Below are 64,525 nucleotides of genomic sequence, written 5' to 3'. Positions count from 1 at the left end.
TAGTTTCTTGTTAGGAGTTTAGTGTTGTTTGTTGTTAGGGGGTTAGTGTTTGTTGTTAGGGGTTTAGGGTTGTTTCTTGTTGGGGTTTAGTGGTTTTTGTTGTTAGGGTGTTAGTGTTGTTTGTTGTTAGGGTGTTAGTGTTTTGTGTTGTTAGGAGGTTAGTGTTGTTTGATGTTAGGGGTTTAGGGTTGTTTGTTGTTAGGGGGTTAGGTTTGTTTGTTGTTAGTGGGTTAGGGTTGTTTGTTGTTAGTGGGTTAGTGTTTTTGGTTTTTAGGGGTTAAGGTTGTTTGTTGTTTGGGGGTTAGTGTTTGTTGTTAGGGGGCTAGGGTTGTTTGTTGTTAGGGTGTTAGTGTTCTTTGATGTTAGGGGTTTAGGGTTGTTTGTTGTTAGGGGGTTAGTGTTGTTTGTTGTTAGGGTGTTAGGGTTGTTTGTTGTTAGTGGTCTAGGGTTGTTTGTTGTTAGTGGTTTAGTGTTTTTGGTTTTTAGGGGTTAGGGTTGTTTGTTGTTTGGGGGTTAGTGTTTGTTGTTAGGGTGTTAGTGTTTTGTGTTGTTAGGGGGTTAGTGTTCTTTGATGTTAGGGATTTAGGGTTGTTTGTTGTTAGGGGGTTAGTGTTGTTTGTTGTTAGTGGGTTAGGTTTGTTTGTTGTTTGGTTAGGGTTGTTTGTTGTTAGGGGGTTAGTGTTGTTTGTTGTTAGTGGGTTAGGTTTGTTTGTTGTTTGGTTAGGGTTGTTTGTTGTTAGGGGGTTAGTGTTGTTTGTTGTTAGGGGTTTAGGGTTGTTTCTTGTTGGGGTTTAGTGGTGTTTGTTGTTAGGGTGTTAGTCTTTATTGTGGTTAGGGGGTTAGTGTTGTTGGTTGTTCGGGGGTTAGGATTGTTTGTTGTTAGGGGGTTAGGGTTGTTTGTTGTTTGGGGGTTAGGGTTGTTTGTTGTTACGGGGTTAGTGTTGTTTGTTGTTACGGGGTTAGGTTAGTTTCTTGTTAGGGGTTTCGTGTTGTTTGTTGTTTGGGGGTTAGTGTTTGTTGTTAGGGGGCTAGGGTTGTTTGTTGTTAGGGTGTTAGTGTTCTTTGATGTTAGGGGTTTAGGGTTGTTTGTTGTTAGGGGGTTAGTGTTGTTTGTTGTTAGGGTGTTAGGGTTGTTTGTTGTTAGTGGGTTAGGGTTGTTTGTTGATAAGAGGTTAGGATTTGTGTTGTTAGGGGGTTAGTATTATTCGTTGCTGGGGGTTAGTGTTGTTTCTTCTTAGGGCGTTAGTGTTGTTTGTTCTTAGGGGGTTAGGGTTGGTTGTTGTTAGGGTGTTAGTGTTGTTTGTTGTTAGGGGGTGAGTGTTGTTTGTTGTTAGGGGTTTAGGGTTGTTTCTTGTTAGGGGGTTAGTGTTGTTTGCTGTTAGCGGCTTAGGGTTGTTTCTTGTTGGGGTTTAGTGGTGTTTGTTGTTCGGGTGTTAGTGTTGTTTGTTGTTAGGGGCTTAGTGTTGTTTGTTTTTAGGGGTTTAGTGTTGTTTGCTTATAGGGTTTTAGGGTTGTTTGTTGTTTGGGGGTTAGTGTTTGTTGTTAGGGGGTTAGGGTTGTTTGTTGTTAGGGTGTTAGTATTCTTTGATGTTAGGGGTTTAGGGTTGTTTGTTGTTGGGGGTTAGTGTTGTTTGTTGTTAGGGGGTTAGGGTTGTTTGTTGTTAGGGTGTTAGTGTTGTTTGTTGTTAGGGGGTTAGGGTTGTTTGTTGTTCGGGTGTTAGTGTTGTTTGTTGTTAGTGGGTTAGGTTTGTTTGTTGTTTGGTTAGGGTTGTTTGTTGTCAGGGGGTTAGTGTTGTTTGTTGTTATTGTTTTAGGGTAGTTTCTTGTTGGGGTTTAGTGGTTTTTGTTGTTAGGGTGTTAGTGTTGTTTGTTGTTAGGGGGTTAGGGTTGTTTGTTGTTCGCGTGTTAGTGTTGTTTGTTGTTAGTGGTTTAGGTTTGTTTGTTGTTTGGTTAGGGTTGTTTGTTGTTAGGGGGTTAGTGTTGTTTGTTGTTAGGGGTTAGGGTTGTTTGTTGTTAGGGGGTTAGTGTTGTTTCTTGTTAGTGGGTTAGGTTTGTTTGTTGCTTGGTTAGGGTTATGTGTTGTTAGGGGGTTAGTGTTGTTTCTTGTTAGGGGTTTAGGGTTGTTTCTTGTTGGGGTTTAGTGGTTTTTGTTGTTAGGGTGTTAGTGTTTATTGTGGTTAGGGGGTTAGTGTTGTTGGTTGTTCGGGGGTAGGATTGTTTGTTGTTAAGGGGTTAGGGTTGTTTGTTGTTAGTTTGTTAGTGTTGTTTGTTGTTAGGGGGTTAGTGTTGTTTGTTGTTAGGGGTTTAGGGTTGTTTCTTGTTAGGGGGTTAGTGTTGTTTGTTTTTAGGGGCTTAGGGTTGTTTCTTGTTGGGGTTTAGTGGTGTTTGTTGTTCGGGCGTTAGTGTTGTTTGTTGTTAGGGGTTTAGTGTTGTTTGTTTTTAGGGGTTCAGTGTTGTTTGCTTTTAGGGTTTTAGGGTTGTTTGTTTTTTAGGGGTGAGTGTTGTTTGTTGTTAGGGGGTTAGGATTGTTTGTTTTTAGGGGTTTAGTGTTGTTTGTGGTTAGGGCGTTACTGTTGGATGTTGTTAGCGGGTTAGTGTTTTTTGTTGTTAGTGGGATAGTGCTGTTTGTTGTTATTGGCTTAGTGTTGTTTGTTTTTAGGGGTTCAGAGCTGTTTGTTTTTAGGGTTTTAGGGTTGGTTGTTGTTAGGGGGTTAGTGTTGTTTGTTGTTAGGGGTTTAGGGTTGTTTCTTGTTAGGAGGTTAGTGTTGTTTGTTGTTAGGGGCTTAGGGTTGTTTCTTGTTGGGGTTTAGTGGTGTTTGTTGTTTGGGTGTTAGTGTTGTTTGTTGTTAGGGGCTTAGTGTTGTTTGTTTTTAGGGTTTTAGTGTTGTTTGCTTTTAGGGTTTTAGGGTTGTTTGTTCTTGGGGGTTAGTGTTGTTTGTTGTTAGGGGGTTAGGGTTGTTTCTGGTTAGGGTGTTACTTTTGTTTGTTGTTAGGGGGTTAGGGTTGTTTGTTGTTAGGGTGTTAGTGTTGTTTGTTGTTAGTGGGTTAGGGTTTTTTGTTGTTTGGTTAGGGTTGTTTGTTGTTAGGGTGTTAGGGTTGTTTGTTGTTTGGGTGTTAGTGTTGTTTGTTGTTAGGGTGTTAGTGTTTTGTGTTGTTAGGGGGTTAGGGTTGTTTGATGTTAGGGGTTTAGGGTTGTTTGTTGTTAGGGGGTTAGTGTTGTTTGTTGTTAGGGTGTTAGGGTTGTTTGTTGTTAGTGGGTTTGGGTTGTTTGTTGTTAGTGGGTTAGTGTTCTTTGATGTTAGGGGTTTAGGGTTGTTTGTTGTTAGGGGGTTAGTGTTGTTTGTTGTTAGGGGTTTAGGGTTGTTTCTTGTTGGGGTTTAGTGGTGTTTGTTGTTAGGGTGTTACTCTTTATTGTGGTTAGGTGGTTAGTGTTGTTGGTTGTTCGGGGGTTAGGATTGTTTGTTGTTAGGGGGTTAGGGTTGTTTGTTGTTTGGGGGTTAGGGTTGTTTGTTGTTACGGGGTTAGTGTTGTTTGTTGTTACGGGGTTAGGTTAGTTTCTTGTTAGGAGTTTAGTGTTGTTTGTTGTTAGGGGGTTAGTGTTTGTTGTTAGGGGTTTAGGGTTGTTTCTTGTTGGGGTTTAGTGGTTTTTGTTGTTAGGGTGTTAGTGTTGTTTGTTGTTAGGGTGTGAGTGTTTTGTGTTGTTTGGAGGTTAGTGTTGTTTGATGTTAGGGGTTTAGGGTTGTTTGTTGTTAGGGGGTTAGGGTTGTTTGTTGTTAGTGGGTTAGGGTTGTTTGTTGTTAGTGGGTTAGTGTTTTTGGTTTTTAGGGGTTAAGGTTGTTTGTTGTTTGGGGGTTAGTGTTTGTTGTTAGGGGGCTAGGGTTGTTTGTTGTTAGGGTGTTAGTGTTCTTTGATGTTAGGGGTTTAGGGTTGTTTGTTGTTAGGGGGTTAGTGTTGTTTGTTGTTAGGGTGTTAGGGTTGTTTGTTGTTAGTGGTCTAGGGTTGTTTGTTGTTAGTGGTTTAGTGTTTTTGGTTTTTAGGGGTTAGGGTTGTTTGTTGTTTGGGGGTTAGTGTTTGTTGTTAGGGTGTTAGTGTTTTGTGTTGTTAGGGGGTTAGTGTTCTTTGATGTTAGTGATTTAGGGTTGTTTGTTGTTGGGGGGTTAGTGTTGTTTGTTGTTAGGGGGTTAGGGTTGTTTGTTGTTAGGGTGTTAGTGTTGTTTGTTGTTAGGGGTTAGGGTTGTTTGTTGTTAGGGTGTTAGTGTTGTTTGTTGTTAGTGGGTTAGGTTTGTTTGTTGTTTGGTTAGGGTTGTTTGTTGTTAGGGGGTTAGTGTTGTTTGTTGTTAGGGGTTTAGGGTTGTTTCTTGTTGGGGTTTAGTGGTGTTTGTTGTTAGGGTGTTAGTCTTTATTGTGGTTAGGGGGTTAGTGTTGTTGGTTGTTCGGGGGTTAGGATTGTTTGTTGTTAGGGGGTTAGGGTTGTTTGTTGTTTGGGGGTTAGGGTTGTTTGTTGTTACGGGGTTAGTGTTGTTTGTTGTTACGGGGTTAGGTTAGTTTCTTGTTAGGGGTTTCGTGTTGTTTGTTGTTTGGGGGTTAGTGTTTGTTGTTAGGGGGCTAGGGTTGTTTGTTGTTAGGGTGTTAGTGTTCTTTGATGTTAGGGGTTTAGGGTTGTTTGTTGTTAGGGGGTTAGTGTTGTTTGTTGTTAGGGTGTTAGGGTTGTTTGTTGTTAGTGGGTTAGGGTTGTTTGTTGATAAGAGGTTAGGATTTGTGTTGTTAGGGGGTTAGTATTATTCGTTGCTGGGGGTTAGTGTTGTTTCTTCTTAGGGCGTTAGTGTTGTTTGTTCTTAGGGGGTTAGGGTTGGTTGTTGTTAGGGTGTTAGTGTTGTTTGTTGTTAGGGGGTGAGTGTTGTTTGTTGTTAGGGGTTTAGGGTTGTTTCTTGTTAGGGGGTTAGTGTTGTTTGTTGTTAGCGGCTTAGGGTTTTTTCTTGTTGGGGTTTAGTGGTGTTTGTTGTTCGGGTGTTAGTGTTGTTTGTTGTTAGGGGCTTAGTGTTGTTTGTTTTTAGGGGTTTAGTGTTGTTTGCTTATAGGGTTTTAGGGTTGTTTGTTGTTTGGGGGTTAGTGTTTGTTGTTAGGGGGTTAGGGTTGTTTGTTGTTAGGGTGTTAGTATTCTTTGATGTTAGGGGTTTAGGGTTGTTTGTTGTTGGGGGTTAGTGTTGTTTGTTGTTAGGGGGTTAGGGTTGTTTGTTGTTAGGGTGTTAGTGTTGTTTGTTGTTAGGGGGTTAGGGTTGTTTGTTGTTCGGGTGTTAGTGTTGTTTGTTGTTAGTGGGTTAGGTTTGTTTGTTGTTTGGTTAGGGTTGTTTGTTGTCAGGGGGTTAGTGTTGTTTGTTGTTATTGTTTTAGGGTAGTTTCTTGTTGGGGTTTAGTGGTTTTTGTTGTTAGGGTGTTAGTGTTGTTTGTTGTTAGGGGGTTAGGGTTGTTTGTTGTTATTGTTTTAGGGTAGTTTCTTGTTGGGGTTTAGTGGTTTTTGTTGTTAGGGTGTTAGTGTTGTTTGTTGTTAGTGGTTTAGGTTTGTTTGTTGTTTGGTTAGGGTTGTTTGTTGTTAGGGGGTTAGTGTTGTTTGTTGTTAGGGGTTAGGGTTGTTTGTTGTTAGGGTGTTAGTGTTGTTTGTTGTTAGGGGGTTAGGGTTGTTTGTTGTTAGGGGGTTAGTGTTGTTTCTTGTTAGTGGGTTAGGTTTGTTTGTTGTTTGGTTAGGGTTGTTTGTTGTCAGGGGGTTAGTGTTGTTTGTTGTTATTGTTTTAGGGTAGTTTCTTGTTGGGGTTTAGTGGTTTTTGTTGTTAGGGTGTTAGTGTTGTTTGTTGTTAGTGGTTTAGGTTTGTTTGTTGTTTGGTTAGGGTTGTTTGTTGTTAGGGGGTTAGTGTTGTTTGTTGTTAGGGGTTAGGGTTGTTTGTTGTTAGGGTGTTAGTGTTGTTTGTTGTTAGGGGGTTAGGGTTGTTTGTTGTTAGGGGGTTAGTGTTGTTTCTTGTTAGTGGGTTAGGTTTGTTTGTTGCTTGGTTAGGGTTATGTGTTGTTAGGGGGTTAGTGTTGTTTCTTGTTAGGGGTTTAGGGTTGTTTCTTGTTGGGGTTTAGTGGTTTTTGTTGTTAGGGTGTTAGTGTTTATTGTGGTTAGGGGGTTAGTGTTGTTGGTTGTTCGGGGGTAGGATTGTTTGTTGTTAAGGGGTTAGGGTTGTTTGTTGTTAGTTTGTTAGTGTTGTTTGTTGTTAGGGGGTTAGTGTTGTTTGTTGTTAGGGGTTTAGGGTTGTTTCTTGTTAGGGGGTTAGTGTTGTTTGTTTTTAGGGGCTTAGGGTTGTTTCTTGTTGGGGTTTAGTGGTGTTTGTTGTTCGGGCGTTAGTGTTGTTTGTTGTTAGGGGTTTAGTGTTGTTTGTTTTTAGGGGTTCAGTGTTGTTTGCTTTTAGGGTTTTAGGGTTGTTTGTTTTTTAGGGGTGAGTGTTGTTTGTTGTTAGGGGGTTAGGATTGTTTGTTTTTAGGGGTTTAGTGTTGTTTGTGGTTAGGGCGTTACTGTTGGATGTTGTTAGCGGGTTAGTGTTTTTTGTTGTTAGTGGGATAGTGCTGTTTGTTGTTATTGGCTTAGTGTTGTTTGTTTTTAGGGGTTCAGTGCTGTTTGTTTTTAGGGTTTTAGGGTTGGTTGTTGTTAGGGGGTTAGTGTTGTTTGTTGTTAGGGGCTTAGGGTTGTTTCTTGTTGGGGTTTAGTGGTGTTTGTTGTTTGGGTGTTAGTGTTGTTTGTTGTTAGGGGCTTAGTGTTGTTTGTTTTTAGGGGTTTAGTGTTGTTTGCTTTTAGGGTTTTAGGGTTGTTTGTTCTTGGGGGTTAGTGTTGTTTGTTGTTAGGGGGTTAGGGTTGTTTCTGGTTAGGGTGTTACTTTTGTTTGTTGTTAGGGGGTTAGGGTTGTTTGTTGTTAGGGTGTTAGTGTTGTTTGTTGTTAGTGGGTTAGGGTTTTTTGTTGTTTGGTTAGGGTTGTTTGTTGTTAGGGTGTTAGGGTTGTTTGTTGTTTGGGTGTTAGTGTTGTTTGTTGTTAGGGTGTTAGTGTTTTGTGTTGTTAGGGGGTTAGGGTTGTTTGATGTTAGGGGTTTAGGGTTGTTTGTTGTTAGGGGGTTAGTGTTGTTTGTTGTTAGGGTGTTAGGGTTGTTTGTTGTTAGTGGGTTTGGGTTGTTTGTTGTTAGTGGGTTAGTGTTCTTTGATGTTAGGGGTTTAGGGTTGTTTGTTGTTAGGGTGTTAGTGTTGTTTGTTGTTAGGGGGTTAGGGTTGTTTGCTAGGGTGTTAGTGTTGTTTGTTTTTATGGGTTAGGGTTGTTTGTTTTTAGGGTGTTAGTGTTGTTTGTCATTAGTGGGTTAGGTTTGTTTGTTGTTTGGTTAGGGTTGTTTGTTGTTAGGGGGTTAGTGTTGTTTGTTGTTAGGGGTTTAGGGTTGTTTCTTGTTGGGGTTTAGTGGTTTTTGTTGTTAGGGTGTTAGTCTTTATTGTGGTTAGGGGGTTAGTGTTGTTGGTTGTTCGGGGGTTAGGATTGTTTGTTGTTAGGGGGTTAGGGTTGTTTGTTGTTTGGGGGTTAGGGTTCTTTGTTGTTACGGGGTTAGTGTTGTTTGTTGTTACGGGGTTAGGTTAGTTTCTTGTTTGGGGTTTAGTGTTGTTTGTTGTTAGGGGGTTAGTGTTTGTTGTTAGGGGTTTAGGGTTGTTTCTTGTTGGGGTTTAGTGTTTTTTGTTGTTAGGGTGTTAGTGTTGTTTGTTGTTAGGGTGTTAGTGTTTTGTGTTGTTAGGGGGTTAATGTTGTTTGATGTTAGGGGTTTAGGGTTGTTTGTTGTGAGGGGGTTAGGGTTGTTTGTTGTTAGGGGGTTAGTGTTGTTTGTTGTTAGGGTGTTAGGGTTGTTTGTTGTTAGTGGGTTAGGGTTGTTTGTTGATAAGAGGTTAGGATTTGTGTTGTTAGGGGGTTAGTATTGTTAGTTGCTGGGGGTTAGTGTTATTTCTTCTTAGGGCGTTAGTGTTGTTTGTTCTTAGGGGGTTAGGCTTGGTTGTTGTTAGGGTGTTAGTTTTGTTTGTTGTTAGGGGGTTAGTGTTGTTTGTTGTTAGGGGTTTAGGGTTGTTTCTTGTTAGGGGGTTAGTGTTGTTTGTTGTTAGGGGCTTAGGGTTGTTTCTTGTTGGGGTTTAGTGGTGTTTGTTGTTAGGGTTTTAGTCTTTATTGTGGTTAGGGGGTTAGTGTTGTTGGTTGTTCGGGGGTTAGGATTGTTTGTTGTTAGGGGGTTAGGGTTGTTTGTTGTTTGGGGGTTAGGGTTGTTTGTTGTTACGGGGTTAGTGTTGTTTGTTTTTACGGGGTTAGGTTAGTTTCTTGTTAGGGGTTTAGTGTTGTTTGTTGTTTGGGGGTTAGTGTTTGTTGTTAGGGGGCTAGGGTTGTTTGTTGTTAGGGTGTTAGTGTTCTTTGATGTTAGGGGTTTAGGGTTGTTTGTTGTTAGGGGGTTAGTGTTGTTTGTTGTTAGGGTGTTAGGGTTGTTTGTTGTTAGTGGGTTAGGGTTGTTTGTTGATAAGAGGTTAGGATTTGTGTTGTTAGGGGGTTAGTATTGTTCGTTGCTGGGGGTTAGTGTTGTTTCTTCTTAGGGCGTTAGTGTTTTTTGTTCTTAGGGGGTTAGGGTTGGTTGTTGTTAGGGGGTTAGTGTTGTTTGTTGTTAGGGGTTTAGGGTTGTTTGTTGTTAGGGGGTTAGTGTTGTTTGTTGTTAGGGTCTTAGGGTTGTTTCTTGTTGGGGTTTAGTGGTGTTTGTTGTTCGGGTGTTAGTGTTGTTTGTTGTTAGGGGCTTAGTGTTGTTTGTGTTTAGGGGTTTAGTGTTGTTTGCTTTTAGGGTTTTAGGGTTGTTTGTTGTTTGGGGGTTAGTGTTTGTTGTTAGGGGGTTAGGGTTGTTTGTTGTTAGGGTGTTAGTGTTCTTTGATGTTAGGGGTTTAGGGTTGTTTGTTGTTAGGGTGTTACTCTTTATTGTGGTTAGGGGGTTAGTGTTGTTGGTTGTTCGGGGGTTAGGATTGTTTGTTGTTAGGGGGTTAGGGTTGTTTGTTGTTTGGGGGTTAGGATTGTTTGTTGTTACGGGGTTAGTGTTGTTTGTTGTTACGGGGTTAGGTTAGTTTCTTGTTAGGAGTTTAGTGTTGCTTGTTGTTAGGGGGTTAGTGTTTGTTGTTAGGGGTTTAGGGTTGTTTCTTGTTGGGGTTTAGTGGTTTTTGTTGTTAGGGTGTTAGTGTTGTTTGTTGTTAGGGTGTTAGTGTTTTGTGTTGTTTGGAGGTTAGTGTTGTTTGATGTTAGGGGTTTAGGGTTGTTTGTTGTTAGGGGGTTAGGGTTGTTTGTTGTTAGTGGGTTAGGGTTGTTTGTTGTTAGTGGGTTAGTGTTTTTGGTTTTTAGGGGTTAGGGTTGTTTGTTGTTTGGGGGTTAGTGTTTGTTGTTAGGGGGCTAGGGTTGTTTGTTGTTAGGGTGTTAGTGTTCTTTGATGTTAGGGGTTTAGGGTTGTTTGTTGTTAGGGGGTTAGTGTTGTTTGTTGTTAGGGTGTTAGGGTTGTTTGTTGTTAGTGGTCTAGTGTTGTTTGTTGTTAGTGGTTTAGTGTTTTTGGTTTTTAGGGGTTAGGGTTGTTTGTTGTTTGGGGGTTAGTGTTTGTTGTTAGGGTGTTAGTGTTTTGTGTTGTTAGGGGGTTAGTGTTCTTTGATGTTAGGGATTTAGGGTTGTTTGTTGTTAGGGGGTTAGTGTTGTTTGTTGTTAGGGGGTTAGGGTTGTTTGTTGTTAGGGTGTTAGTGTTGTTTGTTGTTAGGGGTTAGGGTTGTTTGTTGTTAGGGTGTTAGTGTTGTTTGTTGTTAGTGGGTTAGGTTTGTTTGTTGTTTGGTTAGGGTTGTTTCTTGTTAGGGGGTTAGTGTTGTTTGTTGTTAGGGGTTTAGGGTTGTTTCTTGTTGGGGTTTAGTGGTGTTTGTTGTTAGGGTGTTAGTCTTTATTGTGGTTAGGGGGTTAGTGTTGTTGGTTGTTCGGGGGTTAGGATTGTTTGTTGTTAGGGGGTTAGGGTTGTTTGTTGTTTGGGGGTTAGGGTTGTTTGTTGTTACGGGGTTAGTGTTGTTTGTTGTTACGGGGTTAGGTTAGTTTCTTGTTAGGGGTTTAGTGTTGTTTGTTGTTTGGGGGTTAGTGTTTGTTGTTAGGGGGCTAGGGTTGTTTGTTGTTAGGGTGTTAGTGTTCTTTGATGTTAGGGGTTTAGGGTTGTTTGTTGTTAGGGGGTTAGTGTTGTTTGTTGTTAGGGTGTTAGGGTTGTTTGTTGTTAGTGGGTTAGGGTTGTTTGTTGATAAGAGGTTAGGATTTGTGTTGTTAGGGGGTTAGTATTGTTCGTTGCTGGGGGTTAGTGTTGTTTCTTCTTAGGGCGTTAGTGTTTTTTGTTCTTAGGGGGTTAGGGTTGGTTGTTGTTAGGGGGTTAGTGTTGTTTGTTGTTAGGGGTTTAGGGTTGTTTCTTGTTAGGGGGTTAGTGTTGTTTGTTGTTAGGGTCTTAGGGTTGTTTCTTGTTGGGGTTTAGTGGTGTTTGTTGTTCGGGTGTTAGTGTTGTTTGTTGTTAGGGGCTTAGTGTTGTTTGTGTTTAGGGGTTTAGTGTTGTTTGCTTTTAGGGTTTTAGGGTTGTTTGTTGTTTGGGGGTTAGTGTTTGTTGTTAGGGGGTTAGTGTTGTTTGTTGTTAGGGGGTTAGGGTTGTTTGTTGTTCGGGTGTTAGTGTTCTTTGATGTTAGGGGTTTAGGGTTGTTTGTTGTTATGGGGTTAGTGTTGTTTGTTGTTAGGGGGTGAGGGTTGTTTGTTGTTAGGGTGTTAGTGTTGTTTGTTGTTAGTGGGTTAGGGTTGTTTGTTGTTTGGGGGTTAGGGTTGTTTGTTCTTACGGGGTTAGTGTTGTTTGTTGTTACGGGGTTAGGGTAGTTTCTTGTTAGGGGTTTAGTGTTGTTTGTTGTTAGGGGGTTAGTGTTTGTTGTTAGGGGTTTAGGGTTGTTTCTTGTTCGGGTTTAGTGGTTTTTGTTGTTAGGGTGTTAGTGTTGTTTGTTGTTAGGGTGTTAGTGTTTTGTGTTGTTAGGAGGTTAGTGTTGTTTGATGTTAGGGGTTTAGGGTTGTTTGTTGTTAGGGGGTTAGGGTTGTTTGTTGTTAGTGGGTTAGGGTTGTTTTTTGTTAGTGGGTTAGTGTTTTTGGTTTTTAGGGGTTAGGGTTGTTTGTTGCTTGGGGGTTAGTGTTTGTTGTTAGGGGGCTAGGGTTGTTTGTTGTTAGGGTGTTAGTGTTCTTTGATGTTAGGGGTTTAGGGTTGTTTGTTGTTACGGGGTTAGTGTTGTTTGTTGTTAGGGTGTTAGGGTTGTTTGTTGTAAGTGGGCTAGGGTTGTTTGTTGTTAGTGGTTTAGTGTTTTTGGTTTTTAGGGGTTAGGGTTGTTTGTTGTTTGGGGGTTAGTGTTTGTTGTTAGGGTGTTAGTGTTTTGTGTTGTTAGGGGGTTAGTGTTCTTTGATGTTAGGGATTTAGGGTTGTTTGTTGTTAGGGGGTTAGTGTTGTTTGTTGTTAGTGGGTTAGCGTTGTTTGTTGTTAGGGTGTTAGTGTTGTTTGTTGTTAGGGGTTAGGGTTGTTTGTTGTTAGGGTGTTAGTGTTGTTTGTTGTTAGTGGGTTAGGTTTGTTTGTTGTTTGGTTAGGGTTGTTTGTTGTTAGGGGGTTAGTGTTGTTTGTTGTTAGGGGTTTAGGGTTGTTTCTTGTTGGGGTTTAGTGGTGTTTGTTGTTAGGGCGTTACTCTTTATTGTGGTTAGGTGGTTAGTGTTGTTGGTTGTTCGGGGGTTAGGATTGTTTGTTGTTAGGGGGTTAGGGTTGTTTGTTGTTTGGGGGTTAGGGTTGTTTGTTGTTACGGGGTTAGTGTTGTTTGTTGTTACGGGGTTAGGTTAGTTTCTTGTTAGGAGTTTAGTGTTGTTTGTTGTTAGGGGGTTAGTGTTTGTTGTTAGGGGTTTAGGGTTGTTTCTTGTTGGGGTTTAGTGGTTTTTGTTGTTAGGGTGTTAGTGTTGTTTGTTGTTAGGGTGTTAGTGTTTTGTGTTGTTAGGAGGTTAGTGTTGTTTGATGTTAGGGGTTTAGGGTTGTTTGTTGTTAGGGGGTTAGGGTTGTTTGTTGTTAGTGGTTTAGGGTTGTTTGTTGTTAGTGGGTTAGTGTTTTTGGTTTTTAGGGGTTAAGGTTGTTTGTTGTTTGGGGGTTAGTGTTTGTTGTTAGGGGGCTAGGGTTGTTTGTTGTTAGGGTGTTAGTGTTCTTTGATGTTAGGGGTTTAGGGTTGTTTGTTGTTAGGGGGTTAGTGTTGTTTGTTGTTAGGGTGTTAGGGTTGTTTGTTGTTAGTGGTCTAGGGTTGTTTGTTGTTAGTGGTTTAGTGTTTTTGGTTTTTAGGGGTTAGGGTTGTTTGTTGTTTGGGGGTTAGTGTTTGTTGTTAGGGTGTTAGTGTTTTGTGTTGTTAGGGGGTTAGTGTTCTTTGATGTTAGGGATTTAGGGTTGTTTGTTGTTAGGGGGTTAGTGTTGTTTGTTGTTAGGGGGTTAGGGTTGTTTGTTGTTAGGGTGTTAGTGTTGTTTGTTGTTAGGGGTTAGGGTTGTTTGTTGTTAGGGTGTTAGTGTTGTTTGTTGTTAGTGGGTTAGGTTTGTTTGTTGTTTGGTTAGGGTTGTTTGTTGTTAGGGGGTTAGTGTTGTTTGTTGTTAGGGGTTTAGGGTTGTTTCTTGTTGGGGTTTAGTGGTGTTTGTTGTTAGGGTGTTAGTCTTTATTGTGGTTAGGGGGTTAGTGTTGTTGGTTGTTCGGGGGTTAGGATTGTTTGTTGTTAGGGGGTTAGGGTTGTTTGTTGTTTGGGGGTTAGGGTTGTTTGTTGTTACGGGGTTAGTGTTGTTTGTTGTTACGGGGTTAGGTTAGTTTCTTGTTAGGGGTTTCGTGTTGTTTGTTGTTTGGGGGTTAGTGTTTGTTGTTAGGGGGCTAGGGTTGTTTGTTGTTAGGGTGTTAGTGTTCTTTGATGTTAGGGGTTTAGGGTTGTTTGTTGTTAGGGGGTTAGTGTTGTTTGTTGTTAGGGTGTTAGGGTTGTTTGTTGTTAGTGGGTTAGGGTTGTTTGTTGATAAGAGGTTAGGATTTGTGTTGTTCGGGGGTTAGTATTATTCGTTGCTGGGGGTTAGTGTTGTTTCTTCTTAGGGCGTTAGTGTTGTTTGTTCTTAGGGGGTTAGGGTTGGTTGTTGTTAGGGTGTTAGTGTTGTTTGTTGTTAGGGGGTGAGTGTTGTTTGTTGTTAGGGGTTTAGGGTTGTTTCTTGTTAGGGGGTTAGTGTTGTTTGTTGTTAGCGGCTTAGGGTTGTTTCTTGTTGGGGTTTAGTGGTGTTTGTTGTTCGGGTGTTAGTGTTGTTTGTTGTTAGGGGCTTAGTGTTGTTTGTTTTTAGGGGTTTAGTGTTGTTTGCTTATAGGGTTTTAGGGTTGTTTGTTGTTTGGGGGTTAGTGTTTGTTGTTAGGGGGTTAGGGTTGTTTGTTGTTAGGGTGTTAGTATTCTTTGATGTTAGGGGTTTAGGGTTGTTTGTTGTTGGGGGTTAGTGTTGTTTGTTGTTAGGGGGTTAGGGTTGTTTGTTGTTAGGGTGTTAGTGTTGTTTGTTGTTAGGGGGTTAGGGTTGTTTGTTGTTCGGGTGTTAGTGTTGTTTGTTGTTAGTGGGTTAGGTTTGTTTGTTGTTTGGTTAGGGTTGTTTGTTGTCAGGGGGTTAGTGTTGTTTGTTGTTATTGTTTTAGGGTAGTTTCTTGTTGGGGTTTAGTGGTTTTTGTTGTTAGGGTGTTAGTGTTGTTTGTTGTTAGGGGGTTAGGGTTGTTTGTTGTTCGCGTGTTAGTGTTGTTTGTTGTTAGTGGTTTAGGTTTGTTTGTTGTTTGGTTAGGGTTGTTTGTTGTTAGGGGGTTAGTGTTGTTTGTTGTTAGGGGTTAGGGTTGTTTGTTGTTAGGGTGTTAGTGTTGTTTGTTGTTAGGGGGTTAGGGTTGTTTGTTGTTAGGGGGTTAGTGTTGTTTCTTGTTAGTGGGTTAGGTTTGTTTGTTGCTTGGTTAGGGTTATGTGTTGTTAGGGGGTTAGTGTTGTTTCTTGTTAGGGGTTTAGGGTTGTTTCTTGTTGGGGTTTAGTGGTTTTTGTTGTTAGGGTGTTAGTGTTTATTGTGGTTAGGGGGTTAGTGTTGTTGGTTGTTCGGGGGTAGGATTGTTTGTTGTTAAGGGGTTAGGGTTGTTTGTTGTTAGTTTGTTAGTGTTGTTTGTTGTTAGGGGGTTAGTGTTGTTTGTTGTTAGGGGTTTAGGGTTGTTTCTTGTTAGGGGGTTAGTGTTGTTTGTTTTTAGGGGCTTAGGGTTGTTTCTTGTTGGGGTTTAGTGGTGTTTGTTGTTCGGGCGTTAGTGTTGTTTGTTGTTAGGGGTTTAGTGTTGTTTGTTTTTAGGGGTTCAGTGTTGTTTGCTTTTAGGGTTTTAGGGTTGTTTGTTTTTTAGGGGTGAGTGTTGTTTGTTGTTAGGGGGTTAGGATTGTTTGTTTTTAGGGGTTTAGTGTTGTTTGTGGTTAGGGCGTTACTGTTGGATGTTGTTAGCGGGTTAGTGTTTTTTGTTGTTAGTGGGATAGTGCTGTTTGTTGTTATTGGCTTAGTGTTGTTTGTTTTTAGGGGTTCAGAGCTGTTTGTTTTTAGGGTTTTAGGGTTGGTTGTTGTTAGGGGGTTAGTGTTGTTTGTTGTTAGGGGTTTAGGGTTGTTTCTTGTTAGGAGGTTAGTGTTGTTTGTTGTTAGGGGCTTAGGGTTGTTTCTTGTTGGGGTTTAGTGGTGTTTGTTGTTTGGGTGTTAGTGTTGTTTGTTGTTAGGGGCTTAGTGTTGTTTGTTTTTAGGGTTTTAGTGTTGTTTGCTTTTAGGGTTTTAGGGTTGTTTGTTCTTGGGGGTTAGTGTTGTTTGTTGTTAGGGGGTTAGGGTTGTTTCTGGTTAGGGTGTTACTTTTGTTTGTTGTTAGGGGGTTAGGGTTGTTTGTTGTTAGGGTGTTAGTGTTGTTTGTTGTTAGTGGGTTAGGGTTTTTTGTTGTTTGGTTAGGGTTGTTTGTTGTTAGGGTGTTAGGGTTGTTTGTTGTTTGGGTGTTAGTGTTGTTTGTTGTTAGGGTGTTAGTGTTTTGTGTTGTTAGGGGGTTAGGGTTGTTTGATGTTAGGGGTTTAGGGTTGTTTGTTGTTAGGGGGTTAGTGTTGTTTGTTGTTAGGGTGTTAGGGTTGTTTGTTGTTAGTGGGTTTGGGTTGTTTGTTGTTAGTGGGTTAGTGTTCTTTGATGTTAGGGGTTTAGGGTTGTTTGTTGTTAGGGTGTTAGTGTTGTTTGTTGTTAGGGGGTTAGGGTTGTTTGCTAGGGTGTTAGTGTTGTTTGTTTTTATGGGTTAGGGTTGTTTGTTTTTAGGGTGTTAGTGTTGTTTGTCATTAGTGGGTTAGGTTTGTTTGTTGTTTGGTTAGGGTTGTTTGTTGTTAGGGGGTTAGTGTTGTTTGTTGTTAGGGGTTTAGGGTTGTTTCTTGTTGGGGTTTAGTGGTTTTTGTTGTTAGGGTGTTAGTCTTTATTGTGGTTAGGGGGTTAGTGTTGTTGGTTGTTCGGGGGTTAGGATTGTTTGTTGTTAGGGGGTTAGGGTTGTTTGTTGTTTGGGGGTTAGGGTTCTTTGTTGTTACGGGGTTAGTGTTGTTTGTTGTTACGGGGTTAGGTTAGTTTCTTGTTAGGGGTTTAGTGTTGTTTGTTGTTAGGGGGTTAGTGTTTGTTGTTAGGGGTTTAGGGTTGTTTCTTGTTGGGGTTTAGTGTTTTTTGTTGTTAGGGTGTTAGTGTTGTTTGTTGTTAGGGTGTTAGTGTTTTGTGTTGTTAGGGGGTTAATGTTGTTTGATGTTAGGGGTTTAGGGTTGTTTGTTGTGAGGGGGTTAGGGTTGTTTGTTGTTAGGGGGTTAGTGTTGTTTGTTGTTAGGGTGTTAGGGTTGTTTGTTGTTAGTGGGTTAGGGTTGTTTGTTGATAAGAGGTTAGGATTTGTGTTGTTAGGGGGTTAGTATTGTTAGTTGCTGGGGGTTAGTGTTATTTCTTCTTAGGGCGTTAGTGTTGTTTGTTCTTAGGGGGTTAGGCTTGGTTGTTGTTAGGGTGTTAGTTTTGTTTGTTGTTAGGGGGTTAGTGTTGTTTGTTGTTAGGGGTTTAGGGTTGTTTCTTGTTAGGGGGTTAGTGTTGTTTGTTGTTAGGGGCTTAGGGTTGTTTCTTGTTGGGGTTTAGTGGTGTTTGTTGTTAGGGTTTTAGTCTTTATTGTGGTTAGGGGGTTAGTGTTGTTTGATGTTAGGGGTTTAGGGTTGTTTGTTGTTAGGGGGTTAGGGTTGTTTGTTGTTAGTGGGTTAGGGTTGTTTTTTGTTAGTGGGTTAGTGTTTTTGGTTTTTAGGGGTTAGGGTTGTTTGTTGCTTGGGGGTTAGTGTTTGTTGTTAGGGGGCTAGGGTTGTTTGTTGTTAGGGTGTTAGTGTTCTTTGATGTTAGGGGTTTAGGGTTGTTTGTTGTTACGGGGTTAGTGTTGTTTGTTGTTAGGGTGTTAGGGTTGTTTGTTGTAAGTGGGCTAGGGTTGTTTGTTGTTAGTGGTTTAGTGTTTTTGGTTTTTAGGGGTTAGGGTTGTTTGTTGTTTGGGGGTTAGTGTTTGTTGTTAGGGTGTTAGTGTTTTGTGTTGTTAGGGGGTTAGTGTTCTTTGATGTTAGGGATTTAGGGTTGTTTGTTGTTAGGGGGTTAGTGTTGTTTGTTGTTAGTGGGTTAGCGTTGTTTGTTGTTAGGGTGTTAGTGTTGTTTGTTGTTAGGGGTTAGGGTTGTTTGTTGTTAGGGTGTTAGTGTTGTTTGTTGTTAGTGGGTTAGGTTTGTTTGTTGTTTGGTTAGGGTTGTTTGTTGTTAGGGGGTTAGTGTTGTTTGTTGTTAGGGGTTTAGGGTTGTTTCTTGTTGGGGTTTAGTGGTGTTTGTTGTTAGGGCGTTACTCTTTATTGTGGTTAGGTGGTTAGTGTTGTTGGTTGTTCGGGGGTTAGGATTGTTTGTTGTTAGGGGGTTAGGGTTGTTTGTTGTTTGGGGGTTAGGGTTGTTTGTTGTTACGGGGTTAGTGTTGTTTGTTGTTACGGGGTTAGGTTAGTTTCTTGTTAGGAGTTTAGTGTTGTTTGTTGTTAGGGGGTTAGTGTTTGTTGTTAGGGGTTTAGGGTTGTTTCTTGTTGGGGTTTAGTGGTTTTTGTTGTTAGGGTGTTAGTGTTGTTTGTTGTTAGGGTGTTAGTGTTTTGTGTTGTTAGGAGGTTAGTGTTGTTTGATGTTAGGGGTTTAGGGTTGTTTGTTGTTAGGGGGTTAGGGTTGTTTGTTGTTAGTGGTTTAGGGTTGTTTGTTGTTAGTGGGTTAGTGTTTTTGGTTTTTAGGGGTTAAGGTTGTTTGTTGTTTGGGGGTTAGTGTTTGTTGTTAGGGGGCTAGGGTTGTTTGTTGTTAGGGTGTTAGTGTTCTTTGATGTTAGGGGTTTAGGGTTGTTTGTTGTTAGGGGGTTAGTGTTGTTTGTTGTTAGGGTGTTAGGGTTGTTTGTTGTTAGTGGTCTAGGGTTGTTTGTTGTTAGTGGTTTAGTGTTTTTGGTTTTTAGGGGTTAGGGTTGTTTGTTGTTTGGGGGTTAGTGTTTGTTGTTAGGGTGTTAGTGTTTTGTGTTGTTAGGGGGTTAGTGTTCTTTGATGTTAGGGATTTAGGGTTGTTTGTTGTTAGGGGGTTAGTGTTGTTTGTTGTTAGGGGGTTAGGGTTGTTTGTTGTTAGGGTGTTAGTGTTGTTTGTTGTTAGGGGTTAGGGTTGTTTGTTGTTAGGGTGTTAGTGTTGTTTGTTGTTAGTGGGTTAGGTTTGTTTGTTGTTTGGTTAGGGTTGTTTGTTGTTAGGGGGTTAGTGTTGTTTGTTGTTAGGGGTTTAGGGTTGTTTCTTGTTGGGGTTTAGTGGTGTTTGTTGTTAGGGTGTTAGTCTTTATTGTGGTTAGGGGGTTAGTGTTGTTGGTTGTTCGGGGGTTAGGATTGTTTGTTGTTAGGGGGTTAGGGTTGTTTGTTGTTTGGGGGTTAGGGTTGTTTGTTGTTACGGGGTTAGTGTTGTTTGTTGTTACGGGGTTAGGTTAGTTTCTTGTTAGGGGTTTCGTGTTGTTTGTTGTTTGGGGGTTAGTGTTTGTTGTTAGGGGGCTAGGGTTGTTTGTTGTTAGGGTGTTAGTGTTCTTTGATGTTAGGGGTTTAGGGTTGTTTGTTGTTAGGGGGTTAGTGTTGTTTGTTGTTAGGGTGTTAGGGTTGTTTGTTGTTAGTGGGTTAGGGTTGTTTGTTGATAAGAGGTTAGGATTTGTGTTGTTCGGGGGTTAGTATTATTCGTTGCTGGGGGTTAGTGTTGTTTCTTCTTAGGGCGTTAGTGTTGTTTGTTCTTAGGGGGTTAGGGTTGGTTGTTGTTAGGGTGTTAGTGTTGTTTGTTGTTAGGGGGTGAGTGTTGTTTGTTGTTAGGGGTTTAGGGTTGTTTCTTGTTAGGGGGTTAGTGTTGTTTGTTGTTAGCGGCTTAGGGTTGTTTCTTGTTGGGGTTTAGTGGTGTTTGTTGTTCGGGTGTTAGTGTTGTTTGTTGTTAGGGGCTTAGTGTTGTTTGTTTTTAGGGGTTTAGTGTTGTTTGCTTATAGGGTTTTAGGGTTGTTTGTTGTTTGGGGGTTAGTGTTTGTTGTTAGGGGGTTAGGGTTGTTTGTTGTTAGGGTGTTAGTATTCTTTGATGTTAGGGGTTTAGGGTTGTTTGTTGTTGGGGGTTAGTGTTGTTTGTTGTTAGGGGGTTAGGGTTGTTTGTTGTTAGGGTGTTAGTGTTGTTTGTTGTTAGGGGGTTAGGGTTGTTTGTTGTTCGGGTGTTAGTGTTGTTTGTTGTTAGTGGGTTAGGTTTGTTTGTTGTTTGGTTAGGGTTGTTTGTTGTCAGGGGGTTAGTGTTGTTTGTTGTTATTGTTTTAGGGTAGTTTCTTGTTGGGGTTTAGTGGTTTTTGTTGTTAGGGTGTTAGTGTTGTTTGTTGTTAGGGGGTTAGGGTTGTTTGTTGTTCGCGTGTTAGTGTTGTTTGTTGTTAGTGGTTTAGGTTTGTTTGTTGTTTGGTTAGGGTTGTTTGTTGTTAGGGGGTTAGTGTTGTTTGTTGTTAGGGGTTAGGGTTGTTTGTTGTTAGGGTGTTAGTGTTGTTTGTTGTTAGGGGGTTAGGGTTGTTTGTTGTTAGGGGGTTAGTGTTGTTTCTTGTTAGTGGGTTAGGTTTGTTTGTTGCTTGGTTAGGGTTATGTGTTGTTAGGGGGTTAGTGTTGTTTCTTGTTAGGGGTTTAGGGTTGTTTCTTGTTGGGGTTTAGTGGTTTTTGTTGTTAGGGTGTTAGTGTTTATTGTGGTTAGGGGGTTAGTGTTGTTGGTTGTTCGGGGGTAGGATTGTTTGTTGTTAAGGGGTTAGGGTTGTTTGTTGTTAGTTTGTTAGTGTTGTTTGTTGTTAGGGGGTTAGTGTTGTTTGTTGTTAGGGGTTTAGGGTTGTTTCTTGTTAGGGGGTTAGTGTTGTTTGTTTTTAGGGGCTTAGGGTTGTTTCTTGTTGGGGTTTAGTGGTGTTTGTTGTTCGGGCGTTAGTGTTGTTTGTTGTTAGGGGTTTAGTGTTGTTTGTTTTTAGGGGTTCAGTGTTGTTTGCTTTTAGGGTTTTAGGGTTGTTTGTTTTTTAGGGGTGAGTGTTGTTTGTTGTTAGGGGGTTAGGATTGTTTGTTTTTAGGGGTTTAGTGTTGTTTGTGGTTAGGGCGTTACTGTTGGATGTTGTTAGCGGGTTAGTGTTTTTTGTTGTTAGTGGGATAGTGCTGTTTGTTGTTATTGGCTTAGTGTTGTTTGTTTTTAGGGGTTCAGAGCTGTTTGTTTTTAGGGTTTTAGGGTTGGTTGTTGTTAGGGGGTTAGTGTTGTTTGTTGTTAGGGGTTTAGGGTTGTTTCTTGTTAGGAGGTTAGTGTTGTTTGTTGTTAGGGGCTTAGGGTTGTTTCTTGTTGGGGTTTAGTGGTGTTTGTTGTTTGGGTGTTAGTGTTGTTTGTTGTTAGGGGCTTAGTGTTGTTTGTTTTTAGGGTTTTAGTGTTGTTTGCTTTTAGGGTTTTAGGGTTGTTTGTTCTTGGGGGTTAGTGTTGTTTGTTGTTAGGGGGTTAGGGTTGTTTCTGGTTAGGGTGTTACTTTTGTTTGTTGTTAGGGGGTTAGGGTTGTTTGTTGTTAGGGTGTTAGTGTTGTTTGTTGTTAGTGGGTTAGGGTTTTTTGTTGTTTGGTTAGGGTTGTTTGTTGTTAGGGTGTTAGGGTTGTTTGTTGTTTGGGTGTTAGTGTTGTTTGTTGTTAGGGTGTTAGTGTTTTGTGTTGTTAGGGGGTTAGGGTTGTTTGATGTTAGGGGTTTAGGGTTGTTTGTTGTTAGGGGGTTAGTGTTGTTTGTTGTTAGGGTGTTAGGGTTGTTTGTTGTTAGTGGGTTTGGGTTGTTTGTTGTTAGTGGGTTAGTGTTCTTTGATGTTAGGGGTTTAGGGTTGTTTGTTGTTAGGGTGTTAGTGTTGTTTGTTGTTAGGGGGTTAGGGTTGTTTGCTAGGGTGTTAGTGTTGTTTGTTTTTATGGGTTAGGGTTGTTTGTTTTTAGGGTGTTAGTGTTGTTTGTCATTAGTGGGTTAGGTTTGTTTGTTGTTTGGTTAGGGTTGTTTGTTGTTAGGGGGTTAGTGTTGTTTGTTGTTAGGGGTTTAGGGTTGTTTCTTGTTGGGGTTTAGTGGTTTTTGTTGTTAGGGTGTTAGTCTTTATTGTGGTTAGGGGGTTAGTGTTGTTGGTTGTTCGGGGGTTAGGATTGTTTGTTGTTAGGGGGTTAGGGTTGTTTGTTGTTTGGGGGTTAGGGTTCTTTGTTGTTACGGGGTTAGTGTTGTTTGTTGTTACGGGGTTAGGTTAGTTTCTTGTTAGGGGTTTAGTGTTGTTTGTTGTTAGGGGGTTAGTGTTTGTTGTTAGGGGTTTAGGGTTGTTTCTTGTTGGGGTTTAGTGTTTTTTGTTGTTAGGGTGTTAGTGTTGTTTGTTGTTAGGGTGTTAGTGTTTTGTGTTGTTAGGGGGTTAATGTTGTTTGATGTTAGGGGTTTAGGGTTGTTTGTTGTGAGGGGGTTAGGGTTGTTTGTTGTTAGGGGGTTAGTGTTGTTTGTTGTTAGGGTGTTAGGGTTGTTTGTTGTTAGTGGGTTAGGGTTGTTTGTTGATAAGAGGTTAGGATTTGTGTTGTTAGGGGGTTAGTATTGTTAGTTGCTGGGGGTTAGTGTTATTTCTTCTTAGGGCGTTAGTGTTGTTTGTTCTTAGGGGGTTAGGCTTGGTTGTTGTTAGGGTGTTAGTTTTGTTTGTTGTTAGGGGGTTAGTGTTGTTTGTTGTTAGGGGTTTAGGGTTGTTTCTTGTTAGGGGGTTAGTGTTGTTTGTTGTTAGGGGCTTAGGGTTGTTTCTTGTTGGGGTTTAGTGGTGTTTGTTGTTAGGGTTTTAGTCTTTATTGTGGTTAGGGGGTTAGTGTTGTTGGTTGTTCGGGGGTTAGGATTGTTTGTTGTTAGGGGGTTAGGGTTGTTTGTTGTTTGGGGGTTAGGGTTGTTTGTTGTTACGGGGTTAGTGTTGTTTGTTTTTACGGGGTTAGGTTAGTTTCTTGTTAGGGGTTTAGTGTTGTTTGTTGTTTGGGGGTTAGTGTTTGTTGTTAGGGGGCTAGGGTTGTTTGTTGTTAGGGTGTTAGTGTTCTTTGATGTTAGGGGTTTAGGGTTGTTTGTTGTTAGGGGGTTAGTGTTGTTTGTTGTTAGGGTGTTAGGGTTGTTTGTTGTTAGTGGGTTAGTGTTGTTTGTTGATAAGAGGTTAGGATTTGTGTTGTTAGGGGGTTAGTATTGTTCGTTGCTGGGGGTTAGTGTTGTTTCTTCTTAGGGCGTTAGTGTTTTTTGTTCTTAGGGGGTTAGGGTTGGTTGTTGTTAGGGGGTTAGTGTTGTTTGTTGTTAGGGGTTTAGGGTTGTTTGTTGTTAGGGGGTTAGTGTTGTTTGTTGTTAGGGTCTTAGGGTTGTTTCTTGTTGGGGTTTAGTGGTGTTTGTTGTTCGGGTGTTAGTGTTGTTTGTTGTTAGGGGCTTAGTGTTGTTTGTGTTTAGGGGTTTAGTGTTGTTTGCTTTTAGGGTTTTAGGGTTGTTTGTTGTTTGGGGGTTAGTGTTTGTTGTTAGGGGGTTAGGGTTGTTTGTTGTTAGGGTGTTAGTGTTCTTTGATGTTAGGGGTTTAGGGTTGTTTGTTGTTAGGGTGTTACTCTTTATTGTGGTTAGGGGGTTAGTGTTGTTGGTTGTTCGGGGGTTAGGATTGTTTGTTGTTAGGGGGTTAGGGTTGTTTGTTGTTTGGGGGTTAGGATTGTTTGTTGTTACGGGGTTAGTGTTGTTTGTTGTTACGGGGTTAGGTTAGTTTCTTGTTAGGAGTTTAGTGTTGTTTGTTGTTAGGGGGTTAGTGTTTGTTGTTAGGGGTTTAGGGTTGTTTCTTGTTGGGGTTTAGTGGTTTTTGTTGTTAGGGTGTTAGTGTTGTTTGTTGTTAGGGTGTTAGTGTTTTGTGTTGTTTGGAGGTTAGTGTTGTTTGATGTTAGGGGTTTAGGGTTGTTTGTTGTTAGGGGGTTAGGGTTGTTTGTTGTTAGTGGGTTAGGGTTGTTTGTTGTTAGTGGGTTAGTGTTTTTGGTTTTTAGGGGTTAGGGTTGTTTGTTGTTTGGGGGTTAGTGTTTGTTGTTAGGGGGCTAGGGTTGTTTGTTGTTAGGGTGTTAGTGTTCTTTGATGTTAGGGGTTTAGGGTTGTTTGTTGTTAGGGGGTTAGTGTTGTTTGTTGTTAGGGTGTTAGGGTTGTTTGTTGTTAGTTGTCTAGTGTTGTTTGTTGTTAGTGGTTTAGTGTTTTTGGTTTTTAGGGGTTAGGGTTGTTTGTTGTTTGGGGGTTAGTGTTTGTTGTTAGGGTGTTAGTGTTTTGTGTTGTTAGGGGGTTAGTGTTCTTTGATGTTAGGGATTTAGGGTTGTTTGTTGTTAGGGGGTTAGTGTTGTTTGTTGTTAGGGGGTTAGGGTTGTTTGTTGTTAGGGTGTTAGTGTTGTTTGTTGTTAGGGGTTAGGGTTGTTTGTTGTTAGGGTGTTAGTGTTGTTTGTTGTTAGTGGGTTAGGTTTGTTTGTTGTTTGGTTAGGGTTGTTTCTTGTTAGGGGGTTAGTGTTGTTTGTTGTTAGGGGTTTAGGGTTGTTTCTTGTTGGGGTTTAGTGGTGTTTGTTGTTAGGGTGTTAGTCTTTATTGTGGTTAGGGGGTTAGTGTTGTTGGTTGTTCGGGGGTTAGGATTGTTTGTTGTTAGGGGGTTAGGGTTGTTTGTTGTTTGGGGGTTAGGGTTGTTTGTTGTTACGGGGTTAGTGTTGTTTGTTGTTACGGGGTTAGGTTAGTTTCTTGTTAGGGGTTTAGTGTTGTTTGTTGTTTGGGGGTTAGTGTTTGTTGTTAGGGGGCTAGGGTTGTTTGTTGTTAGGGTGTTAGTGTTCTTTGATGTTAGGGGTTTAGGGTTGTTTGTTGTTAGGGGGTTAGTGTTGTTTGTTAGGGTGTTAGGGTTGTTTGTTGTTAGTGGGTTAGGGTTGTTTGTTGATAAGAGGTTAGGATTTGTGTTGTTAGGGGGTTAGTATTGTTCGTTGCTGGGGGTTAGTGTTGTTTCTTCTTAGGGCGTTAGTGTTTTTTGTTCTTAGGGGGTTAGGGTTGGTTGTTGTTAGTTGGTTAGTGTTGTTTGTTGTTAGGGGTTTAGGGTTGTTTCTTGTTAGGGGGTTAGTGTTGTTTGTTGTTAGGGTCTTAGGGTTGTTTCTTGTTGGGGTTTAGTGGTGTTTGTTGTTCGGGTGTTAGTGTTGTTTGTTGTTAGGGGCTTAGTGTTGTTTGTGTTTAGGGGTTTAGTGTTGTTTGCTTTTAGGGTTTTAGGGTTGTTTGTTGTTTGGGGGTTAGTGTTTGTTGTTAGGGGGTTAGTGTTGTTTGTTGTTAGGGGGTTAGGGTTGTTTGTTGTTCGGGTGTTAGTGTTCTTTGATGTTAGGGGTTTAGGGTTGTTTGTTGTTATGGGGTTAGTGTTGTTTGTTGTTAGGGGGTGAGGGTTGTTTGTTGTTAGGGTGTTAGTGTTGTTTGTTGTTAGTGGGTTAGGGTTGTTTGTTGTTTGGGGGTTAGGGTTGTTTGTTCTTACGGGGTTAGTGTTGTTTGTTGTTACGGGGTTAGGGTAGTTTCTTGTTAGGGGTTTAGTGTTGTTTGTTGTTAGGGGGTTAGTGTTTGTTGTTAGGGGTTTAGGGTTGTTTCTTGTTCGGGTTTAGTGGTTTTTGTTGTTAGGGTGTTAGTGTTGTTTGTTGTTAGGGTGTTAGTGTTTTGTGTTGTTAGGAGGTTAGTGTTGTTTGATGTTAGGGGTTTAGGGTTGTTTGTTGTTAGGGGGTTAGGGTTGTTTGTTGTTAGTGGGTTAGGGTTGTTTTTTGTTAGTGGGTTAGTGTTTTTGGTTTTTAGGGGTTAGGGTTGTTTGTTGCTTGGGGGTTAGTGTTTGTTGTTAGGGGGCTAGGGTTGTTTGTTGTTAGGGTGTTAGTGTTCTTTGATGTTAGGGGTTTAGGGTTGTTTGTTGTTACGGGGTTAGTGTTGTTTGTTGTTAGGGTGTTAGGGTTGTTTGTTGTAAGTGGGCTAGGGTTGTTTGTTGTTAGTGGTTTAGTGTTTTTGGTTTTTAGGGGTTAGGGTTGTTTGTTGTTTGGGGGTTAGTGTTTGTTGTTAGGGTGTTAGTGTTTTGTGTTGTTAGGGGGTTAGTGTTCTTTGATGTTAGGGATTTAGGGTTGTTTGTTGTTAGGGGGTTAGTGTTGTTTGTTGTTAGTGGGTTAGCGTTGTTTGTTGTTAGGGTGTTAGTGTTGTTTGTTGTTAGGGGTTAGGGTTGTTTGTTGTTAGGGTGTTAGTGTTGTTTGTTGTTAGTGGGTTAGGTTTGTTTGTTGTTTGGTTAGGGTTGTTTGTTGTTAGGGGGTTAGTGTTGTTTGTTGTTAGGGGTTTAGGGTTGTTTCTTGTTGGGGTTTAGTGGTGTTTGTTGTTAGGGCGTTACTCTTTATTGTGGTTAGGTGGTTAGTGTTGTTGGTTGTTCGGGGGTTAGGATTGTTTGTTGTTAGGGGGTTAGGGTTGTTTGTTGTTTGGGGGTTAGGGTTGTTTGTTGTTACGGGGTTAGTGTTGTTTGTTGTTACGGGGTTAGGTTAGTTTCTTGTTAGGAGTTTAGTGTTGTTTGTTGTTAGGGGGTTAGTGTTTGTTGTTAGGGGTTTAGGGTTGTTTCTTGTTGGGGTTTAGTGGTTTTTGTTGTTAGGGTGTTAGTGTTGTTTGTTGTTAGGGTGTTAGTGTTTTGTGTTGTTAGGAGGTTAGTGTTGTTTGATGTTAGGGGTTTAGGGTTGTTTGTTGTTAGGGGGTTAGGGTTGTTTGTTGTTAGTGGTTTAGGGTTGTTTGTTGTTAGTGGGTTAGTGTTTTTGGTTTTTAGGGGTTAAGGTTGTTTGTTGTTTGGGGGTTAGTGTTTGTTGTTAGGGGGCTAGGGTTGTTTGTTGTTAGGGTGTTAGTGTTCTTTGATGTTAGGGGTTTAGGGTTGTTTGTTGTTAGGGGGTTAGTGTTGTTTGTTGTTAGGGTGTTAGGGTTGTTTGTTGTTAGTGGTCTAGGGTTGTTTGTTGTTAGTGGTTTAGTGTTTTTGGTTTTTAGGGGTTAGGGTTGTTTGTTGTTTGGGGGTTAGTGTTTGTTGTTAGGGTGTTAGTGTTTTGTGTTGTTAGGGGGTTAGTGTTCTTTGATGTTAGGGATTTAGGGTTGTTTGTTGTTAGGGGGTTAGTGTTGTTTGTTGTTAGGGGGTTAGGGTTGTTTGTTGTTAGGGTGTTAGTGTTGTTTGTTGTTAGGGGTTAGGGTTGTTTGTTGTTAGGGTGTTAGTGTTGTTTGTTGTTAGTGGGTTAGGTTTGTTTGTTGTTTGGTTAGGGTTGTTTGTTGTTAGGGGGTTAGTGTTGTTTGTTGTTAGGGGTTTAGGGTTGTTTCTTGTTGGGGTTTAGTGGTGTTTGTTGTTAGGGTGTTAGTCTTTATTGTGGTTAGGGGGTTAGTGTTGTTGGTTGTTCGGGGGTTAGGATTGTTTGTTGTTAGGGGGTTAGGGTTGTTTGTTGTTTGGGGGTTAGGGTTGTTTGTTGTTACGGGGTTAGTGTTGTTTGTTGTTACGGGGTTAGGTTAGTTTCTTGTTAGGGGTTTCGTGTTGTTTGTTGTTTGGGGGTTAGTGTTTGTTGTTAGGGGGCTAGGGTTGTTTGTTGTTAGGGTGTTAGTGTTCTTTGATGTTAGGGGTTTAGGGTTGTTTGTTGTTAGGGGGTTAGTGTTGTTTGTTGTTAGGGTGTTAGGGTTGTTTGTTGTTAGTGGGTTAGGGTTGTTTGTTGATAAGAGGTTAGGATTTGTGTTGTTCGGGGGTTAGTATTATTCGTTGCTGGGGGTTAGTGTTGTTTCTTCTTAGGGCGTTAGTGTTGTTTGTTCTTAGGGGGTTAGGGTTGGTTGTTGTTAGGGTGTTAGTGTTGTTTGTTGTTAGGGGGTGAGTGTTGTTTGTTGTTAGGGGTTTAGGGTTGTTTCTTGTTAGGGGGTTAGTGTTGTTTGTTGTTAGCGGCTTAGGGTTGTTTCTTGTTGGGGTTTAGTGGTGTTTGTTGTTCGGGTGTTAGTGTTGTTTGTTGTTAGGGGCTTAGTGTTGTTTGTTTTTAGGGGTTTAGTGTTGTTTGCTTATAGGGTTTTAGGGTTGTTTGTTGTTTGGGGGTTAGTGTTTGTTGTTAGGGGGTTAGGGTTGTTTGTTGTTAGGGTGTTAGTATTCTTTGATGTTAGGGGTTTAGGGTTGTTTGTTGTTGGGGGTTAGTGTTGTTTGTTGTTAGGGGGTTAGGGTTGTTTGTTGTTAGGGTGTTAGTGTTGTTTGTTGTTAGGGGGTTAGGGTTGTTTGTTGTTCGGGTGTTAGTGTTGTTTGTTGTTAGTGGGTTAGGTTTGTTTGTTGTTTGGTTAGGGTTGTTTGTTGTCAGGGGGTTAGTGTTGTTTGTTGTTATTGTTTTAGGGTAGTTTCTTGTTGGGGTTTAGTGGTTTTTGTTGTTAGGGTGTTAGTGTTGTTTGTTGTTAGGGGGTTAGGGTTGTTTGTTGTTCGCGTGTTAGTGTTGTTTGTTGTTAGTGGTTTAGGTTTGTTTGTTGTTTGGTTAGGGTTGTTTGTTGTTAGGGGGTTAGTGTTGTTTGTTGTTAGGGGTTAGGGTTGTTTGTTGTTAGGGTGTTAGTGTTGTTTGTTGTTAGGGGGTTAGGGTTGTTTGTTGTTAGGGGGTTAGTGTTGTTTCTTGTTAGTGGGTTAGGTTTGTTTGTTGCTTGGTTAGGGTTATGTGTTGTTAGGGGGTTAGTGTTGTTTCTTGTTAGGGGTTTAGGGTTGTTTCTTGTTGGGGTTTAGTGGTTTTTGTTGTTAGGGTGTTAGTGTTTATTGTGGTTAGGGGGTTAGTGTTGTTGGTTGTTCGGGGGTAGGATTGTTTGTTGTTAAGGGGTTAGGGTTGTTTGTTGTTAGTTTGTTAGTGTTGTTTGTTGTTAGGGGGTTAGTGTTGTTTGTTGTTAGGGGTTTAGGGTTGTTTCTTGTTAGGGGGTTAGTGTTGTTTGTTTTTAGGGGCTTAGGGTTGTTTCTTGTTGGGGTTTAGTGGTGTTTGTTGTTCGGGCGTTAGTGTTGTTTGTTGTTAGGGGTTTAGTGTTGTTTGTTTTTAGGGGTTCAGTGTTGTTTGCTTTTAGGGTTTTAGGGTTGTTTGTTTTTTAGGGGTGAGTGTTGTTTGTTGTTAGGGGGTTAGGATTGTTTGTTTTTAGGGGTTTAGTGTTGTTTGTGGTTAGGGCGTTACTGTTGGATGTTGTTAGCGGGTTAGTGTTTTTTGTTGTTAGTGGGATAGTGCTGTTTGTTGTTATTGGCTTAGTGTTGTTTGTTTTTAGGGGTTCAGAGCTGTTTGTTTTTAGGGTTTTAGGGTTGGTTGTTGTTAGGGGGTTAGTGTTGTTTGTTGTTAGGGGTTTAGGGTTGTTTCTTGTTAGGAGGTTAGTGTTGTTTGTTGTTAGGGGCTTAGGGTTGTTTCTTGTTGGGGTTTAGTGGTGTTTGTTGTTTGGGTGTTAGTGTTGTTTGTTGTTAGGGGCTTAGTGTTGTTTGTTTTTAGGGTTTTAGTGTTGTTTGCTTTTAGGGTTTTAGGGTTGTTTGTTCTTGGGGGTTAGTGTTGTTTGTTGTTAGGGGGTTAGGGTTGTTTCTGGTTAGGGTGTTACTTTTGTTTGTTGTTAGGGGGTTAGGGTTGTTTGTTGTTAGGGTGTTAGTGTTGTTTGTTGTTAGTGGGTTAGGGTTTTTTGTTGTTTGGTTAGGGTTGTTTGTTGTTAGGGTGTTAGGGTTGTTTGTTGTTTGGGTGTTAGTGTTGTTTGTTGTTAGGGTGTTAGTGTTTTGTGTTGTTAGGGGGTTAGGGTTGTTTGATGTTAGGGGTTTAGGGTTGTTTGTTGTTAGGGGGTTAGTGTTGTTTGTTGTTAGGGTGTTAGGGTTGTTTGTTGTTAGTGGGTTTGGGTTGTTTGTTGTTAGTGGGTTAGTGTTCTTTGATGTTAGGGGTTTAGGGTTGTTTGTTGTTAGGGTGTTAGTGTTGTTTGTTGTTAGGGGGTTAGGGTTGTTTGCTAGGGTGTTAGTGTTGTTTGTTTTTATGGGTTAGGGTTGTTTGTTTTTAGGGTGTTAGTGTTGTTTGTCATTAGTGGGTTAGGTTTGTTTGTTGTTTGGTTAGGGTTGTTTGTTGTTAGGGGGTTAGTGTTGTTTGTTGTTAGGGGTTTAGGGTTGTTTCTTGTTGGGGTTTAGTGGTTTTTGTTGTTAGGGTGTTAGTCTTTATTGTGGTTAGGGGGTTAGTGTTGTTGGTTGTTCGGGGGTTAGGATTGTTTGTTGTTAGGGGGTTAGGGTTGTTTGTTGTTTGGGGGTTAGGGTTCTTTGTTGTTACGGGGTTAGTGTTGTTTGTTGTTACGGGGTTAGGTTAGTTTCTTGTTAGGGGTTTAGTGTTGTTTGTTGTTAGGGGGTTAGTGTTTGTTGTTAGGGGTTTAGGGTTGTTTCTTGTTGGGGTTTAGTGTTTTTTGTTGTTAGGGTGTTAGTGTTGTTTGTTGTTAGGGTGTTAGTGTTTTGTGTTGTTAGGGGGTTAATGTTGTTTGATGTTAGGGGTTTAGGGTTGTTTGTTGTGAGGGGGTTAGGGTTGTTTGTTGTTAGGGGGTTAGTGTTGTTTGTTGTTAGGGTGTTAGGGTTGTTTGTTGTTAGTGGGTTAGGGTTGTTTGTTGATAAGAGGTTAGGATTTGTGTTGTTAGGGGGTTAGTATTGTTAGTTGCTGGGGGTTAGTGTTATTTCTTCTTAGGGCGTTAGTGTTGTTTGTTCTTAGGGGGTTAGGCTTGGTTGTTGTTAGGGTGTTAGTTTTGTTTGTTGTTAGGGGGTTAGTGTTGTTTGTTGTTAGGGGTTTAGGGTTGTTTCTTGTTAGGGGGTTAGTGTTGTTTGTTGTTAGGGGCTTAGGGTTGTTTCTTGTTGGGGTTTAGTGGTGTTTGTTGTTAGGGTTTTAGTCTTTATTGTGGTTAGGGGGTTAGTGTTGTTTGATGTTAGGGGTTTAGGGTTGTTTGTTGTTAGGGGGTTAGGGTTGTTTGTTGTTAGTGGGTTAGGGTTGTTTTTTGTTAGTGGGTTAGTGTTTTTGGTTTTTAGGGGTTAGGGTTGTTTGTTGCTTGGGGGTTAGTGTTTGTTGTTAGGGGGCTAGGGTTGTTTGTTGTTAGGGTGTTAGTGTTCTTTGATGTTAGGGGTTTAGGGTTGTTTGTTGTTACGGGGTTAGTGTTGTTTGTTGTTAGGGTGTTAGGGTTGTTTGTTGTAAGTGGGCTAGGGTTGTTTGTTGTTAGTGGTTTAGTGTTTTTGGTTTTTAGGGGTTAGGGTTGTTTGTTGTTTGGGGGTTAGTGTTTGTTGTTAGGGTGTTAGTGTTTTGTGTTGTTAGGGGGTTAGTGTTCTTTGATGTTAGGGATTTAGGGTTGTTTGTTGTTAGGGGGTTAGTGTTGTTTGTTGTTAGTGGGTTAGCGTTGTTTGTTGTTAGGGTGTTAGTGTTGTTTGTTGTTAGGGGTTAGGGTTGTTTGTTGTTAGGGTGTTAGTGTTGTTTGTTGTTAGTGGGTTAGGTTTGTTTGTTGTTTGGTTAGGGTTGTTTGTTGTTAGGGGGTTAGTGTTGTTTGTTGTTAGGGGTTTAGGGTTGTTTCTTGTTGGGGTTTAGTGGTGTTTGTTGTTAGGGCGTTACTCTTTATTGTGGTTAGGTGGTTAGTGTTGTTGGTTGTTCGGGGGTTAGGATTGTTTGTTGTTAGGGGGTTAGGGTTGTTTGTTGTTTGGGGGTTAGGGTTGTTTGTTGTTACGGGGTTAGTGTTGTTTGTTGTTACGGGGTTAGGTTAGTTTCTTGTTAGGAGTTTAGTGTTGTTTGTTGTTAGGGGGTTAGTGTTTGTTGTTAGGGGTTTAGGGTTGTTTCTTGTTGGGGTTTAGTGGTTTTTGTTGTTAGGGTGTTAGTGTTGTTTGTTGTTAGGGTGTTAGTGTTTTGTGTTGTTAGGAGGTTAGTGTTGTTTGATGTTAGGGGTTTAGGGTTGTTTGTTGTTAGGGGGTTAGGGTTGTTTGTTGTTAGTGGTTTAGGGTTGTTTGTTGTTAGTGGGTTAGTGTTTTTGGTTTTTAGGGGTTAAGGTTGTTTGTTGTTTGGGGGTTAGTGTTTGTTGTTAGGGGGCTAGGGTTGTTTGTTGTTAGGGTGTTAGTGTTCTTTGATGTTAGGGGTTTAGGGTTGTTTGTTGTTAGGGGGTTAGTGTTGTTTGTTGTTAGGGTGTTAGGGTTGTTTGTTGTTAGTGGTCTAGGGTTGTTTGTTGTTAGTGGTTTAGTGTTTTTGGTTTTTAGGGGTTAGGGTTGTTTGTTGTTTGGGGGTTAGTGTTTGTTGTTAGGGTGTTAGTGTTTTGTGTTGTTAGGGGGTTAGTGTTCTTTGATGTTAGGGATTTAGGGTTGTTTGTTGTTAGGGGGTTAGTGTTGTTTGTTGTTAGGGGGTTAGGGTTGTTTGTTGTTAGGGTGTTAGTGTTGTTTGTTGTTAGGGGTAGGGTTGTTTGTTGTTAGGGTGTTAGTGTTGTTTGTTGTTAGTGGGTTAGGTTTGTTTGTTGTTTGGTTAGGGTTGTTTGTTGTTAGGGGGTTAGTGTTGTTTGTTGTTAGGGGTTTAGGGTTGTTTCTTGTTGGGGTTTAGTGGTGTTTGTTGTTAGGGTGTTAGTCTTTATTGTGGTTAGGGGGTTAGTGTTGTTGGTTGTTCGGGGGTTAGGATTGTTTGTTGTTAGGGGGTTAGGGTTGTTTGTTGTTTGGGGGTTAGGGTTGTTTGTTGTTACGGGGTTAGTGTTGTTTGTTGTTACGGGGTTAGGTTAGTTTCTTGTTAGGGGTTTCGTGTTGTTTGTTGTTTGGGGGTTAGTGTTTGTTGTTAGGGGGCTAGGGTTGTTTGTTGTTAGGGTGTTAGTGTTCTTTGATGTTAGGGGTTTAGGGTTGTTTGTTGTTAGGGGGTTAGTGTTGTTTGTTGTTAGGGTGTTAGGGTTGTTTGTTGTTAGTGGGTTAGGGTTGTTTGTTGATAAGAGGTTAGGATTTGTGTTGTTCGGGGGTTAGTATTATTCGTTGCTGGGGGTTAGTGTTGTTTCTTCTTAGGGCGTTAGTGTTGTTTGTTCTTAGGGGGTTAGGGTTGGTTGTTGTTAGGGTGTTAGTGTTGTTTGTTGTTAGGGGGTGAGTGTTGTTTGTTGTTAGGGGTTTAGGGTTGTTTCTTGTTAGGGGGTTAGTGTTGTTTGTTGTTAGCGGCTTAGGGTTGTTTCTTGTTGGGGTTTAGTGGTGTTTGTTGTTCGGGTGTTAGTGTTGTTTGTTGTTAGGGGCTTAGTGTTGTTTGTTTTTAGGGGTTTAGTGTTGTTTGCTTATAGGGTTTTAGGGTTGTTTGTTGTTTGGGGGTTAGTGTTTGTTGTTAGGGGGTTAGGGTTGTTTGTTGTTAGGGTGTTAGTATTCTTTGATGTTAGGGGTTTAGGGTTGTTTGTTGTTGGGGGTTAGTGTTGTTTGTTGTTAGGGGGTTAGGGTTGTTTGTTGTTAGGGTGTTAGTGTTGTTTGTTGTTAGGGGGTTAGGGTTGTTTGTTGTTCGGGTGTTAGTGTTGTTTGTTGTTAGTGGGTTAGGTTTGTTTGTTGTTTGGTTAGGGTTGTTTGTTGTCAGGGGGTTAGTGTTGTTTGTTGTTATTGTTTTAGGGTAGTTTCTTGTTGGGGTTTAGTGGTTTTTGTTGTTAGGGTGTTAGTGTTGTTTGTTGTTAGGGGGTTAGGGTTGTTTGTTGTTCGCGTGTTAGTGTTGTTTGTTGTTAGTGGTTTAGGTTTGTTTGTTGTTTGGTTAGGGTTGTTTGTTGTTAGGGGGTTAGTGTTGTTTGTTGTTAGGGGTTAGGGTTGTTTGTTGTTAGGGTGTTAGTGTTGTTTGTTGTTAGGGGGTTAGGGTTGTTTGTTGTTAGGGGGTTAGTGTTGTTTCTTGTTAGTGGGTTAGGTTTGTTTGTTGCTTGGTTAGGGTTATGTGTTGTTAGGGGGTTAGTGTTGTTTCTTGTTAGGGGTTTAGGGTTGTTTCTTGTTGGGGTTTAGTGGTTTTTGTTGTTAGGGTGTTAGTGTTTATTGTGGTTAGGGGGTTAGTGTTGTTGGTTGTTCGGGGGTAGGATTGTTTGTTGTTAAGGGGTTAGGGTTGTTTGTTGTTAGTTTGTTAGTGTTGTTTGTTGTTAGGGGGTTAGTGTTGTTTGTTGTTAGGGGTTTAGGGTTGTTTCTTGTTAGGGGGTTAGTGTTGTTTGTTTTTAGGGGCTTAGGGTTGTTTCTTGTTGGGGTTTAGTGGTGTTTGTTGTTCGGGCGTTAGTGTTGTTTGTTGTTAGGGGTTTAGTGTTGTTTGTTTTTAGGGGTTCAGTGTTGTTTGCTTTTAGGGTTTTAGGGTTGTTTGTTTTTTAGGGGTGAGTGTTGTTTGTTGTTAGGGGGTTAGGATTGTTTGTTTTTAGGGGTTTAGTGTTGTTTGTGGTTAGGGCGTTACTGTTGGATGTTGTTAGCGGGTTAGTGTTTTTTGTTGTTAGTGGGATAGTGCTGTTTGTTGTTATTGGCTTAGTGTTGTTTGTTTTTAGGGGTTCAGAGCTGTTTGTTTTTAGGGTTTTAGGGTTGGTTGTTGTTAGGGGGTTAGTGTTGTTTGTTGTTAGGGGTTTAGGGTTGTTTCTTGTTAGGAGGTTAGTGTTGTTTGTTGTTAGGGGCTTAGGGTTGTTTCTTGTTGGGGTTTAGTGGTGTTTGTTGTTTGGGTGTTAGTGTTGTTTGTTGTTAGGGGCTTAGTGTTGTTTGTTTTTAGGGTTTTAGTGTTGTTTGCTTTTAGGGTTTTAGGGTTGTTTGTTCTTGGGGGTTAGTGTTGTTTGTTGTTAGGGGGTTAGGGTTGTTTCTGGTTAGGGTGTTACTTTTGTTTGTTGTTAGGGGGTTAGGGTTGTTTGTTGTTAGGGTGTTAGTGTTGTTTGTTGTTAGTGGGTTAGGGTTTTTTGTTGTTTGGTTAGGGTTGTTTGTTGTTAGGGTGTTAGGGTTGTTTGTTGTTTGGGTGTTAGTGTTGTTTGTTGTTAGGGTGTTAGTGTTTTGTGTTGTTAGGGGGTTAGGGTTGTTTGATGTTAGGGGTTTAGGGTTGTTTGTTGTTAGGGGGTTAGTGTTGTTTGTTGTTAGGGTGTTAGGGTTGTTTGTTGTTAGTGGGTTTGGGTTGTTTGTTGTTAGTGGGTTAGTGTTCTTTGATGTTAGGGGTTTAGGGTTGTTTGTTGTTAGGGTGTTAGTGTTGTTTGTTGTTAGGGGGTTAGGGTTGTTTGCTAGGGTGTTAGTGTTGTTTGTTTTTATGGGTTAGGGTTGTTTGTTTTTAGGGTGTTAGTGTTGTTTGTCATTAGTGGGTTAGGTTTGTTTGTTGTTTGGTTAGGGTTGTTTGTTGTTAGGGGGTTAGTGTTGTTTGTTGTTAGGGGTTTAGGGTTGTTTCTTGTTGGGGTTTAGTGGTTTTTGTTGTTAGGGTGTTAGTCTTTATTGTGGTTAGGGGGTTAGTGTTGTTGGTTGTTCGGGGGTTAGGATTGTTTGTTGTTAGGGGGTTAGGGTTGTTTGTTGTTTGGGGGTTAGGGTTCTTTGTTGTTACGGGGTTAGTGTTGTTTGTTGTTACGGGGTTAGGTTAGTTTCTTGTTAGGGGTTTAGTGTTGTTTGTTGTTAGGGGGTTAGTGTTTGTTGTTAGGGGTTTAGGGTTGTTTCTTGTTGGGGTTTAGTGTTTTTTGTTGTTAGGGTGTTAGTGTTGTTTGTTGTTAGGGTGTTAGTGTTTTGTGTTGTTAGGGGGTTAATGTTGTTTGATGTTAGGGGTTTAGGGTTGTTTGTTGTGAGGGGGTTAGGGTTGTTTGTTGTTAGGGGGTTAGTGTTGTTTGTTGTTAGGGTGTTAGGGTTGTTTGTTGTTAGTGGGTTAGGGTTGTTTGTTGATAAGAGGTTAGGATTTGTGTTGTTAGGGGGTTAGTATTGTTAGTTGCTGGGGGTTAGTGTTATTTCTTCTTAGGGCGTTAGTGTTGTTTGTTCTTAGGGGGTTAGGCTTGGTTGTTGTTAGGGTGTTAGTTTTGTTTGTTGTTAGGGGGTTAGTGTTGTTTGTTGTTAGGGGTTTAGGGTTGTTTCTTGTTAGGGGGTTAGTGTTGTTTGTTGTTAGGGGCTTAGGGTTGTTTCTTGTTGGGGTTTAGTGGTGTTTGTTGTTAGGGTTTTAGTCTTTATTGTGGTTAGGGGGTTAGTGTTGTTGGTTGTTCGGGGGTTAGGATTGTTTGTTGTTAGGGGGTTAGGGTTGTTTGTTGTTTGGGGGTTAGGGTTGTTTGTTGTTACGGGGTTAGTGTTGTTTGTTTTTACGGGGTTAGGTTAGTTTCTTGTTAGGGGTTTAGTGTTGTTTGTTGTTTGGGGGTTAGTGTTTGTTGTTAGGGGGCTAGGGTTGTTTGTTGTTAGGGTGTTAGTGTTCTTTGATGTTAGGGGTTTAGGGTTGTTTGTTGTTAGGGGGTTAGTGTTGTTTGTTGTTAGGGTGTTAGGGTTGTTTGTTGTTAGTGGGTTAGTGTTGTTTGTTGATAAGAGGTTAGGATTTGTGTTGTTAGGGGGTTAGTATTGTTCGTTGCTGGGGGTTAGTGTTGTTTCTTCTTAGGGCGTTAGTGTTTTTTGTTCTTAGGGGGTTAGGGTTGGTTGTTGTTAGGGGGTTAGTGTTGTTTGTTGTTAGGGGTTTAGGGTTGTTTGTTGTTAGGGGGTTAGTGTTGTTTGTTGTTAGGGTCTTAGGGTTGTTTCTTGTTGGGGTTTAGTGGTGTTTGTTGTTCGGGTGTTAGTGTTGTTTGTTGTTAGGGGCTTAGTGTTGTTTGTGTTTAGGGGTTTAGTGTTGTTTGCTTTTAGGGTTTTAGGGTTGTTTGTTGTTTGGGGGTTAGTGTTTGTTGTTAGGGGGTTAGGGTTGTTTGTTGTTAGGGTGTTAGTGTTCTTTGATGTTAGGGGTTTAGGGTTGTTTGTTGTTAGGGTGTTACTCTTTATTGTGGTTAGGGGGTTAGTGTTGTTGGTTGTTCGGGGGTTAGGATTGTTTGTTGTTAGGGGGTTAGGGTTGTTTGTTGTTTGGGGGTTAGGATTGTTTGTTGTTACGGGGTTAGTGTTGTTTGTTGTTACGGGGTTAGGTTAGTTTCTTGTTAGGAGTTTAGTGTTGTTTGTTGTTAGGGGGTTAGTGTTTGTTGTTAGGGGTTTAGGGTTGTTTCTTGTTGGGGTTTAGTGGTTTTTGTTGTTAGGGTGTTAGTGTTGTTTGTTGTTAGGGTGTTAGTGTTTTGTGTTGTTTGGAGGTTAGTGTTGTTTGATGTTAGGGGTTTAGGGTTGTTTGTTGTTAGGGGGTTAGGGTTGTTTGTTGTTAGTGGGTTAGGGTTGTTTGTTGTTAGTGGGTTAGTGTTTTTGGTTTTTAGGGGTTAGGGTTGTTTGTTGTTTGGGGGTTAGTGTTTGTTGTTAGGGGGCTAGGGTTGTTTGTTGTTAGGGTGTTAGTGTTCTTTGATGTTAGGGGTTTAGGGTTGTTTGTTGTTAGGGGGTTAGTGTTGTTTGTTGTTAGGGTGTTAGGGTTGTTTGTTGTTAGTTGTCTAGTGTTGTTTGTTGTTAGTGGTTTAGTGTTTTTGGTTTTTAGGGGTTAGGGTTGTTTGTTGTTTGGGGGTTAGTGTTTGTTGTTAGGGTGTTAGTGTTTTGTGTTGTTAGGGGGTTAGTGTTCTTTGATGTTAGGGATTTAGGGTTGTTTGTTGTTAGGGGGTTAGTGTTGTTTGTTGTTAGGGGGTTAGGGTTGTTTGTTGTTAGGGTGTTAGTGTTGTTTGTTGTTAGGGGTTAGGGTTGTTTGTTGTTAGGGTGTTAGTGTTGTTTGTTGTTAGTGGGTTAGGTTTGTTTGTTGTTTGGTTAGGGTTGTTTCTTGTTAGGGGGTTAGTGTTGTTTGTTGTTAGGGGTTTAGGGTTGTTTCTTGTTGGGGTTTAGTGGTGTTTGTTGTTAGGGTGTTAGTCTTTATTGTGGTTAGGGGGTTAGTGTTGTTGGTTGTTCGGGGGTTAGGATTGTTTGTTGTTAGGGGGTTAGGGTTGTTTGTTGTTTGGGGGTTAGGGTTGTTTGTTGTTACGGGGTTAGTGTTGTTTGTTGTTACGGGGTTAGGTTAGTTTCTTGTTAGGGGTTTAGTGTTGTTTGTTGTTTGGGGGTTAGTGTTTGTTGTTAGGGGGCTAGGGTTGTTTGTTGTTAGGGTGTTAGTGTTCTTTGATGTTAGGGGTTTAGGGTTGTTTGTTGTTAGGGGGTTAGTGTTGTTTGTTAGGGTGTTAGGGTTGTTTGTTGTTAGTGGGTTAGGGTTGTTTGTTGATAAGAGGTTAGGATTTGTGTTGTTAGGGGGTTAGTATTGTTCGTTGCTGGGGGTTAGTGTTGTTTCTTCTTAGGGCGTTAGTGTTTTTTGTTCTTAGGGGGTTAGGGTTGGTTGTTGTTAGGGGGTTAGTGTTGTTTGTTGTTAGGGGTTTAGGGTTGTTTCTTGTTAGGGGGTTAGTGTTGTTTGTTTTTAGGGGCTTAGGGTTGTTTCTTGTTGGGGTTTAGTGGTGTTTGTTGTTCGGGCGTTAGTGTTGTTTGTGTTTAGGGGTTTAGTGTTGTTTGCTTTTAGGGTTTTAGGGTTGTTTGTTGTTTGGGGGTTAGTGTTTGTTGTTAGGGGGTTAGTGTTGTTTGTTGTTAGGGGGTTAGGGTTGTTTGTTGTTCGGGTGTTAGTGTTCTTTGATGTTAGGGGTTTAGGGTTGTTTGTTGTTATGGGGTTAGTGTTGTTTGTTGTTAGGGGGTGAGGGTTGTTTGTTGTTAGGGTGTTAGGGTTGTTTGTTGTTAGTGGGTTAGGGTTGTTTGTTGTTTGGGGGTTAGGGTTGTTTGTTCTTACGGGGTTAGTGTTGTTTGTTGTTACGGGGTTAGGGTAGTTTCTTGTTAGGGGTTTAGTGTTGTTTGTTGTTAGGGGGTTAGTGTTTGTTGTTAGGGGTTTAGGGTTGTTTCTTGTTCGGGTTTAGTGGTTTTTGTTGTTAGGGTGTTAGTGTTGTTTGTTGTTAGGGTGTTAGTGTTTTGTGTTGTTAGGAGGTTAGTGTTGTTTGATGTTAGGGGTTTAGGGTTGTTTGTTGTTAGGGGGTTAGGGTTGTTTGTTGTTAGTGGGTTAGGGTTGTTTTTTGTTAGTGGGTTAGTGTTTTTGGTTTTTAGGGGTTAGGGTTGTTTGTTGCTTGGGGGTTAGTGTTTGTTGTTAGGGGGCTAGGGTTGTTTGTTGTTAGGGTGTTAGTGTTCTTTGATGTTAGGGGTTTAGGGTTGTTTGTTGTTACGGGGTTAGTGTTGTTTGTTGTTAGGGTGTTAGGGTTGTTTGTTGTTAGTGGGCTAGGGTTGTTTGTTGTTAGTGGTTTAGTGTTTTTGGTTTTTAGGGGTTAGGGTTGTTTGTTGTTTGGGGGTTAGTGTTTGTTGTTAGGGTGTTAGTGTTTTGTGTTGTTAGGGGGTTAGTGTTCTTTGATGTTAGGGATTTAGGGTTGTTTGTTGTTAGGGGGTTAGTGTTGTTTGTTGTTAGGGGGTTAGGGTTGTTTGTTGTTAGGGTGTTAGTGTTGTTTGTTGTTAGGGGTTAGGGTTGTTTGTTGTTAGGGTGTTAGTGTTGTTTGTTGTTAGTGGGTTAGGTTTGTTTGTTGTTTGGTTAGGGTTGTTTGTTTTTAGGGGGTTAGTGTTGTTTGTTGTTAGGGGTTTAGGGTTGTTTCTTGTTGGGGTTTAGTGGTGTTTGTTGTTAGGGTGTTAGTCTTTATTGTTGTTAGGGGGTTAGTGTTGTTGGTTGTTCGGGGGTTAGGATTGTTTGTTGTTAGGGGGTTAGGGTTGTTTGTTGTTTGGGGGTTAGGGTTGTTTGTTGTTACGGGGTTAGTGTTGTTTGTTGTTACGGGGTTAGTTTAGTTTCTTGTTAGGAGTTTAGTGTTGTTTGTTGTTGGGGGTTAGTGTTTGTTGTTAGGGGTTTAGGGTTGTTTCTTGTTGGGGTTTAGTGGTTTTTGTTGTTAGGGTGTTAGTGTTGTTTGTTGTTAGGGTGTTAGTGTTTTGTGTTCTTAGGAGGTTAGTGTTGTTTGATGTTAGGGGTTTAGGGTTGTTTGTTGTTAGGGGGTTAGGGTTGTTCGTTGTTAGTGGGTTAGGGTTGTTTGTTGTTAGTGGGTTAGTGTTTTTGGTTTTTAGGGGTTAGGGTTGTTTGTTGTTTGGGGGTTAGTGTTTGTTGTTAGGGGGCTAGGGTTGTTTGTTGTTAGGGTGTTAGTGTTCTTTGATGTTAGGGGTTTAGGGTTGTTTGTTGTTAGGGTGTTAGGGTTGTTTGTTGTTAGTGGGTTAGGGTTGTTTGTTGATAAGAGGTTAGGATTTGTGTTGTTAGGGGGTTAGTATTGTTCGTTGCTGGGGCTTAGTGTTGTTTCTTCTTAGGGCGTTAGTGTTTTTTGTTCTTAGGGGGTTAGGGTTGGTTGTTGTTAGGGGGTTAGTGTTGTTTGTTGTTAGGGGTTTAGGGTTGTTTCTTGTTAGGGGGTTAGTGTTGTTTGTTGTTAGGGTCTTAGGGTTGTTTCTTGTTGGGGTTTAGTGGTGTTTGTTGTTCGGGTGTTAGTGTTGTTTGTTGTTAGGGGCTTAGTGTTGTTTGTGTTTAGGGGTTTAGTGTTGTTTGCTTTTAGGGTTTTAGGGTTGTTTGTTGTTTGGGGGTTAGTGTTTGTTGTTAGGGGGTTAGTGTTGTTTGTTGTTGGGGGTTAGGGTTGTTTGTTGTTCGGGTGTTAGTGTTCTTTGATGTTAGGGGTTTAGGGTTGTTTGTTGTTATGGGGTTAGTGTTGTTTGTTGTTAGGGGGTGAGGATTGTTTGTTGATAGGGTGTTAGTGTTGTTTGTTGTTAGGGGGTTAGGGTTGTTTGTTGTTTGGGGGTTAGGGTTGTTTGTTGTTACGGGGTTAGTGTTGTTTGTTGTTACGGGGTTAGGGTAGTTTCTTGTTAGGGGTTTAGTGTTGTTTGTTGTTAGGGGGTTAGTTTTTGTTGTTAGGGTTTTAGGGTTGTTTCTTGTTCGGGTTTAGTGGTTTTTGTTGTTAGGGTGTTAGTGTTGTTTGTTGTTAGGGTGTTAGTGTTTTGTGTTGTTAGGAGGTTAGTGTTGTTTGATGTTAGGGGTTTAGGGTTGTTTGTTGTTAGGGGGTTAGGGTTGTTTGTTGTTAGTGGGTTAGGGTTGTTTGTTGTTAGTGGGTTAGTGTTTTTGGTTTTTAGGGGTTAGGGTTGTTTGTTGCTTGGGGGTTAGTGTTTGTTGTTAGGGGGCTAGGGTTGTTTGTTGTTAGGGTGTTAGTGTTCTTTGATGTTAGGGGTTTAGGGTTGTTTGTTGTTAGGGGGTTAGTGTTGTTTGTTGTTAGGGTGTTAGGGTTGTTTGTTGTTAGTGGGCTAGGGTTGTTTGTTGTTAGTGGTTTAGTGTTTTTGGTTTTTAGGGGTTAGGGTTGTTTGTTGTTTGGGGGTTAGTGTTTGTTGTTAGGGTGTTAGTGTTTTGTGTTGTTAGGGGGTTAGTGTTCTTTGATGTTAGGGATTTAGGGTTGTTTGTTGTTAGGGGGTTAGTGTTGTTTGTTGTTAGGGGGTTAGGGTTGTTTGTTGTTAGGGTGTTAGTGTTGTTTGTTGTTAGGGGTTAGGGTTGTTTGTTGTTAGGGTGTTAGTGTTGTTTGTTGTTAGTGGGTTAGGTTTGTTTGTTGTTTGGTTAGGGTTGTTTGTTGTTAGGGGGTTAGTGTTGTTTGTTGTTACGGGGTTAGGGTAGTTTCTTGTTAGAGGTTTAGTGTTGTTTGTTGTTAGGGGGTTAGTGTTTGTTGTTAGGGGTTTAGGGTTGTTTCTTGTTCGGGTTTAGTGGTTTTTGTTGTTAGGGTGTTAGTGTTGTTTGTTGTTAGGGTGTTAGTGTTTTGTGTTGTTAGGAGGTTAGTGTTGTTTGATGTTAGGGGTTTAGGGTTGTTTGTTGTTAGGGGGTTAGGGTTGTTTGTTGTTAGTGGGTTAGGGTTGTTTGTTGTTAGTGGGTTAGTGTTTCTGGTTTTTAGGGGTTAGGGTTGTTTGTTGCTTGGGGGTTAGTGTTTTTTGTTAGGGGGCTAGGGTTGTTTGTTGTTAGGGTGTTAGTGTTCTTTGATGTTAGGGGTTTAGTGTTGTTTGTTGTTACGGGGTTAGTGTTGTTTGTTGTTAGGGTGTTAGGGTTGTTTGTTGTTAGTGGGCTAGGGTTGTTTGTTGTTAGTGGTTTAGTGTTTTTGGTTTTTAGCGGTTAGGGTTGTTTGTTGTTTGGGGGTTAGTGTTTGTTTTTAGGGTGTTAGTGTTTTGTGTTGTTAGGGGGTTAGTGTTCTTTGATGTTAGGGATTTAGGGTTGTTTGTTGTTAGGGGGTTAGTGTTGTTTGTTGTTAGGGGGTGAGGGTTGTTTGTTGTTAGGGTGTTAGTGTTGTTTGTTGTTAGGGGTTAGGGTTGTTTGTTGTTAGGGTGTTAGTGTTGTTTGTTGTTAGTGGGTTAGGTTTGTTTGTTGTTTGGTTAGGGTTGTTTGTTTTTAGGGGGTTAGTGTTGTTTGTTGTTAGGGGTTTAGGGTTGTTTCTTGTTGGGGTTTAGTGGTGTTTGTTGTTAGGGTGTTAGTCTTTATTGTTGTTAGGGGGTTAGTGTTGTTGGTTGTTCGGGGGTTAGGATTGTTTGTTGTTAGGGGGTTAGGGTTGTTTGTTGTTTGGGGGTTAGGGTTGTTTGTTGTTACGGGGTTAGTGTTGTTTGTTGTTACGGGGTTAGTTTAGTTTCTTGTTAGGAGTTTAGTGTTGTTTGTTGTTGGGGGTTAGTGTTTGTTGTTAGGGGTTTAGGGTTGTTTCTTGTTGGGGTTTAGTGGTTTTTGTTGTTAGGGTGTTAGTGTTGTTTGTTGTTAGGGTGTTAGTGTTTTGTGTTGTTTGGAGGTTAGTGTTGTTTGATGTTAGGGGTTTAGGGTTGTTTGTTGTTAGGGGGTTAGGGTTGTTTGTTGTTAGTGGGTTAGGGTTGTTTGTTGTTAGTGGGTTAGTGTTTTTGGTTTTCAGGGGTTAGGGTTGTTTGTTGTTTGGGGGTTAGTGTTTGTTGTTAGGGGGCTAGGGTTGTTTGTTGTTAGGGTGTTAGTGTTCTTTGATGTTAGGGGTTTAGGGTTGTTTGTTGTTAGGGGGTTAGTGTTGTTTGTTGTTAGGGTGTTAGGGTTGTTTGTTGTTAGTGGTCTAGGGTTGTTTGTTGTTAGTGGTTTAGTGTTTTTGGTTTTTAGGGGTTAGGGTTGTTTGTTGTTTGGGGGTTAGTGTTTGTTGTTAGGGTGTTAGTGTTTTGTGTTGTTCGGGGGTTAGTGTTCTTTGATGTTAGGGATTTAGGGTTGTTTGTTGTTAGGGGGTTAGTGTTGTTTGTTGTTAGGGGGTTAGGGTTGTTTGTTGTTAGGGTGTTAGTGTTGTTTGTTGTTAGGTGTTAGGGTTGTTTGTTGTTAGGGTGTTAGTGTTGTTTGTTGTTAGTGGGTTAGGTTTGTTTGTTGTTTGGTTAGGGTTGTTTCTTGTTAGGGGGTTAGTGTTGTTTGTTGTTAGGGGTTTAGGGTTGTTTCTTGTTGGGGTTTAGTGGTGTTTGTTGTTAGGGTGTTAGTCTTTATTGTGGTTAGGGGGTTAGTGTTGTTGGTTGTTCGGGGGTTAGGATTGTTTGTTGTTAGGGGGTTAGTGTTGTTTGTTGTTTGGGGGTTAGGGTTGTTTGTTGTTACGGGGTTAGTGTTGTTTGTTGTTACGGGGTTAGGTTAGTTTCTTGTTAGGGGTTTAGTGTTGTTTGTTGTTTCGGGGTTAGTGTTTGCTGTTAGGGGGCTAGGGTTGTTTGTTGTTAGGGTGTTAGTGTTCTTTGATGTTAGGGGTTTAGGGTTGTTTGTTGTTAGGGGGTTAGTGTTGTTTGTTGTTAGGGTGTTAGGGTTGTTTGTTGTTAGTGGGTTAGGGTTGTTTGTTGATAAGAGGGTCGGGTTTGTGTTGTTAGGGGGTTAGTATTGTTCGTTGCTGGGGGTTAGTGTTGTTTCTTCTTAGGGCGTTAGTGTTTTTTGTTCTTAGGGGGTTAGGGTTGGTTGTTGTTAGGGGGTTAGTGTTGTTTGTTGTTAGGGGTTTAGGGTTGTTTCTTGTTGGGGTTTAGTGGTGTTTGTTGTTAGGGTGTTAGTCTTTATTGTTGTTAGGGGGTTAGTGTTGTTGGTTGTTCGGGGGTTAGGATTGTTTGTTGTTAGGGGGTTAGGGTTGTTTGTTGTTTGGGGGTTAGGGTTGTTTGTTGTTACGGGGTTAGTGTTGTTTGTTGTTACGGGGTTAGTTTAGTTTCTTGTTAGGAGTTCAGTGTTGTTTGTTGTTGGGGGTTAGTGTTTGTTGTTAGGGGTTTAGGGTTGTTTCTTGTTGGGGTTTAGTGGTTTTTGTTGTTAGGGTGTTAGTGTTGTTTGTTGTTAGGGTGTTAGTGTTTTGTGTTCTTAGGAGGTTAGTGTTGTTTGATGTTAGGGGTTTAGGGTTGTTTGTTGTTAGGGGGTTAGGGTTGTTTGTTGTTAGTGGGTTAGGGTTGTTTGTTGTTAGTGGGTTAGTGTTTTTGGTTTTTAGGGGTTAGGGTTGTTTGTTGTTTGGGGGTTAGTGTTTGTTGTTAGGGGGCTAGGGTTGTTTGTTGTTAGGGTGTTAGTGTTCTTTGATGTTAGGGGTTTAGGGTTGTTTGTTGTTAGGGGGTTAGTGTTGTTTGTTGTTAGGGTGTTAGGGTTGTTTGTTGTTAGTGGGTTAGGGTTGTTTGTTGATAAGAGGTTAGGATTTGTGTTGTTAGGGGGTTAGTATTGTTCGTTGCTGGGGCTTAGTGTTGTTTCTTCTTAGGGCGTTAGTGTTTTTTGTTCTTAGGGGGTTAGGGTTGGTTGTTGTTAGTTGGTTAGTGTTGTTTGTTGTTAGGGGTTTAGGGTTGTTTCTTGTTAGGGGGTTAGTGTTGTTTGTTGTTAGGGTCTTAGGGTTGTTTCTTGTTGGGGTTTAGTGGTGTTTGTTGTTCGGGTGTTAGTGTTGTTTGTTGTTAGGGGCTTAGTGTTGTTTGTGTTTAGGGGTTTAGTGTTGTTTGCTTTTAGGGTTTTAGGGTTGTTTGTTGTTTGGGGGTTAGTGTTTGTTGTTAGGGGGTTAGTGTTGTTTGTTGTTAGGGGGTTAGGGTTGTTTGTTGTTCGGGTGTTAGTGTTCTTTGATGTTAGGGGTTTAGGGTTGTTTGTTGTTATGGGGTTAGTGTTGTTTGTTGTTAGGGGGTGAGGGTTGTTTGTTGTTAGGGTGTTAGTGTTGTTTGTTGTTAGGGGGTTAGGGTTGTTTGTTGTTTGGGGGTTAGGGTTGTTTGTTGTTACGGGGTTAGTGTTGTTTGTTGTTACGGGGTTAGGGTAGTTTCTTGTTAGGGGTTTAGTGTTGTTTGTTGTTAGGGGGTTAGTTTTTGTTGTTAGGGGTTTAGGGTTGTTTCTTGTTCGGGTTTAGTGGTTTTTGTTGTTAGGGTGTTAGTGTTGTTTGTTTTTAGGGTGTTAGTGTTTTGTGTTGTTAGGAGGTTAGTGTTGTTTGATGTTAGGGGTTTAGGTTTGTTTGTTGTTAGGGGGTTAGGGTTGTTTGTTGTTAGTGGGTTAGGGTTGTTTGTTGTTAGTGGGTTAGTGTTTTTGGTTTTTAGGGGTTAGGGTTGTTTGTTGCTTGGGGGTTAGTGTTTGTTGTTAGGGGGCTAGGGTTGTTTGTTGTTAGGGTGTTAGTGTTCTTTGATGTTAGGGGTTTAGGGTTGTTTGTTGTTTGGGGGTTAGTGTTGTTTGTTGTTAGGGTGTTAGGGTTGTTTGTTGTTAGTGGGCTAGGGTTGTTTGTTGTTAGTGGTTTAGTGTTTTTGGTTTTTAGGGGTTAGGGTTGTTTGTTGTTTGGGGGTTAGTGTTTGTTGTTAGGGTGTTAGTGTTTTGTGTTGTTAGGGGGTTAGTGTTCTTTGATGTTAGGGATTTAGGGTTGTTTGTTGTTAGGGGGTTAGTGTTGTTTGTTGTTAGGGGGTTAGGGTTGTTTGTTGTTAGGGTGTTAGTGTTGTTTGTTGTTAGGGGTTAGGGTTGTTTGTTGTTAGGGTGTTAGTGTTGTTTGTTGTTAGTGGGTTAGGTTTGTTTGTTGTTTGGTTAGGGTTGTTTGTTGTTAGGGGGTTAGTGTTGTTTGTTGTTACGGGGTTAGGGTAGTTTCTTGTTAGGGGTTTAGTGTTGTTTGTTGTTAGGGGGTTAGTGTTCGTTGTTAGGGGTTTAGGGTTGTTTCTTGTTCGGGTTTAGTGGTTTTTGTTGTTAGGGTGTTAGTGTTGTTTGTTGTTAGGGTGTTAGTGTTTTGTGTTGTTAGGAGGTTAGTGTTGTTTGATGTTAGGGGTTTAGGGTTGTTTGTTGTTAGGGGGTTAGGGTTGTTTGTTGTTAGTGGGTTAGGGTTGTTTGTTGTTAGTGGGTTAGTGTTTTTGGTTTTTAGGGGTTAGGGTTGTTTGTTGCTTGGGGGTTAGTGTTTGTTGTTAGGGGGCTAGGGTTGTTTGTTGTTAGGGTGTTAGTGTCCTTTGATGTTAGGGGTTTAGGGTTGTTTGTTGTTACGGGGTTAGTGTTGTTTGTTGTTAGGGTGTTAGGGTTGTTTGTTGTTAGTGGGCTAGGGTTGTTTGTTGTTAGTGGTTTAGTGTTTTTCGTTTTTAGGGGTTAGGGTTGTTTGTTGTTTGGGGGTTAGTGTTTGTTTTTAGGGTGTTAGTGTTTTGTGTTGTTAGGGGGTTAGTGTTCTTTGATGTTAGGGATTTAGGGTTGTTTGTTGTTAGGGGGTTAGTGTTGTTTGTTGTTAGGGGGTGAGGGTTGTTTGTTGTTAGGGTGTTAGTGTTGTTTGTTGTTAGGGGTTAGGGTTGTTTGTTGTTAGGGTGTTAGTGTTTGTTGTTAGTGGGTTAGGTTTGTCTGTTGTTTGGTTAGGGTTGTTTGTTTTTAGGGGGTTAGTGTTGTTTGTTGTTAGGGGTTTAGGGTTGTTTCTTGTTGGGGTTTAGTGGTGTTTGTTGTTAGGGTGTTAGTCTTTATTGTTGTTAGGGGGTTAGTGTTGTTGGTTGTTCGGGGGTTAGGATTGTTTGTTGTTAGGGGGTTAGGGTTGTTTGTTGTTTGGGGGTTAGGGTTGTTTGTTGTTACGGGGTTAGTGTTGTTTGTTGTTACGGGGTTAGTTTAGTTTCTTGTTAGGAGTTTAGTGTTGTTTTTTGTTGGGGGTTAGTGTTTGTTGTTAGGGGTTTAGGGTTGTTTCTTGTTGGGGTTTAGTGGTTTTTGTTGTTAGGGTGTTAGTGTTGTTTGTTGTTAGGGTGTTAGTGTTTTGTGTTGTTTGGAGGTTAGTGTTGTTTGATGTTAGGGGTTTAGGGTTGTTTGTTGTTAGGGGGTTAGGGTTGTTTGTTGTTATTGGGTTAGGGTTGTTTGTTGTTAGTGGGTTAGTGTTTTTGGTTTTTAGGGGTTAGGGTTGTTTGTTGTTTGGGGGTTAGTGTTTGTTGTTAGGGGGCTAGGGTTGTTTGTTGTTAGGGTGTTAGTGTTCTTTGATGTTAGGGGTTTAGGGTTGTTTGTTGTTAGGGGGTTAGTGTTGTTTGTTGTTAGGGTGTTAGGGTTGTTTCTTGTTAGTGGTCTAGGGTTGTTTGTTGTTAGTGGTTTAGTGTTTTTGGTTTTTAGGGGTTAGGGTTGTTTGTTGTTTGGGGGTTAGTGTTTGTTGTTAGGGTGTTAGTGTTTTGTGTTGTTCGGGGGTTAGTGTTCTTTGATGTTAGGGATTTAGGGTTGTTTGTTGTTAGGGGGTTAGTGTTGTTTGTTGTTAGGGGGTTAGGGTTGTTTGTTGTTAGGGTGTTAGTGTTGTTTGTTGTTAGGGGTTAGGGTTGTTTGTTGTTAGGGTGTTAGTGTTGTTTGTTGTTAGTGGGTTAGGTTTGTTTGTTGTTTGGTTAGGGTTGTTTGTTGTTAGGGGGTTAGTGTTGTTTGTTGTTAGGGGTTTAGGGTTGTTTCTTGTTGGGGTTTAGTGGTGTTTGTTGTTCGGGTGTTAGTGTTGTTTGTTGTTAGGGGCTTAGTGTTGTTTGTGTTTAGGGGTTTAGTGTTGTTTGCTTTTAGGGTTTTAGGGTTGTTTGTTGTTTGGGGGTTAGTGTTTGTTGTTAGGGGGTTAGTGTTGTTTGTTGTTAGGGGGTTAGGGTTGTTTGTTGTTAGGGTGTTAGTGTTCTTTGATGTTAGGGGTTTAGGGTTGTTTGTTGTTATGGGGTTAGTGTTGTTTGTTGTTAGGGGGTGAGGGTTGTTTGTTGTTAGGGTGTTAGTGTTGTTTGTTGTTAGGGGGTTAGGGTTGTTTGTTGTTTGGGGGTTAGGGTTGTTTGTTGTTACGGGGTTAGTGTTGTTTGTTGTTACGGGGTTAGGGTAGTTTCTTGTTAGGGGTTTAGTGTTGTTTGTTGTTAGGGGGTTAGTGTTTGTTGTTAGGGGTTTAGGGTTGTTTCTTGTTCGGGTTTAGTGGTTTTTGTTGTTAGGGTGTTAGTGTTGTTTGTTGTTAGGGTGTTAGTGTTTTGTGTTGTTAGGGGGTTAGTGTTGTTTGATGTTAGGGGTTTAGGGTTGTTTGTTGTTAGGGGGTTAATGTTGTTTGTTGTTAGGTTGTTAGGGTTGTTTGCTGTTAGTGGGTTAGGGTTGTTGTTAGTGGGTTAGTGTTTTTGGTTTTTAGGGGTTAGGGTTGTTTGTTGCTTGGGGGTTAGTGTTTGTTGTTAGGGGGTTAGGGTTGTTTGTTGTTAGGGTGTTAGTGTTCTTTGATGTTAGGGGTTTAGGGTTGTTTGTTGTTAGGGGGTTAGTGTTGTTTGTTGTTAGGGGGTTAGGGTTGTTTCTGGTTAGGGTGTTACTGTTGTTTGTTTTTAGGGGGTTAGGATTGTTTGTTGTTAGGGTGTTAGTGTTGTTTGTTGTTAGTGGGTTAGGGTTTTTTGTTGTTTGGTTAGGGTTGTTTGTTGTTAGGGGTTTAGTGTTGTTTGTTGTTAGTGGTTTAGGGTTGTTTCTTGTAGGGGTTTAGTGGTTTTTGTTGTTAGGGTGTTAGTGTATACTGTGGTTAGGGGGTTAGTGTTGTTGGTTGTTCGGGGGTTAGGATTGTTTGTTGTTAGGGGGTTAGGGTTGTTTGTTGTTTGGGGGTTAGGGTTGTTTGTTGTTACGGGGATAGTGTTTGTTGTTACGGGGTTAGTGTTTGTTGTTACGGGGTTAGGTTAGTTTCTTGTTAGGGTGTTAGTGTTGTTTGTTGTTAGGGGGTTAGTGTTGTTTGTTGTTAGGGGGTTAGGGTTGTTTGTTGTTCGGGTGTTAGTGTTGTTTGTTGTTAGTGGGTTAGGTTTGTTTGTTGTTTGGTTAGGGTTGTTTGTTGTTAGGGGGTTAGTGTTGTTTGTTGTTAGGGTTTTAGGGTTGTTTCTTGTTGGGGTTTATTGGTTTTTGTTGTTAGGGTGTTAGTGTTGTTTGTTGTTAGGGGGTTAGGGTTGTTTGTTGTTCGTGTGATAGTGTTGTTTGTTGTTAGTGGTTTAGGTTTGTTTGTTGTTTGGTTAGGGTTGTTTGTTGTTATTGGGTTAGTGTTGTTTGTTGTTATGGGTTTAGGGTTGTTTCTTGTTTGTTGTTTAGTGGTTTTTGTTGTTCGGGTGTTAGTGTTTATTGTGGTTAGGGGGTTAGTGTTGTTCGTTGTTCGGGGTGTAGGATTGTTTGTTGTTGGGGGTTAGGGTTGTTTGCTGTTTGGGGGTTAGGGTTGTTTCTTGTTACCAGGTTAGTGTTGTTTGTTGTTACGGGGTTAGGGTAGTTTCTTGTTAGGGGTTTAGTGTTGTTTTTTGTTAGGGGGTTAGTGTTTGTTGTTAGGGGTTTAGGGTTGTTTCTTGTTGGGGTTTAGTGGTTTTTGTTGTTAGGGTTTTAGTGTTGTTTGTTGTTAGGGTGTTAGTGTTTTGTGTTGTTAGGGGTTTAGTGTTGTTTGATGTTGGGGTTTAGGGTTGTTTGTTGTTAAGGGGTTAGTGTTGTTTGTTGTTAGGGTGTTAGGGTTGTTTGTTGTTAGTTTGTTAGGGTTGTTTGTTGTTAGTGGGTTAGTGTTTTTGTTTTTAGGGGTTAGGGTTGTTTGTTGTTTGGGGGTTAGTGTTTGTTGTTAGGGGGTTAGGGTTGTTTGTTGTTAGGGTGTTAGTGTTCTTTGATGTTAGGGGTTTAGGGTTGTTTGTTGTTAGGGGGTTAGTGTTGTTTGTTGTTAGGGGGTTAGGGTTGTTTCTGGTTAGGGTGTTACTGTTGTTTGTTGTTAGGGGGTTAGGGTTGTTTGTTGTTAGGGTGTTAGTGTTGTTTGTTGTTAGTGGGTTAGGGTTTTTTGTTGTTTGGTTAGGGTTGTTTGTTGTTAGGGGGTTAGTGTTGTTTGTTGTTAGGGGTTTAGGGTTGTTTCTTGTAGGGGTTTAGTGGTTTTTGTTGTTAGGGTGTTAGTGTATACTGTGGTTAGGGGGTTAGTGTTGTTGGTTGTTCGGGGGTTAGGATTGTTTGTTGTTAGGGGGTTAGGGTTGTTTGTTGTTTGGGGGTTAGGGTTGTTTGTTGTTACGGGGTTAGTGTTGTTTGTTGTTACGGGGTTAGGGTAGTTTCTTGTTAGGGGTTTAGTGTTGTTTATTGTTAGGGGGTTAGTGTTTGTTGTTAGGGGTTTAGGGTTGTTTCTTGTTGGGGTTTAGTCGTTTTTGTTGTTAGGGTGTTAGTGTTGTTTGTTGTTAGGGTGTTAGTGTTTTGTGTTGTTAGGAGGTTAGTGTTGTTTGATGTTAGGGGTTTAGGGTTGTTTGTTGTTAGGGGGTTAGGGTTGTTTGTTGTTAGTGGGTTAGGGTTGTTTGTTGTTAGTGGGTTAGTGTTTTTGGTTTTTAGGGGTTAGGGTTGTTTGTTGTTTGGGGGTTAGTGTTTGTTGTTAGGGGGCTAGGGTTGTTTGTTGTTAGGGTGTTAGTGTTCTTTGATGTTAGGGGTTTAGGGTTGTTTGTTGTTAGGGGGTTAGTGTTGTTTGTTGTTAGGGTGTTAGGGTTGTTTGTTGTTAGTGGGCTAGGGTTGTTTGTTATTAGTGGTTTAGTGTTTTTGGTTTTTAGGGGTTAGGGTTGTTTGTTGTTTGGGGGTTAGTGTTTGTTGTTAGGGTGTTAGTGTTTTGTGTTGTTAGGGGGTTAGTGTTCTTTGATGTTAGGGATTTAGGGTTGTTTGTTGTTAGGGGGTTAGTGTTGTTTGTTGTTAGGGGATTAGGGTTGTTTGTTGTTAGGGTGTTAGTGTTGTTTGTTGTTAGGGGTTAGGGTTGTTTGTTGTTAGGGTGTTAGTGTTGTTTGTTAGTGGGTTAGGTTTGTTTGTTGTTTGGTTAGGGTTGTTTGTTGTTAGGGGGTTAGTGTTGTTTGTTGTTAGGGGTTTAGGGTTGTCTCTTGATGGGGTTTAGTGGTTTTTGTTGTTAGGGTGTTAGTCTTTATTGTGGTTAGGGGGTTAGTGTTGTTGGTTGTTCGGGGGTTAGGATTGTTTGTTGTTAGGGGGTTAGGGTTGTTTGTTGTTTGGGGGTTAGAGTTCTTTGTTGTTACGGGGTTAGTGTTTGTTGTTACGGGGTTAGTGTTTGTTGTTACGGGGTTAGGTTAGTTTCTTGTTAGGGGTTTAGTGTTGTTTGTTGTTAGGGGGTTAGTGTTTGTTGTTAGGGGTTTAGGGTTGTTTCTTGTTGGGGTTTAGTGGTTTTTGTTGTTAGGGTGTTAGTGTTGTTTGTTGTTAGGGTGTTAGTGTTTTGTGTTGTTAGGAGGTTAGTGTTGTTTGATGTTAGGGGTTTAGGGTTGTTTGTTGTCAGGGGGTTAGGGTTGTTTGTTGTTAGTGGGTTAGGGTTGTTTGTTGTTAGTGGGTTAGTGTTTTTGGTTTTTAGGGGTTAGGGTTGTTTGTTGTTTGGGGGTTAGTGTTTGTTGTTAGGGGGCTAGGGTTGTTTGTTGTTAGGGTGTTAGTGTTCTTTGATGTTAGGGGTTTAGGGTTGTTTGTTGTTAGGGAGTTAGTGTTGTTTGTTGTTAGGGTGTTAGGGTTGTTTCTTGTTGGGATTTAGTGGTTTTTGTTGTTAGGGTGTTAGTTTTGTTTGTTGTTAGGGTGTTAGTGTTTTGTGTTGTTAGGAGGTTAGTGTTGTTTGATGTTAGGGATTTAGGGTTGTTTGTTGTTAGGGGTTTAGGGTTGTTTGTTGTTAGTGGGTTAGGGTTGTTTGTTGTTAGTGGGTTAGTGTTTTTGGTATTTAGGGGTTAGGGTTGTTTGTTGTTTGGGGGTTAGTGTTTGTTTTTAGGGGGCTAGGGTTGTTTGTTGTTAGGGTGTTAGTGTTCTTCGATGTTAGGGGTTTAGGGTTGTTTGTTGTTAGGGGGTTAGTGTTGTTTGTTGTTAGGGTGTTAGGGTTGTTTGTTGTTAGTGGGTTAGGGTTGTTTGTTGATAAGAGGTTAGGATTTGTGTTGTTAGGGGGTTAGTATTGTTCGTTGCTGGGGGTTAGTGTTATTTCTTCTTAGGGCGTTAGTGTTGTTTGTTCTTAGGGGGTTAGGCTTGGTTGTTGTTAGGGTGTTAGTTTTGTTTGTTGTTAGGGGGTTAGTGTTGTTTGTTGTTAGGGGTTTAGGGTTGTTTCTTCTTAGGGGGTTAGTGTTGTTTGTTGTTAGGGGCTTAGGGTTGTTTCTTGTTGGGGTTTAGTGGTGTTTGTTGTTAGGGTGTTAGTCTTTATTGTGGTTAGGGGGTTAGTGTTGTTGGTTGTTCGGGGGTTAGGATTGTTTGTTGTTAGGGGGTTAGGGTTGTTTGTTGTTTGGGGGTTAGGGTTGTTTGTTGTTACGGGGTTAGTGTTGTTTGTTTTTACGGGGTTAGGTTAGTTTCTTGTTAGGGGTTTAGTGTTGTTTGTTGTTTGGGGGTTAGTGTTTGTTGTTAGGGGGCTAGGGTTGTTTGTTGTTAGGGTGTTAGTGTTCTTTGATGTTAGGGGTTTAGGGTTGTTTGTTGTTAGGGGGTTAGTGTTGTTTGTTGTTAGGGTGTTAGGGTTCTTTGTTGTTAGTGGGTTAGGGTTGTTTGTTGATAAGAGGTTAGGATTTGTGTTGTTAGGGGGTTAGTATTGTTCGTTGCTGGGGGTTAGTGTTGTTTCTTCTTAGGGCGTTAGTGTTTTTTGTTCTTAGGGGGTTAGGGTTGGTTGTTGTTAGGGGGTTAGTGTTGTTTGTTGTTAGGGGTTTAGGGTTGTTTCTTGTTAGGGGGTTAGTGTTGTTTGTTGTTAGGGTCTTAGGGTTGTTTCTTGTTGGGGTTTAGTGGTGTTTGTTGTTCGGGTGTTAGTGTTGTTTGTTGTTAGGGGCTTAGTGTTGTTTGTGTTTAGGGGTTTAGTGTTGTTTGCTTTTAGGGTTTTAGGGTTGTTTGTTGTTTGGGGGTTAGTGTTTGTTGTTAGGGGGTTAGGGTTGTTTGTTGTTAGGGTGTTAGTGTTCTTTGATGTTAGGGGTTTAGGGTTGTTTGTTGTTAGGGTGTTACTCTTTATTGTGGTTAGGGGGTTAGTGTTGTTGGTTGTTCGGGGGTTAGGATTGTTTGTTGTTAGGGGGTTAGGGTTGTTTGTTGTTTGGGGGTTAGGATTGTTTGTTGTTACGGGGTTAGTGTTGTTTGTTGTTACGGGGTTAGGTTAGTTTCTTGTTAGGAGTTTAGTGTTGTTTGTTGTTAGGGGGTTAGTGTTTGTTGTTAGGGGTTTAGGGTTGTTTCTTGTTGGGGTTTAGTGGTTTTTGTTGTTAGGGTGTTAGTGTTGTTTGTTGTTAGGGTGTTAGTGTTTTGTGTTGTTTGGAGGTTAGTGTTGTTTGATGTTAGGGGTTTAGGGTTGTTTGTTGTTAGGGGGTTAGGGTTGTTTGTTGTTAGTGGGTTAGGGTTGTTTGTTGTTAGTGGGTTAGTGTTTTTGGTTTTTAGGGGTTAGGGTTGTTTGTTGTTTGGGGGTTAGTGTTTGTTGTTAGGGGGCTAGGGTTGTTTGTTGTTAGGGTGTTAGTGTTCTTTGATGTTAGGGGTTTAGGGTTGTTTGTTGTTAGGGGGTTAGTGTTGTTTGTTGTTAGGGTGTTAGGGTTGTTTGTTGTTAGTGGTCTAGGGTTGTTTGTTGTTAGTGGTTTAGTGTTTTTGGTTTTTAGGGGTTAGGGTTGTTTGTTGTTTGGGGGTTAGTGTTTGTTGTTAGGGTGTTAGTGTTTTGTGTTGTTCGGGGGTTAGTGTTCTTTGATGTTAGGGATTTAGGGTTGTTTGTTGTTAGGGGGTTAGTGTTGTTTGTTGTTAGGGGGTTAGGGTTGTTTGTTGTTAGGGTGTTAGTGTTGTTTGTTGTTAGGGGTTAGGGTTGTTTGTTGTTAGGGTGTTAGTGTTGTTTGTTGTTAGTGGGTTAGGTTTGTTTGTTGTTTGGTTAGGGTTGTTTCTTGTTAGGGGGTTAGTGTTGTTTGTTGTTAGGGGTTTAGGGTTGTTTCTTGTTGGGGTTTAGTGGTGTTTGTTGTTAGGGTGTTAGTCTTTATTGTGGTTAGGGGGTTAGTGTTGTTGGTTGTTCGGGGGTTAGGATTGTTTGTTGTTAGGGGGTTAGGGTTGTTTGTTGTTTGGGGGTTAGGGTTGTTTGTTGTTACGGGGTTAGTGTTGTTTGTTGTTACGGGGTTAGGTTAGTTTCTTGTTAGGGGTTTAGTGTTGTTTGTTGTTTGGGGGTTAGTGTTTGTTGTTAGGGGGCTAGGGTTGTTTGTTGTTAGGGTGTTAGTGTTCTTTGATGTTAGGGGTTTAGGGTTGTTTGTTGTTAGGGGGTTAGTGTTGTTTGTTGTTAGGGTGTTAGGGTTGTTTGTTGTTAGTGGGTTAGGGTTGTTTGTTGATAAGAGGTTAGGATTTGTGTTGTTAGGGGGTTAGTATTGTTCGTTGCTGGGGGTTAGTGTTGTTTCTTCTTAGGGCGTTAGTGTTTTTTGTTCTTAGGGGTTTAGGGTTGTTTGTTGTTAAGGGGTTAGTGTTGTTTGTTGTTAGGGTGTTAGGGTTGTTTGTTGTTAGTTTGTTAGGGTTGTTTGTTGTTAGTGGGTTAGTGTTTTTGGTTTTTAGGGGTTAAGGTTGTTTGTTGTTTGGGGGTTAGTGTTTGTTGTTAGGGGGTTAGGGTTGTTTGTTGTTAGGGTGTTAGTGTTCTTTGATGTTAGGGGTTTAGGGTTGTTTGTTGTTAGGGGGTTAGTGTTGTTTGTTGTTAGGGGGTTAGGGTTGTTTCTGGTTAGGGTGTTACTGTTGTTTGTTGTTAGGGGGTTAGGGTTGTTTGTTGTTAGGGTGTTAGTGTTGTTTGTTGTTAGTGGGTTAGGGTTTTTTGTTGTTTGGTTAGGGTTGTTTGTTGTTAGGGGGTTAGTGTTGTTTGTTGTTAGGGGTTTAGGGTTGTTTCTTGTAGGGGTTTAGTGGTTTTTGTTGTTAGGGTGTTAGTGTATACTGTGGTTAGGGGGTTAGTGTTGTTGGTTGTTCGGGGGTTAGGATTGTTTGTTGTTAGGGGGTTAGGGTTGTTTGTTGTTTGGGGGTTAGGGTTGTTTGTTGTTACGGGGTTAGTGTTGTTTGTTGTTACGGGGTTAGGGTAGTTTCTTGTTAGGGGTTTAGTGTTGTTTATTGTTAGGGGGTTAGTGTTTGTTGTTAGGGGTTTAGGGTTGTTTCTTGTTGGGGTTTAGTGGTTTTTGTTGTTAGGGTGTTAGTGTTGTTTGTTGTTAGGGTGTTAGTGTTTTGTGTTGTTAGGAGGTTAGTGTTGTTTGATGTTAGGGGTTTAGGGTTGTTTGTTGTTAGGGGGTTAGGGTTGTTTGTTGTTAGTGGGTTAGGGTTGTTTGTTGTTAGTGGGTTAGTGTTTTTGGTTTTTAGGGGTTAGGGTTGTTTGTTGTTTGGGGGTTAGTGTTTGTTGTTAGGGGGCTAGGGTTGTTTGTTGTTAGGGTGTTAGTGTTCTTTGATGTTAGGGGTTTAGGGTTGTTTGTTGTTAGGGGGTTAGTGTTGTTTGTTGTTAGGGTGTTAGGGTTGTTTGTTGTTAGTGGGCTAGGGTTGTTTGTTATTAGTGGTTTAGTGTTTTTGGTTTTTAGGGGTTAGGGTTGTTTGTTGTTTGGGGGTTAGTGTTTGTTGTTAGGGTGTTAGTGTTTTGTGTTGTTAGGGGGTTAGTGTTCTTTGATGTTAGGGATTTAGGGTTGTTTGTTGTTAGGGGGTTAGTGTTGTTTGTTGTTAGGGGATTAGGGTTGTTTGTTGTTAGGGTGTTAGTGTTGTTTGTTGTTAGGGGTTAGGGTTGTTTGTTGTTAGGGTGTTAGTGTTGTTTGTTAGTGGGTTAGGTTTGTTTGTTGTTTGGTTAGGGTTGTTTGTTGTTAGGGGGTTAGTGTTGTTTGTTGTTAGGGGTTTAGGGTTGTCTCTTGATGGGGTTTAGTGGTTTTTGTTGTTAGGGTGTTAGTCTTTATTGTGGTTAGGGGGTTAGTGTTGTTGGTTGTTCGGGGGTTAGGATTGTTTGTTGTTAGGGGGTTAGGGTTGTTTGTTGTTTGGGGGTTAGAGTTCTTTGTTGTTACGGGGTTAGTGTTTGTTGTTACGGGGTTAGTGTTTGTTGTTACGGGGTTAGGTTAGTTTCTTGTTAGGGGTTTAGTGTTGTTTGTTGTTAGGGGGTTAGTGTTTGTTGTTAGGGGTTTAGGGTTGTTTCTTGTTGGGGTTTAGTGGTTTTTGTTGTTAGGGTGTTAGTGTTGTTTGTTGTTAGGGTGTTAGTGTTTTGTGTTGTTAGGAGGTTAGTGTTGTTTGATGTTAGGGGTTTAGGGTTGTTTGTTGTCAGGGGGTTAGGGTTGTTTGTTGTTAGTGGGTTAGGGTTGTTTGTTGTTAGTGGGTTAGTGTTTTTGGTTTTTAGGGGTTAGGGTTGTTTGTTGTTTGGGGGTTAGTGTTTGTTGTTAGGGGGCTAGGGTTGTTTGTTGTTAGGGTGTTAGTGTTCTTTGATGTTAGGGGTTTAGGGTTGTTTGTTGTTAGGGAGTTAGTGTTGTTTGTTGTTAGGGTGTTAGGGTTGTTTCTTGTTGGGATTTAGTGGTTTTTGTTGTTAGGGTGTTAGTTTTGTTTGTTGTTAGGGTGTTAGTGTTTTGTGTTGTTAGGAGGTTAGTGTTGTTTGATGTTAGGGATTTAGGGTTGTTTGTTGTTAGGGGTTTAGGGTTGTTTGTTGTTAGTGGGTTAGGGTTGTTTGTTGTTAGTGGGTTAGTGTTTTTGGTATTTAGGGGTTAGGGTTGTTTGTTGTTTGGGGGTTAGTGTTTGTTTTTAGGGGGCTAGGGTTGTTTGTTGTTAGGGTGTTAGTGTTCTTCGATGTTAGGGGTTTAGGGTTGTTTGTTGTTAGGGGGTTAGTGTTGTTTGTTGTTAGGGTGTTAGGGTTGTTTGTTGTTAGTGGGTTAGGGTTGTTTGTTGATAAGAGGTTAGGATTTGTGTTGTTAGGGGGTTAGTATTGTTCGTTGCTGGGGGTTAGTGTTATTTCTTCTTAGGGCGTTAGTGTTGTTTGTTCTTAGGGGGTTAGGCTTGGTTGTTGTTAGGGTGTTAGTTTTGTTTGTTGTTAGGGGGTTAGTGTTGTTTGTTGTTAGGGGTTTAGGGTTGTTTCTTGTTAGGGGGTTAGTGTTGTTTGTTGTTAGGGGCTTAGGGTTGTTTCTTGTTGGGGTTTAGTGGTGTTTGTTGTTAGGGTGTTAGTCTTTATTGTGGTTAGGGGGTTAGTGTTGTTGGTTGTTCGGGGGTTAGGATTGTTTGTTGTTAGGGGGTTAGGGTTGTTTGTTGTTTGGGGGTTAGGGTTGTTTGTTGTTAGTGGGTTAGTGTTGTTTGTTTTTACGGGGTTAGGTTAGTTTCTTGTTAGGGGTTTAGTGTTGTTTGTTGTTTGGGGGTTAGTGTTTGTTGTTAGGGGGCTAGGGTTGTTTGTTGTTAGGGTGTTAGTGTTCTTTGATGTTAGGGGTTTAGGGTTGTTTGTTGTTAGGGGGTTAGTGTTGTTTGTTGTTAGGGTGTTAGGGTTCTTTGTTGTTAGTGGGTTAGGGTTGTTTGTTGATAAGAGGTTAGGATTTGTGTTGTTAGGGGGTTAGTATTGTTCGTTGCTGGGGGTTAGTGTTGTTTCTTCTTAGGGCGTTAGTGTTTTTTGTTCTTAGGGGGTTAGGGTTGGTTGTTGTTAGGGGGTTAGTGTTGTTTGTTGTTAGGGGTTTAGGGTTGTTTCTTGTTAGGGGGTTAGTGTTGTTTGTTGTTAGGGTCTTAGGGTTGTTTCTTGTTGGGGTTTAGTGGTGTTTGTTGTTCGGGTGTTAGTGTTGTTTGTTGTTAGGGGCTTAGTGTTGTTTGTGTTTAGGGGTTTAGTGTTGTTTGCTTTTAGGGTTTTAGGGTTGTTTGTTGTTTGGGGGTTAGTGTTTGTTGTTAGGGGGTTAGGGTTGTTTGTTGTTAGGGTGTTAGTGTTCTTTGATGTTAGGGGTTTAGGGTTGTTTGTTGTTAGGGTGTTACTCTTTATTGTGGTTAGGGGGTTAGTGTTGTTGGTTGTTCGGGGGTTAGGATTGTTTGTTGTTAGGGGGTTAGGGTTGTTTGTTGTTTGGGGGTTAGGATTGTTTGTTGTTACGGGGTTAGTGTTGTTTGTTGTTACGGGGTTAGGTTAGTTTCTTGTTAGGAGTTTAGTGTTGTTTGTTGTTAGGGGGTTAGTGTTTGTTGTTAGGGGTTTAGGGTTGTTTCTTGTTGGGGTTTAGTGGTTTTTGTTGTTAGGGTGTTAGTGTTGTTTGTTGTTAGGGTGTTAGTGTTTTGTGTTGTTTGGAGGTTAGTGTTGTTTGATGTTAGGGGTTTAGGGTTGTTTGTTGTTAGGGGGTTAGGGTTGTTTGTTGTTAGTGGGTTAGGGTTGTTTGTTGTTAGTGGGTTAGTGTTTTTGGTTTTTAGGGGTTAGGGTTGTTTGTTGTTTGGGGGTTAGTGTTTGTTGTTAGGGGGCTAGGGTTGTTTGTTGTTAGGGTGTTAGTGTTCTTTGATGTTAGGGGTTTAGGGTTGTTTGTTGTTAGGGGGTTAGTGTTGTTTGTTGTTAGGGTGTTAGGGTTGTTTGTTGTTAGTGGTCTAGTGTTGTTTGTTGTTAGTGGTTTAGTGTTTTTGGTTTTTAGGGGTTAGGGTTGTTTGTTGTTTGGGGGTTAGTGTTTGTTGTTAGGGTGTTAGTGTTTTGTGTTGTTAGGGGGTTAGTGTTCTTTGATGTTAGGGATTTAGGGTTGTTTGTTGTTAGGGGGTTAGTGTTGTTTGTTGTTAGGGGGTTAGGGTTGTTTGTTGTTAGGGTGTTAGTGTTGTTTGTTGTTAGGGGTTAGGGTTGTTTGTTGTTAGGGTGTTAGTGTTGTTTGTTGTTAGTGGGTTAGGTTTGTTTGTTGTTTGGTTAGGGTTGTTTCTTGTTAGGGGGTTAGTGTTGTTTGTTGTTAGGGGTTTAGGGTTGTTTCTTGTTGGGGTTTAGTGGTGTTTGTTGTTAGGGTGTTAGTCTTTATTGTGGTTAGGGGGTTAGTGTTGTTGGTTGTTCGGGGGTTAGGATTGTTTGTTGTTAGGGGGTTAGGGTTGTTTGTTGTTTGGGGGTTAGGGTTGTTTGTTGTTACGGGGTTAGTGTTGTTTGTTGTTACGGGGTTAGGTTAGTTTCTTGTTAGGGGTTTAGTGTTGTTTGTTGTTTGGGGGTTAGTGTTTGTTGTTAGGGGGCTAGGGTTGTTTGTTGTTAGGGTGTTAGTGTTCTTTGATGTTAGGGGTTTAGGGTTGTTTGTTGTTAGGGGGTTAGTGTTGTTTGTTGTTAGGGTGTTAGGGTTGTTTGTTGTTAGTGGGTTAGGGTTGTTTGTTGATAAGAGGTTAGGATTTGTGTTGTTAGGGGGTTAGTATTGTTCGTTGCTGGGGGTTAGTGTTGTTTCTTCTTAGGGCGTTAGTGTTTTTTGTTCTTAGGGGGTTAGGGTTGGTTGTTGTTAGGGGGTTAGTGTTGTTTGTTGTTAGGGGTTTAGGGTTGTTTCTTGTTAGGGGGTTAGTGTTGTTTGTTGTTAGGGTCTTAGGGTTGTTTCTTGTTGGGGTTTAGTGGTGTTTGTTGTTCGGGTGTTAGTGTTGTTTGTTGTTAGGGGCTTAGTGTTGTTTGTGTTTAGGGGTTTAGTGTTGTTTGCTTTTAGGGTTTTAGGGTTGTTTGTTGTTTGGGGGTTAGTGTTTGTTGTTAGGGGGTTAGTGTTGTTTGTTGTTAGGGGGTTAGGGTTGTTTGTTGTTCGGGTGTTAGTGTTCTTTGATGTTAGGGGTTTAGGGTTGTTTGTTGTTATGGGGTTAGTGTTGTTTGTTGTTAGGGGGTGAGGGTTGTTTGTTGTTAGGGTGTTAGTGTTGTTTGTTGTTAGTGGGTTAGGGTTGTTTGTTGTTTGGGGGTTAGGGTTGTTTGTTCTTACGGGGTTAGTGTTGTTTGTTGTTACGGGGTTAGGGTAGTTTCTTGTTAGGGGTTTAGTGTTGTTTGTTGTTAGGGGGTTAGTGTTTGTTGTTAGGGGTTTAGGGTTGTTTCTTGTTCGGGTTTAGTGGTTTTTGTTGTTAGGGTGTTAGTGTTGTTTGTTGTTAGGGTGTTAGTGTTTTGTGTTGTTAGGAGGTTAGTGTTGTTTGATGTTAGGGGTTTAGGGTTGTTTGTTGTTAGGGGGTTAGGGTTGTTTGTTGTTAGTGGGTTAGGGTTGTTTTTTGTTAGTGGGTTAGTGTTTTTGGTTTTTAGGGGTTAGGGTTGTTTGTTGCTTGGGGGTTAGTGTTTGTTGTTAGGGGGCTAGGGTTGTTTGTTGTTAGGGTGTTAGTGTTCTTTGATGTTAGGGGTTTAGGGTTGTTTGTTGTTACGGGGTTAGTGTTGTTTGTTGTTAGGGTGTTAGGGTTGTTTGTTGTTAGTGGGCTAGGGTTGTTTGTTGTTAGTGGTTTAGTGTTTTTGGTTTTTAGGGGTTAGGGTTGTTTGTTGTTTGGGGGTTAGTGTTTGTTGTTAGGGTGTTAGTGTTTTGTGTTGTTAGGGGGTTAGTGTTCTTTGATGTTAGGGATTTAGGGTTGTTTGTTGTTAGGGGGTTAGTGTTGTTTGTTGTTAGGGGGTTAGGGTTGTTTGTTGTTAGGGTGTTAGTGTTGTTTGTTGTTAGGGGTTAGGGTTGTTTGTTGTTAGGGTGTTAGTGTTGTTTGTTGTTAGTGGGTTAGGTTTGTTTGTTGTTTGGTTAGGGTTGTTTGTTTTTAGGGGGTTAGTGTTGTTTGTTGTTAGGGGTTTAGGGTTGTTTCTTGTTGGGGTTTAGTGGTGTTTGTTGTTAGGGTGTTAGTCTTTATTGTTGTTAGGGGGTTAGTGTTGTTGGTTGTTCGGGGGTTAGGATTGTTTGTTGTTAGGGGGTTAGGGTTGTTTGTTGTTTGGGGGTTAGGGTTGTTTGTTGTTACGGGGTTAGTGTTGTTTGTTGTTACGGGGTTAGTTTAGTTCCTTGTTAGGAGTTTAGTGTTGTTTGTTGTTGGGGGTTAGTGTTTGTTGTTAGGGGTTTAGGGTTGTTTCTTGTTGGGGTTTAGTGGTTTTTGTTGTTAGGGTGTTAGTGTTGTTTGTTGTTAGGGTGTTAGTGTTTTGTGTTCTTAGGAGGTTAGTGTTGTTTGATGTTAGCGGTTTAGGGTTGTTTGTTGTTAGGGGGTTAGGGTTGTTTGTTGTTAGTGGGTTAGGGTTGTTTGTTGTTAGTGGGTTAGTGTTTTTGGTTTTTAGGGGTTAGGGTTGTTTGTTGTTTGGGGGTTAGTGTTTGTTGTTAGGGGGCTAGGGTTGTTTGTTGTTAGGGTGTTAGTGTTCTTTGATGTTAGGGGTTTAGGGTTGTTTGTTGTTAGGGGGTTAGTGTTGTTTGTTGTTAGGGTGTTAGGGTTGTTTGTTGTTAGTGGGTTAGGGTTGTTTGTTGATAAGAGGTTAGGATTTGTGTTGTTAGGGGGTTAGTATTGTTCGTTGCTGGGGCTTAGTGTTGTTTCTTCTTAGGGCGTTAGTGTTTTTTGTTCTTAGGGGGTTAGGGTTGGTTGTTGTTAGGGGGTTAGTGTTGTTTGTTGTTAGGGGTTTAGGGTTGTTTCTTGTTAGGGGGTTAGTGTTGTTTGTTGTTAGGGTCTTAGGGTTGTTTCTTGTTGGGGTTTAGTGGGGTTTGTTGTTCGGGTGTTAGTGTTGTTTGTTGTTAGGGGCTTAGTGTTGTTTGTGTTTAGGGGTTTAGTGTTGTTTGCTTTTAGGGTTTTAGGGTTGTTTGTTGTTTGGGGGTTAGTGTTTGTTGTTAGGGGGTTAGTGTTGTTTGTTGTTAGGGGGTTAGGGTTGTTTGTTGTTCGGGTGTTAGTGTTCTTTGATGTTAGGGGTTTAGGGTTGTTTGTTGTTATGGGGTTAGTGTTGTTTGTTGTTAGGGGGTGAGGGTTGTTTGTTGTTAGGGTGTTAGTGTTGTTTGTTGTTAGGGGGTTAGGGTTGTTTGTTGTTTGGGGGTTAGGGTTGTTTGTTGTTACGGGGTTAGTGTTGTTTGTTGTTACGGGGTTAGGGTAGTTTCTTGTTAGGGGTTTAGTGTTGTTTGTTGTTAGGGGGTTAGTTTTTGTTGTTAGGGGTTTAGGGTTGTTTCTTGTTCGGGTTTAGTGGTTTTTGTTGTTAGGGTGTTAGTGTTGTTTGTTGTTAGGGTGTTAGTGTTTTGTGTTGTTAGGAGGTTAGTGTTGTTTGATGTTAGGGGTTTAGGGTTGTTTGTTGTTAGGGGGTTAGGGTTGTTTGTTGTTAGTGGGTTAGGGTTGTTTGTTGTTAGTGGGTTAGTGTTTTTGGTTTTTAGGGGTTAGGGTTGTTTGTTGCTTGGGGGTTAGTGTTTGTTGTTAGGGGGCTAGGGTTGTTTGTTGTTAGGGTGTTAGTGTTCTTTGATGTTAGGGGTTTAGGGTTGTTTGTTGTTAGGGGGTTAGTGTTGTTTGTTGTTAGGGTGTTAGGGTTGTTTGTTGTTAGTGGGCTAGGGTTGTTTTTTGTTAGTGGTTTAGTGTTTTTGGTTTTTAGGGGTTAGGGTTGTTTGTTGTTTGGGGGTTAGTGTTTGTTGTTAGGGTGTTAGTGTTTTGTGTTGTTAGGGGGTTAGTGTTCTTTGATGTTAGGGATTTAGGGTTGTTTGTTGTTAGGGGGTTAGTGTTGTTTGTTGTTAGGGGGTTAGGGTTGTTTGTTGTTAGGGTGTTAGTGTTGTTTGTTGTTAGGGGTTAGGGTTGTTTGTTGTTAGGGTGTTAGTGTTGTTTGTTGTTAGTGGGTTAGGTTTGTTTGTTGTTTGGTTAGGGTTGTTTGTTGTTAGGGGGTTAGTGTTGTTTGTTGTTACGGGGTTAGGGTAGTTTCTTGTTAGGGGTTTAGTGTTGTTTGTTGTTAGGGGGTTAGTGTTTGTTGTTAGGGGTTTAGGGTTGTTTCTTGTTCGGGTTTAGTGGTTTTTGTTGTTAGGGTGTTAGTGTTGTTTGTTGTTAGGGTGTTAGTGTTTTGTGTTGTTAGGAGGTTAGTGTTGTTTGATGTTAGGGGTTTAGGGTTGTTTGTTGTTAGGGGGTTAGTGTTGTTTGTTGTTAGTGGGTTAGTGTTTTTGGTTTTTAGGGGTTAGGGTTGTTTGTTGCTTGGGGGTTAGTGTTTGTTGTTAGGGGGCTAGGGTTGTTTGTTGTTAGGGTGTTAGTGTTCTTTGATGTTAGGGGTTTAGGGTTGTTTGTTGTTAGGGGGTTAGTGTTGTTTGTTGTTAGGGTGTTAGGGTTGTTTGTTGTTAGTGGGCTAGGGTTGTTTGTTGTTAGTGGTTTAGTGTTTTTGGTTTTTAGGGGTTAGGGTTGTTTGTTGTTTGGGGGTTAGTGTTTGTTGTTAGGGTGTTAGTGTTTTGTGTTGTTAGGGGGTTAGTGTTCTTTGATGTTAGGGATTTAGGGTTGTTTGTTGTTAGGGGGTTAGTGTTGTATGTTGTTAGGGGGTGAGGGTTGTTTGTTGTTAGGGTGTTAGTGTTGTTTGTTGTTAGGGGTTAGGGTTGTTTGTTGTTAGGGTGTTAGTGTTGTTTGTTGTTAGTGGGTTAGGTTTGTTTGTTGTTTGGTTAGGGTTGTTTGTTTTTAGGGGGTTAGTGTTGTTTGTTGTTAGGGGTTTAGGGTTGTTTCTTGTTGGGGTTTAGTGGTGTTTGTTGTTAGGGTGTTAGTCTTTATTGTTGTTAGGGGGTTAGTGTTGTTGGTTGTTCGGGGGTTAGGATTGTTTGTTGTTAGGGGGTTAGGGTTGTTTGTTGTTTGGGGGTTAGGGTTGTTTGTTGTTACGGGGTTAGTGTTGTTTGTTGTTACGGGGTTAGTTTAGTTTCTTGTTAGGAGTTTAGTGTTGTTTGTTGTTGGGGGTTAGTGTTTGTTGTTAGGGGTTTAGGGTTGTTTCTTGTTGGGGTTTAGTGGTTTTTGGTGTTAGGGTGTTAGTGTTGTTTGTTGTTAGGGTGTTAGTGTTTTGTGTTCTTAGGAGGTTAGTGTTGTTTGATGTTAGGGGTTTAGGGTTGTTTGTTGTTAGGGGGTTAGGGTTGTTTGTTGTTAGTGGGTTAGGGTTGTTTGTTGTTAGTGGGTTAGTGTTTTTGGTTTTTAGGGGTTAGGGTTGTTTGTTGTTTGGGGGTTAGTGTTTGTTGTTAGGGGGCTAGGGTTGTTTGTTGTTAGGGTGTTAGTGTTCTTTGATGTTAGGGGTTTAGGGTTGTTTGTTGTTAGGGGGTTAGTGTTGTTTGTTGTTAGGGTGTTAGGGTTGTTTGTTGTTAGTGGGTTAGGGTTGTTTGTTGATAAGAGGTTAGGATTTGTGTTGTTAGGGGGTTAGTATTGTTCGTTGCTGGGGCTTAGTGTTGTTTCTTCTTAGGGCGTTAGTGTTGTTTGTTCTTAGGGGGTTAGGGTTGGTTGTTGTTAGGGGGTTAGTGTTGTTTCTTGTTAGGGGTTTAGGGTTGTTTCTTGTTAGGGGGTTAGTGTTGTTTGTTGTTAGGGTCTTAGGGTTGTTTCTTGTTGGGGTTTAGTGGTGTTTGTTGTTCGGGTGTTAGTGTTGTTTGTTGTTAGGGGCTTAGTGTTGTTTGTGTTTAGGGGTTTAGTGTTGTTTGCTTTTAGGGTTTTAGGGTTGTTTGTTGTTTGGGGGTTAGTGTTTGTTGTTAGGGGGTTAGTGTTGTTTGTTTTTAGGGGGTTAGGGTTGTTTGTTGTTCGGGTGTTAGTGTTCTTTGATGTTAGGGGTTTAGGGTTGTTTGTTGTTATGGGGTTAGTGTTGTTTGTTGTTAGGGTGTTAGGGTTGTTTGTTGTTAGTGGTCTAGTGTTGTTTGTTGTTAGTGGTTTAGTGTTTTTGGTTTTTAGGGGTTAGGGTTGTTTGTTGTTTGGGGGTTAGTGTTTGTTGTTAGGGTGTTAGTGTTTTGTGTTGTTAGGGGGTTAGTGTTCTTTGATGTTAGGGATTTAGGGTTGTTTGTTGTTAGGGGGTTAGTGTTGTTTGTTGTTAGGGGGTTAGGGTTGTTTGTTGTTAGGGTGTTAGTGTTGTTTGTTGTTAGGGGTTAGGGTTGTTTGTTGTTAGGGTGTTAGTGTTGTTTGTTGTTAGTGGGTTAGGTTTGTTTGTTGTTTGGTTAGGGTTGTTTCTTGTTAGGGGGTTAGTGTTGTTTGTTGTTAGGGGTTTAGGGTTGTTTCTTGTTGGGGTTTAGTGGTGTTTGTTGTTAGGGTGTTAGTCTTTATTGTGGTTAGGGGGTTAGTGTTGTTGGTTGTTCGGGGGTTAGGATTGTTTGTTGTTAGGGGGTTAGGGTTGTTTGTTGTTTGGGGGTTAGGGTTGTTTGTTGTTACGGGGTTAGTGTTGTTTGTTGTTACGGGGTTAGGTTAGTTTCTTGTTAGGGGTTTAGTGTTGTTTGTTGTTTGGGGGTTAGTGTTTGTTGTTAGGGGGCTAGGGTTGTTTGTTGTTAGGGTGTTAGTGTTCTTTGATGTTAGGGGTTTAGGGTTGTTTGTTGTTAGGGGGTTAGTGTTGTTTGTTGTTAGGGTGTTAGGGTTGTTTGTTGTTAGTGGGTTAGGGTTGTTTGTTGATAAGAGGTTAGGATTTGTGTTGTTAGGGGGTTAGTATTGTTCGTTGCTGGGGGTTAGTGTTGTTTCTTCTTAGGGCGTTAGTGTTTTTTGTTCTTAGGGGGTTAGGGTTGGTTGTTGTTAGGGGGTTAGTGTTGTTTGTTGTTAGGGGTTTAGGGTTGTTTCTTGTTAGGGGGTTAG

Source organism: Elephas maximus, chromosome 11 (assembly GCF_024166365.1).
Source record: "Elephas maximus indicus isolate mEleMax1 chromosome 11, mEleMax1 primary haplotype, whole genome shotgun sequence".
In the NCBI taxonomy this organism is placed as follows: domain Eukaryota; kingdom Metazoa; phylum Chordata; class Mammalia; order Proboscidea; family Elephantidae; genus Elephas; species Elephas maximus.
Note: the sequence above shows the minus strand (reverse complement) of the source record.